The sequence below is a fragment of the Aegilops tauschii genome, chromosome 5 (assembly GCF_002575655.3).
Source record: "Aegilops tauschii subsp. strangulata cultivar AL8/78 chromosome 5, Aet v6.0, whole genome shotgun sequence".
Taxonomy (NCBI): Eukaryota; Viridiplantae; Streptophyta; class Magnoliopsida; order Poales; family Poaceae; genus Aegilops; species Aegilops tauschii.
The window spans coordinates 452,265,202-452,337,290 of NC_053039.3; the positions used below are offsets into that span (position 1 = coordinate 452,265,202).

The following is a 72,089-nucleotide window of genomic DNA, read 5'->3' on the forward strand; positions in this document are numbered from 1 at the left end:
ACATATATGATCTCCTTCAAGGTCTTGTGAAAGTGCAACTATCCCTGGGTGGTTTTGGCAATTCCTAACAACATATAGCTCATTGAGCTAATGCTATTTGAAGATAAATATTTCAGGAAAGCTCAATGATTGGCATGGCATGGATTAGAAAGTGGACCCCTCAAAATGCTAAGGACAAAAGATTGGCTCAAGCTCAAAGCACAAGACTCTACATTTTACTTTTAGTGATCCAAGATCACATTGAGTCCATAGGAAAAGCCAAGACTATTAAAAGGGGGTGAGGTGTTGCTTAATGAGTTACTTGCTCAAAATGCTTAGTGATATGCTCCAAAAACCCTCAACCACTTTCTCATATCCACATATGTCCCAAACCAAAAGTCAAACTCGGCCCCACCGAAACCTTCTATCCGGCGCCACCGAGTTCTCTTGGCATAGCCACTGCCACAAACCCTAGTCACTTCGGTCTCACCGATAGGGATCTCGGTCTCACCGAGATGGAATTGCAACCTCTCTGTTTCCCTTCGTAACGTTTCGGTCCAACCGAGATGTGCGATCGGTCCCACCAAGATTGGAATGCAAACTCTCTGTTTCCCCTTCGTAACGTTTCGGTCTAACCGAGATGAGTGAATTGGTCCCACCGAGTTTGCCTGACCAACTCTCTGTTTGTCTATTACGAAAATCGGTCCCACCGAGTTTGTGTAATCGGTCTCACCGAGATTACGTTATGCCCTAACCCTAACGACATCGGTCCCACCAAGTTGACATGTCGGTCCCACCGAAAATCCTAACGTTCACATTTTGAACTGAATCGGTGTGACCGAGTTTTCTAATTCGGTCCCACCGAGTTTGGTGATTTGTGTGTAACGGTTAGATTTTGTGTGGATGCTATATATACCCCTCCACCCACTCTTCATTCATGGAGAGAGCCATCAGAACATGCCTACACTTCCAACATACAGTTTCTGAGAGAGAACCACCTACACTTGTGTTGAGGTCAAGATACTGTTGGGAATCGTAGCATAATTTTAAAATTTTCCTACGCTCACCAAGATGCATCTATGGAGTATACTAGCAACGAGGGAAAGGAGTGCATCTACATACCCTTGTAGATCGCGAGCGGAAGCGTTCAATGAACGTGGATGACGGAGTCGTACTCGCCGTGATCCAAATCACCGATGACCGAGTGCCGAACGGACGGCACCTCCGCGTTCAACACACGTACGGTGCAGCGACGTCTCCTCCTTCTTTATCCAGAAAGGGGGAAGGAGAGGTTGATGGAGATCCAGCAGCACGACGGCGTGGTGGTGGATGTAGCGGGATGCCGGCAGGGCTTCGCCGAGCTTCTACGAGAGAGAGGGGTGTAGCAGGGGAGGAGGGAGGCGCCCAAGGCTGTGTGTCTGCAGCCCTCCCTCCCCCCCTTTATATAGGCCCCCTGGGAGGGGGGCGCCGGCCAGGGATCCCATCTGGATGGGGGCGGCGGCCAGGGGGGCGCCTTGCCCCCCAAGGCAAGTGGGGCGCCCCCCCCCCCCCCACCCTAGGGTTTCCAACCCTAGGCGCAGGGGGAGGCCCATGGGGACGCCCAGCCCACTAGGGGCTGGTTCCCTTCCCACTTCAGCCCACGGGGCCCTCCGAGATAGGTGGCCCCACCCGGTGGACCCCCGGGACCCTTCCGGTGGTCTCGGTACAATACCGGTAACCCCCGAAACTTTCCCGGTGGCCGAAACTTGACTTCCTATATATAATTCTTTACCTCCGGACCATTCCGGAACTCCTCGTGACGTCCAGGATCTCATCCGGGACTCTGAACAACTTTCGGGTTTCCGCATACACATATCTCTACAACCCTAGCGTCACCGAACCTTAAGTGTGTAGACCCTACGGGTTCGGGAGACATGCAGACATGACCGAGACGCCTCTCCGGTCAATAACCAACAGCGGGATCTGGATACCCATGTTGGCTCCCACATGTTCCACGATGATCTCATCGGATGAACCACGATGTCGAGGATTCAATCAATCCCGTATACAATTCCCTTTGTTAATCGGTATGTTACTTGCCCGAGATTCGATCGTCGGTATCCCAATACCTTGTTCAATCTCGTTACCGGCAAGTCTCTTTACTCGTACCGCAATGCATGATCCCGTGACTAATGCCTTAGTCACATTGAGCTCATTATGATGATGCATTACCGAGTGGGCCCAGAGATACCTCTCCGTCACACGGAGTGACAAATCCCAGTCTCGATCCGTGCCAACCCAACAGACACTTTCGGAGATACCCGTAGTGCGCCTTTATAGTCACCCAATTACGTTGTGACGTTTGGCACACCCAAAGCACTCCTACGGTATCCGGGAGTTGCACGATCTCATGGTCTAAGGAAAAGATACTTGACATTGGAAAAGCTCTAGCAAACGAAACTACACGATCTTTTATGCTATGCTTAGGATTGGGTCTTGTCCATCACATCATTCTCCTAATGATGTGATCCCGTTATCAATGACATCCAATGTCCATAGTCAGGAAACCATGACTATCTGTTGATCAACAAGCTAGTCAACTAGAGGCTTACTAGGGATACGTTGTGGTCTATGCATTCACACATGTATTACGATTTCCGGACAATACAATTATAGCATGAACAATAGACGATTATCATGAACAAAGAAATATAAATTATTATTGCCTCTAGGGCATATTTCCAACAGTCTCCCACTTGCACTAGAGTCAATAATCTAGTTACATTGTGATGAATCGAACACCCATTGCGTCCTGGTGTTGATCATGTTTTGCCCTAGGGAGAGGTTTAGTCAACGGATCTGCTACATTCAGGTCCGTATGTACTTTACAAATATCTATGTCTCCATTTTGAACACTTTCACAAATGGAGTTGAAGCGACGCTTGATATGCCTGGTCTTCCTGTGAAATCTGGGCTCCTTCGCAAGGGCAATAGCTCCAGTGTTGTCACAGAAGAGAGTCATCGGGCCCGACGCATTGGGAATCACCCCTAGGTCGGTAATGAACTCCTTCATCCAGACTGCTTCCTGTGCTGCCTCCGAGGCTGCCATGTACTCCGCTTCACATGTAGATCCCGCCATGACACTTTGCTTGCAACTGCACCAGCTTACTGCTCCTCCATTCAAAATATACACGTATCCGGTTTGTGACTTCGAGTCATCCAGATCTGTGTCAAAGCTAGCGTCGACGTAACCCTTTACGACGAGCTCTTCGTCACCTCCATAAACGAGAAACATATCCTTAGTCCTTTTCAGGTACTTTAGGATATTCTTGACTGTTGTCCAGTGTTCCATGCCGGGATTACTTTGGTACCTTCCTACCAAACTTACGGCAAGGTTTACATCAGGTCTGGTACACAGCATGGCATACATAATAGACCCTATGGCCGAGGCATAGGGGATGACACTCATCGTTTCTCTATCTTCTGCCGTGGTCGGGCATTGAGCCGTGCTCAATTGCACACCTTGCAATACAGGCAAGAACCCCTTCTTGGACTGATCCATATTGAACTTCTTCAATATCTTGTCAAGGTATGTACTCTGTGAAAGACCAATGAGGCGTCTTGATCTATCTCTATAGATTTTGATGCCCAATATATAAGCAGCTTCTCCAAGGTCCTTCATTGAAAAACACTTATTCAAATAGGCCTTTATACTTTCCAAGAATTCTATATCATTTCCCATCAATAATATGTCATCCACATATAATATGAGAAATGCTACAGAGCTCCCACTCACTTTCTTGTAAACACAGGCTTCTCCATAAGTCTGTGTAAACCCATACCTTTGATCATCTCATCAAAGCGAATGTTCCAACTCCGAGATGCTTGCACCAGCCCATAGATTGAGCGCTGGAGCTTGCATTATTTGTTAGCATTCTTAGGATCGACAAAACCTTCCGGCTGCATCATATACAACTCTTCCTTAAGGAAGCCGTTAAGGAATGCCGTTTTGACGTCCATCTGCCATATCTCATAATCATAGTATGCGGCAATTGCTAACATGATTCGGACGGACTTCAACTTCGCTACGGGTGAGAAAGTCTCATCGTAGTCAACCCCTTGAACTTGTCGATAACCCTTAGCGACAAGTCGAGCCTTATAGATGGTCACATTACCATCCGCGTATGTCTTCTTCTTAAAGATCCATTTGTTTTCTATGGCTCGCCGATCATCGGGCAAGTCAGTCAAAGTCCATACTTCGTTTTCATATATGGATCCTATCTCGGATTTCATGGCTTCTAGCCATTTGTCGGAATCCGGGCCCGCCATCGCTTCTTCATAGTTCGAAGGTTCACCGTTGTTTAACAACATGATTTCCAGGACAGGGTTGCCGTACCACTCTGGTGCGGAATGTGTCCTAGTGGACCTACGAAGTTCAGTAGTAACTTGATCCGAAGCTTCATGATCATCATCATTAACTTCCTCCCCAGTCGGTGTAGGCACCACAGGAACATCTTCCCGCGTTGCGCTACTTTCCGGTTCAGAAGGGGTGACTATCACCTCATCAAGTTCCACTTTCCTCCCACTCAATTCTTTCGAGAGAAACTCCTTCTCCAGAAAGGACCCGTTCTTGGCAACGAAGATCTTGCCTTCGGATCTGAGGTAGAAGGTATACCCAATAGTTTCCTTAGGGTATCCTATGAAGACGCATTTTTCCGACTTGGGTTCGAGCTTTTCAGGTTGAAGTTTCTTGACATAAGCATCGCATCCCCAAACTTTTAGAAACGACAGCTTAGGTTTCTTCCCAAACCATTATTCATATGGTGTCGTCTCAACGGATTTCGACGGAGCCCTATTTAAAGTGAATGTGGCAGTCTCTAAAGCATAGCCCCAAAATGAGAGCGGTAAATCGGCAAGAGACATCATAGATCGCACCATATCCAATAGAGTGCGATTACGACGTTCGGACACACCGTTTCGCTGAGGTGTTCCAGGCAGCATGAGTTGTGAAACTATTCCACATTTCCTTAAATGTGCACCAAATTCGTGACTTAAATATTCTCCACCACGATCTGATCGTAAGAATTTTATTTTTCTGTCACGTTGATTCTCAACTTCACTCTGAAATTCCTTGAACTTTTCAAAGGTTTCAGACTTGTGTTTCATTAGGTAGACATACCCATATCTACTTAAGTCATCAGTGAGAGTGAGAACATAACGATATCCTCCGCGAGCCTCAACACTCATTGGACCGCACACATCGGTATGTATGATTTCCAATAAGTTGGTTGCTCGCTCCATTGTTCCGGAGAACGGAGTCTTGGTCAGCTTACCCATGAGGCATGGTTCGCATGTGTCAAATGATTCGTAATCAAGAGACTCCAAAAGTCCATCTGCATGGAGCTTCTTCATGCGCTTGACACCAATGTGACCAAGGCGGCAGTGCCACAGATATGTGGGGCTATCGTTATCAACTTTACATCTTTTGGTATTCACACTATGAACATGTGTAACATCACGTTCGAGATTCATCAAGAATAAACCATTGACCAGCGGGGCATGATCATAAAACATATCTCTCAAATAAATAGAACAACCATTATTCTCGGATTTAAATGAGTAGCCATCTCGAATTAAACGAGATCCAGATACAATGTTCACGCTCAAAGCTGGCACTAAATAACAATTATTGATGTTTAAAACTAATCTCGTGGGTAGATGCAGAGGTAGCGTGCCGACGGCGATCATATCGACCTTGGAACCATTCCCGACGCGCATCGTCACCTCGTCCTTCGCCAGTCTCCGTTTATTCCGTAGTTCCTGTTTTGAGTTACAAATATGAGCAACCGCACCGGTATCAAATACCCAGGAGCTACTACGAGTACTGGTAAGGTACACATCAATTACATGTATATCACATATACCTTTGGTGTTGCCGGCCTTCTTTTCCGCTAAGTATTTGGGGCAGTTCCGCTTCCAGTGACCACTTCCCTTGCAATAAAAGCACTCAGTTTCAGGCTTGGGCCCATTCTTTGACTTCTTCCCAGTAACTGGTTTACCGGGCGCGGCAACTCCCTTGCCGTCCTTCTTGAAGTTCTTCTTACCCTTGGCCTTCTTGAACTTAGTGGTTTTATTCACCATCAACACTTGATGTTCTTTTCTGATCTCCACCTCCGCTGATTTCAGCATTGAATATATCTCAGGAATGGTCTTTTCCATCCCCTGCATATTGAAGTTCATCACAAAGCTCCTGTAGCTTGGTGGAAGCGACTGAAGGATTCTGTCAATGACCGCGTCATCCGGGAGATTAACTCCCAGCTGAGTCAAGCGGTTGTGCAACCCAGACATTCTGAGTATGTGCTCACTTACAGAACTATTTTCCTCCATTTTACAGCTGAAGAACTTGTCGGAGACTTCATATCTCTTGACCCGGGCATGAGCTTGGAAAACCAATTTCAGCTCCTCGAACATCTCATATGCTCCATGTTTCTCAAAACGCTTTTGGAGACCCGGTTCTAAGCTGTAAAGCATGCCGCACTGAATGAGGGAGTAATCATCAGCACGCTGCTGCCAAGCGTTCATAACGTCTTGGTTTTCTCGGATTGGTGCTTCACCTAGCGGTGCTTCTAGGACATAATCTTTCTTGGCTACTATGAGGATGATCCTCAGGTTCCGGACCCAGTCCGTATAGTTGCTGCCATCATCTTTCAGCTTGGTTTTCTCTAGGAACGCGCTGAAATTGAGGACAACGTTGGCCATTTGATCTACAAAACATAGTGTAAAGATTTTAGACTAAGTTCATGATAATTAAGTTCATATAATCAAATTATTTAATGAACTCCCACTCAGATAGACATCCCTCTCGTCATCTAAATGAAACATGATCCGAGTTAACTAGGCCGTGTCCGATCATCATGTGAGACGGACTAGTCAAGATCGGTGAACATCTCCATGTTGATCGTATCTTCTATACGACTCATGCTCGACCTTTCGGTCCTCCGTGTTCCGAGGCCATGTCTGTACATGCTAGGCTCGTCAAGTCAACCTAAGTGTATTGCGTGTGTTCCGAGGCCATGTCTGTACATGCTAGGCTCGTCAACACCCGTTGTATGCGAACGTTACAATCTATCACACCCGATCATCACGTGGTGCTTCGAAACAACGGTCCTTCGAAATGGTGCACAGTTAGGGAGAACACTTTCGTGAAATTATTATAAGGGATCATCTTACTTAGTACCGTCGTTCTAAGCAAATAAGATGCAAAAACATGATAAACATCACATGCAATCAAATAGTGACATGATATGGCCAATATCATTATGCTCCTTTGATCTCCATCTTCGGGGCACCATGATCATCTTCGTCACCGGCATGACACCATGATCTCCATCATTGTGTCGTCATGAAGTCGTCACGCCAACGATTACTTCTACTTCTATGGCTAACGCGTTTAGCAATAAAGTAAAGTAATTTACATGGCGTTATTCAATGACACGCAGGTCATACAAAATAATAAAGACAACTCCTATGGCTCCTGCCGGTTGTCATACTCATCGACATGCAAGTCGTGATTCCTATTACAAGAATATGATCAATCTCATACATCACATATATCATTCATCACATCTTCTGGCCATATCACATCACATAGCACTTGCTGCAAAAACAAGTTAGACGTCCTCTAATTGTTGTTGCAAGTTTTTACGTGGCTTGTAGGTTTCTAGCAAGAACGTTTCTTACCTACGTATGACCACAACGTGATTTGCCAATTTCTATTTACCCTTCATAAGGACCCTTTTCATCGAATCCGTTCCGACTAAAGTAGGAGAGACAGACACCCGCTAGCCACCTTATGCAACTAGTGCATGTCAATCGGTGGAACCTGTCTCACGTAAGCGTACGTGTAAGGTCGGTCCGGGCCGCTTCATCCTACAATACCGCCGAAACAAGAAAAGACTAGTAGCGGCAAGAAGAATTGGCAACATCAACGCCCACAACTGCTTTGTGTTCTACTCGTGCATAGTAACTACGCATAGGCCTGGCTCATGATGCCACTGTTGGGATCGTAGCATAATTTTAAAATTTTCCTACGCTCACCAAGATGCATCTATGGAGTATACTAGCAACGAGGGAAAGGAGTGCATCTACATACCCTTGTAGATCGCGAGCGGAAGCGTTCAATGAACGCGGATGATGGAGTCGTACTCGCCGTGATCCAAATCACCGATGACCGAGTGCCGAACGGACGGCACCTCCGCGTTCAACACACGTACGGTGCAGCGACGTCTCCTCCTTCTTGATCCAGCAAGGGGGAAGGAGAGGTTGATGGAGATCCAGCAGCACGACGGCGTGGTGGTGGATGTAGCGGGATGCCGGCAGGGCTTCGCCGAGCTTCTACGAGAGAGAGGGGTGTAGCAGGGGAGGAGGGAGGCGCCCAAGGCTGTGTGTCTGCTGCCCTCCCTCCCCCCCCCCCCCTTTATATAGGCCCCCTGGGAGGGGGCGCCGGCCAGGGATCCCATCTGGATGGGGGGCGGCGGCCAGGGGGGTGCCTTGCCCCCCAAGGCAAGTGGGGCGCCCCCCCACCCTAGGGTTTCCAACCCTAGGTGCAGGGGGGAGGCCCATGGGGGGCGCCAGCCCACTAGGGGCTGGTTCCCTTCCCACTTCTGCCCATGGGGCCCTCCGGGATAGGTGGCCCCACCCGGTGGACCCCCGGGACCCTTCCGGTGGTCCCGGTACAATACCGGTAACCCCCGAAACTTTTCCGGTGGCCGAAACTTGACTTCCTATATATAATTCTTTACCTCCGGACCATTCCGGAACTCCTCGTGACGTCCAGGATCTCATCCGGGACTCCGAACAACTTTCGGGTTTCCGCATACACATATCTCTACAACCCTAGCGTCACCGAACCTTAAGTGTGTAGACCCTACGGGTTCGGGAGACATGCAGACATGACCGAGACGCCTCTCCGGTCAATAACCAACAGTGGGATCTGGATACCCATGTTGGCTCCCACATGTTCCACGATGATCTCATCGGATGAACCACGATGTCGAGGATTCAATCAATCCCGTATACAATTCCATTTGTTAATCGGTATGTTACTTGCCCGAGATTCGATCGTCGGTATCCCAATACCTTGTTCAATCTCGTTACCGGCAAGTCTCTTTACTCGTACCGCAATGCATGATCCCGTGACTAACGCCTTAGTCACATTGAGCTCATTATGATGATGCATTACTGAGTGGGCCCAGAGATACCTCTCCGTCACACGGAGTGACAAATCCCAGTCTCGATCCGTGCCAACCCAACAGACACTTTCGGAGATACCAGTAGTGCGCCTTTATAGTCACCCAGTTACGTTGTGACGTTTGGCACACCCAAAGCACTCCTACGGTATCCGGGAGTTGCACGATCTCATGGTCTAAGGAAAAGATACTTGACATTGGAAAAGCTCTAGCAAACGAAACTACACGATCTTTTATGCTATTCTTAGGATTGGGTCTTGTCCATCACATCATTCTCCTAATGATGTGATCCCGTTATCAATGACATCCAATGTCCATAGTCAGGAAACCATGACTATCTGTTGATCAACGAGCTAGTCAACTAGAGGCTTACTAGGGACACGTTGTGGTCTATGCATTCACACATGTATTACGATTTCCGGACAATACAATTATAGCATGAACAATAGACGATTATCATGAACAAAGAAATATAATAATAACCATTTATTATTGCCTCTAGGGCATATTTCCAACAGATACTCCATTCCAACCACATAAATCTTGATCTCTAGCCTTCCCCAAGTTGCTTTCCACTCAAATCATCTTTCTACCAAATCCAATCCTATGAGAGAGAGTTGAGTGTTGGGAAGACTATCATTTGAAGCACAAGAGCAAGGAGTTCATCATCAACACACCATCTATTACCTTTTGGAGAGTGGTGTCTCCTAGATTGGCTAGGTGTCACTTGGGAGCCTTCGTCAAGATTGTGGAGTTGAACCAAGGAGTTTGTACGGGCAAGGAGATCGCCTACTTAGTGAAGATCTACCCTAGTGAGGCAAGTCCTTCGTGGGCGATGGCCATGGTGGGATAGACAAGGTTGCTTCTTCGTGGACCCTTCGTGGGTGGAGCCCTCCGTGGACTCGCGCAACCGTTACCCTTCTTGGGTTGAAGTCTCCATCAACGTGGATGTACGATAGCACCACCTATCGGAACCACGGATAAAAAATCTCCATGTCTACATTGCGTTTGCTCCCTCCAAACTCCTCCCTTTACCTTCATGTGCAATTGTTTTACATTCCGCTACTATACTCTTAGAATTGCATATGTAGGTTGATTGCTTGACTTGTGCTAAGTTGCTAAAATCTGCCAAGAACTAAAATTGGGAAAAGGCTAGATTTTTATTTGGTCAAGTAGTCTAATCACCCCCCTCTAGACATACTTTCGATCCTACAAGTGGTATCAGAGCTTTGGTCTCCATTTGCTTTGATTTCCATAGCTTTTGGTGATCATAACCTTGGTTTCACAACCTAGGAGAGTATGGCATCTAGCAAGGGAAATTACCACCATAGAGGTCCTTACTTTGATGGTACTAATTTTGCTAGTTGGAAGCATAAGATGAAAATGCACGTTCTTGGACATAACCCCGCCGTTTGGGCTATTGTGTGTATTGGCTTGCAAGGTGAATTCTTTGATGGGAGAGAACCGAACCGTGAAGCTACTGCGGAAGAGTTGAAGATGCTGCAATACAATGCTCAAGCTTGTGATATTCTCTTCGACGGATGGTGCCCCGAAGAATTCAACAAAATCAGTCGTCTTGAGAATGCAAAGGAAATTTGGGATACTTTGATTGATATGCACGAAGGTACCGACTCCGTCAAGGAATCCAAATTGGATGTGCTTCAAAGTCAACTTGACAAGTTCAAAATGAAGGATGGTGAAGGTGTCGCTGAAATGTACTCCAGGCTTGCTCTCATCACAAATGAGATTGTCGGCTTAGGAAGTGAAGAGATGACCGATATATTGATCATCAAGAAGATCCTAAGAGCCTTGGATGGAAAATATGATACCGTGTGTACATTGATCCAAATGATGCCCAATTACAAAGATCTCAAGCCAACGGAAGTCATTTGAAGAATTGTTGCTCACGAGATGTCACTTAAGGATAGGGAAGAGCTCCACAGCAAGGTAAGTGGTGCTTACAAAGCCTCATGTGAAGCTCCCACATCATCAAGTGAGAAACAAACCTTCAATGAAGAATTGAGCCTATTGGTGAAGAACTTCAACAAATTCTACAAGAGTAGAAGCAAGGAAAGAAGCTCCAAGTCAAGGTCCTACAATGACAAGAGATCTTCAAGCCGTGAATGGAATTGCTACAATTGTGGAAGACCCAGACACTACTCAAATGAGTGTACGGCTCCCTATAAAAGAAGAGAAGATTCTCCCAAGAGAAGAAGTAGAAGAGAAGAATCACCACCAAGAGAGAGAAGGAGTAGAGATGATCGTTATGAACGAAGACCCTCTTGGAGAAGCAAGGATTTGGAGAGAAAGGACAAATCATCAAAGAGCTACACAAAAAGAAGACATCAAGCTCATGTTGGTGAATGGGTATCCGGCTCCGACTCCGACCATCACTCCGAAATAAGTTATCACTCTGACTCCGAATATACTCAAGATGAAGGTGTTGCCGGTCTAGCACTTGTGTCAACCAACTCTTACGACATATTTGACTCACAAAATGAAGGAATTGGGAGATGCTTCATGGCTAAAGGTCCAAAGGTAACACACCCCGAGTATGTTGATTTCAATAGTGATGAAGATGATTTGCTAGGAGATGATAATTTACTTGTTGACAACTCTAGTTATGAAAACTATGATGAACGTGCTATTAATCATGCTAATCAAGATAAAATGAATGATGATGATGATAATGAGATTGAGCGTCTAACTAAAGAACTAAACACTCTTAAGTTAGCTCATGAAACTACCTTGGAAGATCATCGAGATCTTTTAAAGACTCATGAGAAGCTATGCTTTGAAAAGCTCAACCTTGAGCAAGAGCATGAGTTCTTAAAAGAAATCAATGATGATCTTCACAAGAAAAGTTCTTACATTGCCAAGCGTTTACTCTTGTCTACTTACATGCCACAAGTTAAATCTAACAACAAGAACAAGAAGATTCTTCCTCTAGTAGTAACAACAATCATGCTAAATCCAATATTGTTGCTTCTAGTAGTTCTCTTGATTCCACTAATGATTCTCTTAGCCAAGTTACACTTGAGCAAGAAAATAGCTTATTGAAGGGAATTATAGAGAAATGTGTTTACAAGAGTCTTGCCGGAAGTAAGCAATTTGAGGAAATTATACGCAAGCAAGGAAGACACTGGAAGAATCAAGGTGTTGGTTTTGAACGAAAGTTCAATGCCAGTGGAGTTGAGTGGGAAGAAGATCAATACCCCAAGACGAAGTTTATTCCTCAACAAGAGAAGTATGGTCCTACTTCTTTCCAAGGAACACAAGCTCAAGATGATCTTCCACCACAATACCACAAGCTAAAAGGAAAGGACAAGCTTCAAGAGGAGATTGATGCATTTGAAGAAGCACCTAAGGCCTTGGTCAAGTGGGTTCCCAAGACTACATCAAGTTCCACTTCATCAAGTACGACTACAACTCCAAGGATTCCCATCAAGATGGTGTGGATCCCGAAGAAGAAGAGCTAGAGAGTTCTTGAGGGTGACTCCGCCAACATGCTTCACTCTTATCATTTTGGCAAGGACAAGTGCAAACAACTTTCATATCTTGCACTAGTTCAAGGAGTCACAAACCCTCTTGTTGGTAAGACAAGGGACAAGGTAACCTAATCCATTCATGGACATCATCCTATGTGAACATCACTCTATGTCTATGGATATCCTTGTTTGTTCCTTGTGGGACTAACCCGTGTAGGTATTGAAAGTGCAACTCACTCCAAATGATTGCTCCGAATGATCTACATCAACATTGAGCATTCACATCTTCAACACCTACATGAAGTCATCATCGACAAAACCTAAGGTTTGTTCATCCCTCTTAGGGGGATATCACATCTAGGGGGAGCTTTACTCTAAGAATTGAGGTAGAGCAACTCTAATGATGTGAACACAACAATGCTTTATGTAAAGTGGCAACCCCACTTGTGCTTAAACGATGAGTATGACCTATGATCAAATGTTCTCATTTGACTCCTAAGTCAATATACTCATATATAGATGACCTAGTCATCGCCAAATTGCTTGATAGATGCTAGAGTGTTTGTGCATGCCTTGTCACATATTTCATTTGTCATTTTATTTTGTGAGCATGTTGGATGCATATTTTACTCATTTGAGGACATCCATTTGTTGTTTTGATTGTTTGGCTTTTTCTCTTTTGCCAAATGGATGGACAAGAATGCCTAAGTACTCCCTCTAGCTATCTATGCCTTTCTCGTCTCAAACTCTATTCATGCTACATCACAAAGTTTGATCTAGTCAGATTCGAACCACTCTGTGTGAGGAGCACTCGGAGTCCCCGATTCGTCATGGACTTAAACTTCCAAAACTTCTTTGTGCATTTCGGTCAGACCGATTCACCCTTTTCGGTCATACCGAGTTCACTAAGTTGATCTAGGTTTTCAACCTCGGTGCAACCGATTTGAACTTTTCGGTCACACCGAGTTGCAGTAACTGCTAGCAGTTTTGCATCTCGGTGCCACCGAGTTGTTCCACTCGGTCACACTGACAGGGTCAAGTTATATATACTGACGGGTCAAATTTTGGAAAACTTTCCAAACCCCTTCACCCGCGCGTGACCTGCTCTGCCTCCTCGGGTCTCCGGATCATCTCCTCGCCGCCAGCGACCTCCCATCGCTGGTCTCCGCCACCGTCAACGGCAATCTGCCCCGCCGTTGTCGCCGTAACAAGTTCACTGCCGAATTAGGGTATGAAATTGATCCTTTGTGCTATTCCCTAACTCCGATTCGTAGCACATTGCTTTGCCATGATTCTTGCCACATATGAAATCATCCTGTCCAGCGAAAACATCCCTTAGACTAGATTTGATTTGAAAATTTAGGGTTAGGTCTCCGCCGAACTCATCTCGGACCGACCGAGTTGTAGAAATCGGTCTCACTGATTTGGCTTAGGCCATTGGACATGCGATTTTCGGTCTGACCGAAAATGGCAAATCGGTGCGACCGAGTTCGATTCTCTGTGAAACCCTAGCTATCTCGATGCCACCGAACTGTGACTTGGTCTGACCGAGTTCACTAGTTTAGGTTCCAAAAGCTGCTTCGGTATCACCGAGTTTACAAACCGGTAGATCCGAAATGCTTTATGTGAAGAACAAAAACTAAGTTTTTAAGTCATCTATTTTGCAAAAACTCTGCACTTTGTGATGCTCATCCACTCTACCTCATCTATATCTATTCACAGGGTCTGCTGTCAGCAAGGTTGCAGAGATGTCTGATCAGAGTGACAATCAGAACAGGTCAGTGGAACAGGTGCAGATGAGTGAGGGTTCAGATCCCTCAAGCACTTCTGATGATGGAAGCAGGAGCACTCCAAGCAACTTGCCAAAGGCAGCCACCAGATCTAGAAAGAAGAGAACCTCAGAATCTGAGGATGAGGATTATGTTGCCACTGAGGAGGAAATAAGCGCCAGAAAGAAAGTGCTAAAGAAGGAATATGGCACAACAGCTGCAACTAAGCCAGGAATGAAAACAAAGGCTCCAGCAAGAAGAGTTCCCATGTCAAAAGCCAGAGCCTCAACTGTTGAAGCTTCCAAATCAACAATGGAGTTCACTCTTGAACCCAAAGAGACTGGAGATGGTAAGAAGAGAAAGGAAAGGGTCAAGAAGACCATTGCCGGAGTCATTGGCAAGCCCTCAATGATGAAAGATCCATCTGAAGAGGAGGAGGAAGAGGATGCTGCACCAGCACCCAAAGCTCAGAAGCTTATGGGAGATGCTATAAAGTCAGGGGCTGCTCCATCAAAGCCCAAGTCTGCTCCCAAAGCACCAGCTCAAGCTCAGAAGTCTGCTCCAAAGAGAAGCACTAGAAACATTCCAGCTGCAGAAAAGAACAAGGCCCCAGTGCCTCAAGCTGAAGAAAATGAAGATGATTCACTTGTTATGAGGAAGTTGAAGCCCAAGATTCCTGATCACAATGATGCTCATCCAGTAGCTCAAGATATGCACATCAGAAAGGATGCTGGACTGAGATTGTGGAGACAGTCTGAGCCTTATGCTGTAAGGAGAAGGACTGCAGTTGATTACAGGTTCCATACAAAAGAACAGCAAGACTTTTATGAGACAATTTTGCTTGACAAGAAGCCAATTGTATGTGACATGAGATGGATCAACTAGGGATACATCAAGGAAAATGAAGATCACTATCCAGGAGTATATGACAGCTTCAAAGCATGTGGAGTTGATAAATTTGTTGCCCGGAAGCTCACCAAGTGGAATGATGAGCTTATCATGCAGTTTTACTCCACAGCTCACTTCTATCCAGATGGAAGGATAGTTTGGATGTCTGAAGGTACTAGGTACCAATCCACTGTTGAAGAATGGGCTCAGCTGATCAATGTCCCAGAAAAGCATGAGGATGACTTGGATGTTTATGCCAAGAAGAAGAAAGACCACAACTCCATGGCAAACATGTACAAGGAGATCCCAGATGATGCTTTAGAGACACATAAGCTTGGATCTTAACACTATCTGTTGTCTGGTCTGCCTACCATCAACTGGATCCTAAGGCACACATTGCTACCCAAGTCAGGTGATCACAAGATGATCAGAGGACATTCTATTAACCTGCTACATCTTTTTGATGTCCCTCAGAAGTTCAAAGTTATGAGTTTGATTGTAGAAACAATCAAGAGGACAGCAGCTGACCAGAAGAGAATCTGTGGGTATGCTCCACACATTCAGGAGCTCATCAACTCAAAGATGGGCACATGCACATATCTGTTGGATAAGGAGCATCTACCCTTATATCCTGAATTTGATGACAATACTGTAGTGATGAATGAGGAGGAACCATTATCTGTTCAAGCACAGGAGAAGAGAGCCAAAGCAAAAGCTGAGAAAGCTGCCAAGATGCCAAGTGTTGAAGAGGCATCTCAAGTTTTCATGAAGAGCAAGCAAGATCAACTTGCATATCTGATCCAGTCTACACTGAGGATTAAGAAGGGTTTGGCCACCCTGACTCAAAACCAGGAGAGCTTGGAGAGGATCATAGAGACCAAATTTTATGATCTTGATCTGAAGGTAACAGAGATCCAAACAGTAGTTGAGCAGCTTCAGGAGGAAGCAGAAGAGAAGAAAGGCAAGGCAACTACTAATGCTTTTCAGCGAGTGCCTAGAGGACAGAGGTCTGCTGCAGTGCCAGTGAGAGATTCTAGAGCTACAGCATCAGCACGAGCAGCTACAGCTCCAGTGCCACCTCCAGCAGCCACTCCACCAGCTCCAACTACATCCATAGATGCCTTCGTCCTTGGAGTTCTCTCTACACCACCTCCCGAAGACCAAGCTTGAGAGATGCATAGCACTATGCATTTTCGATCTTTTTGGTAACTTGTTGCCAAAGGGGGAGAAAAATGTATAGATCATAGGCTTCGAGAGAGAGTGTTGCTTTTTATCTCTCTTGCTTTTTGTTTGGTTGAACTTTTTGATTGTGTGCTTGTGTGAGATACTTGTATGATCATGTGATTGATCATTTGCTACCTTAATGCTTGCTTGGATGATACTATCTTTTATATCTCATATATGATCATTGACTTGCTTGGTGATGAGTGCATGATTTTAAATTCTATCATTTTGAGCGCTCCACCAAGATGTATGTGACATGGAAGAGTAACCCATGATCCTAATCGATTGTGCATTTGCAATCAAACGCAAATCTTAAATAATGCACAAATTTAGGGGGAGCTCTTGCTTACCACATACTTCTCAAAGCGACAATGTATTTCAATCTTATGATCATTTGTCAAAGCTTTGATCTATATGTTGTCATCAATTACCAAAAAGGGGGAGATTGAAAGTGCAACTATCCCTGGGTGGTTTTGGCAATTCCTAACAACATATAGCTCATTGAGCTAATGCTATTTGAAGATAAATATTTCAGGAAAGCTCAATGATTGGCATGGCATGGATTAGAAAGTGGACCCCTCAAAATGCTAAGGAAAAAAGATTGGCTCAAGCTCAAAGCACAAGACTCTACATTTTACTTTTAGTGATCCAAGATCACATTGAGTCGATAGGAAAAGCCAATACTATTAAAAGGGGGTGAGGTGTTGCTTAATGAGTTACTTGCTCAAAATGCTTAGTGATATGCTCCAAAAACCCTCAACCACTTTCTCATATCCACATATGTCCGAAACCAAAAGTCAAACTCGGCCCCACGGAAACCTTCTATCCGGCGCCACCGAGTTTTCTTGACATAGCCACTGCCACAAACCCTAGTCACTTCGGTCTCACCGATAGGGATCTCGGTCTCATCGAGATGGGATTGCAACCTCTCTGTTTCCCTTCGTAACGTTTCGGTCCAACCGAGATGAGCGATCGGTCCCACCGAGATTGGAATGCAAACTCTCTGTTTCCCCTTCGTAACGTTTCGGTCCAACCGAGATGAGCGAATCGGTCCCACCGAGTTTGCCTGACCAACTCTCTGTTTGTCTATTACCAAAATCGGTCCCACCGAGTTTATGTAATCAGTCTCACCGAGATTACGTTATGTCCTAACCCTAACGACATCGGTCCCACCGAGTTGACATGTCGGTCCCACCGAAAATCCTAACGTTCACATTTTGAACTGAATCGGTCTGACCGAGTTTTCTAATTCGGTCCACCGAGTTTGGTGATTTGTGTGTAACAGTTAGATTTTGTGTGGAGGCTATATATACCCCTCCACCCACTCTTTATTCGTGGAGAGAGCCATCAGAACATGCCTACACTTCCAACATACATTTTCTGAGAGAGAACCACCTACACTTGTGTTGAGGTCAAGATACTCCATTCCAACCACATAAATCTTGATCTCTAGCCTTCCCCAAGTTGCTTTCCACTCAAATCATCTTTCTACCAAATCCAATCCTATGAGAGAGAGTTGAGTGTTGGGAAGACTATCATTTGAAGCACAAGAGCAAGGAGTTCATCATCAACACACCATCTATTACCTTTTGGAGAGTGATGTCTCCTAGATTGGCTAGGTGTCACTTGGGAGCCTTCGTCAAAATTGTGGAGTTGAACCAAGGAGTTTGTACGGGCAAGGAGATCGCCTACTTCGTGAAGATCTACCCTAGTGAGGCAAGTCCTTCGTGGGCGATGGCCATGGTGGGATAGACAAGGTTGCTTCTTCGTGGACCCTTCGTGGGTGGAGCCTTCCGTGGACTCGCGCAACCGTTACCCTTCGTGGATCGAAGTCTCCATCAACGTGGATGTACGATAGCACTCCCTATCGGAACCACGGATAAAAAATCTCCGTGTCTATATTGTGTTTGCTCCCTCCAAACTCCTCCCTTTCCCTTCATGTGCAATTGTTTTACATTCCGCTGCTATACTCTTAGAATTGCATGTATAGGTTGATTGCTTGACTTGTGCTAAGTTGCTAAAATCTGCCAAGAACTAAAATTGGGAAAAGGCTAAATTTTTATTTGGTCAAGTAGTCTAATCAACCCCCCCCCTCTAGACATACTTTCAATCCTACACCTTGGAAGCCAATAGTATGCACCAGCTGAATTCAAGACGCCGCTTCAAAATCTTTCTCGATCTTTCATGTGTTACCCCGTTGGCATGAAAATATTGTAGCTACAACGTAGATACCGTCTGCATGGTTCAGGCAACAAACAAAGATAAAAAAAAGATGATGTATTCAGAAAACCTTAGACCATAGAAAGGATGCAAACGACTGGCTCTACATCTGTGGTATGCGACCGGGCACTACAACACCTCCTAGCATCGCCACATGCCTACCAACTCTTGCGCCGAAGTGAATTTCCTTGCTGGCACAACCTTTTTTGTTTGAAAATTCTTCGGGTTTTGTCAAACACCATATCAGATTGTGATACATGAAGCAAGATATAGGTCATTTAACACCACAGTATCCCAAAGTAGCACGCATATTCTTACGCTTCCGTACAAGCTTGCAATTTTTTTTGCTAACATATCTAGATTGTCTAAGCAACAGTATTGATGTCAGGTTGCCGATTGAATATCTCAAACTGAAATTAAGATTTTAATACTTGCAGCAAACCACCCAGAAAGTCTATCTCAAGAAGAATTGGCTACAATCAATTCCAGTCATTTTTTAGACTTGTGTTAACAGATAGTATAGTTTCACTCGAAACTTACACAGTTTCAAAAATGATACAAACACGTTAAGGAAATGCTAGATATCTTACTAGCCCATCTTTGGAAAAGTGAACGATACATGAACCGCAATTAAAGAAAATACTATAACAGCCTCCACAACCAAATAATATATGTTGGCAATCTATTTTCATATACAAAAACAAAGTCTATGTCTGCATGACTGAATATTACTTCTGTATTACCAGTTGACATGAGCAACTTTTGATTTGTCAACAAATCCTTCATTATCACTTTGTGTTAAATTGCAATTATTCTTGCCAATCCCCCCTCCCCCAATCATTTTGGTCCTAACACGAGAACTAAAAAGGCCCATGATAGTAAGAGCAAGGAGAATATGATAGCACTGATCACCGAGCAAATTTGGGGAAATCAAGTTGACGGTATACTCACCTCATCTAATGCCCTGCTCAGGCACCTTGTCGAGCACCAGGAGCCGTTCGTTCTCCACACGCTGGCAGGGTCGCTCCTGCCAACAGCCTAGAAGAAGAGCATAACTCACATTTTTTGGAAGCCTGTTGCAACGCACAAAAAGTAGGGCGATGAGATGTTTATGGTACCTACAGTTTACAGCACAATTGTTTGTAAGCACTTTCAAATGATAAACAACACCCTATGGCTATGATTCATCAATAAGTGAATACGAACACACAGGCCATCCTCATCGCTGAAAGCATCAATCCCAATTCGGAGGAAAGTGAATGGTTGGTTGTGTACGTGGCTCCGTCACTGAGGGTGTCCGTTGCGGCGACGGCCTCCGGCCGCCGGAGGGCCGGATCCCCGCGCATCCACATCCGCAGCCGGAGTTCCTTGCTGATTCCTCATCGCGCCGTCCCTCGCCGGCGCCATCGACGCAGGGGCCAGCGGGGGTTCAAGCAGTTCCGGCGGACACTCATCTCGCGATCCAGAAGAGGGCGCAGACGGAGTGCTGGAGAATTCACCTCTCTGACGAGCGCTCATCTGGTGGCTGGATTGAGGGTCGTCTTCAAGACAATCCGTCTTCTCGATGGACGGGGATCCTCAATTTGGACAACGATGTCCTTGCCGGCGATTACCTGGCGGCCGACGTCCGAATTACGCTAGGATCTCGTTTACACATTGGTATTTATGACGTGCGTGTCGATTGTCGTATGCATGTTGATCAGAAGGAGGTTGCGGACCTGATCGACTTGACGGATTCGCCCAAAGACGGGAGATCGGATCATCGTTTTGGAGGATCAAGGGGCTGGTCATGGGGGGATGGAGGAAGAAGATGGGGCCGGCATGAGTCAGATGATCACGGAAAAACCGGTGTGTGCGATGACGACGCCGCCGCCGGGATGTTCACCTGTCAACGATCCTCACCGGACAAGCAGGGTTCAAAAGAAGCCGGAGATACACATGAAACCGTGGATTGGACCGATCCCGAAGGTAAACCGCGCACATGTTACTCTTTTCGATTTCATTCCGGATTCATGGACACTTGTTACGAAGAAGAAGAACGACAAGAAGGGCCAGCCGGCGAGGCCGCCGCCGCTTCAGCAGCCGCCGATGCTAGGGCGGCCAACGAAATTCAAGCGGCCAGACGGGCGCGCTTGAATGTTCTGTTGGGCCAGGATCAGGTGTGCGCTAGTGCGTTGGTCGTGGGCTCTATTTGCACTGGGTATGAGGCCCAGGTAAACTCCCAAGCCACGAATGAGTTCACGCCTGGGCCCGAAGTCACGCTTGCGATCACGTCCGACCCAACGTCATTGCATGGGGCTTCGGTTTTCGAGCCGCCGCTCGATCGTTCTATGTTGCAAGGGGCTGGTCAGGAGCGTTTGAATCAGCTCTTGGGCCGCAGTGGGCCGGTTTTGTCTGAAACACATCCGAATTTGGCTGGGCCTGAGACTGCTGGGTATGAGGCCCAGGATAGTCCGGTTTCCTCCAATTTCGATCACACTGACGCAGGCAGATCAATCGATCTCTCGGCGGCTCCTTCGACCTCGCAGAACGCTAGGGTTCTTCGTCGAGGGAAGCCGGGCTTCCGTTCCTGTGGTCTTGGCCGTGCGAGGTGTATACCCCCCTAGTGGACATGGCCGGCCGAGGGGCTGGCGCGCCACCGGGGAAGAAGCACTATGCCCCGACCGGGACTGGCCACGCCGGTGCTGTGCTGCCGCCGGCGACGGGTGCTGGGCATGGGGCAGCGGTGCTGCCTGGCCCTAGACCTACGGTGGTCAGCGGGGTGGCGCCGAGGGTTGCGGGGCGAGGTGGTGGTCACACCGGGCCTCGGCCTCCTGCTCAGGGCCCAGCTGCGGCGCCAGCAGCTGGCCGGGGCGGGACAGCCCATGGTCCTCGGCCGTCGGCGCAGACACCGGTTGTGGCTGCTGCTGCGGGGCGGGGCGGTGCGCCTGGTCCGCGGCCGCTTGCACCCGGGAATCAGGTCGCCACGCTCAGTCATCATCCTGGGCCGGCGCCACCGCCTCATTACGTCGCGAGGCCACCGCAAAAACGGCCTGGACCGGTGCAGTACGTGGGTACTGGAGGTGCTTCTAGACCGCCCCGGGGACAGTGGGGCGACGACGGATACGATGCGTATGGTGATGGCCAACACCGTGGTTCGTCCTCGACGGGTGGTGGCCGCGGTTATGCTTGGCAAAGTGATGGTACAGCTGAGAGACCCTTTCTTGGTCCTCCGGGTGGTTTCGTTGAGGGGGCGTCGGGCCCTGACTATCGGCAGTGGGGTGGATATCGTGGTCACCGTGGCGGACAAGGTGGTCGGTTTCGTCACCGGTAGCCTCCTCCACCTGCAGTGGTCGAGCAGACAACCACCGCCGGGGCTACCGAGACGCCGGAGTTGTCCGGCCAGGCCATGGATGTGGTGACGGCGCTCGCCAATGCGGAGGTACCTGCGACTGAGACCGCTGTGTTGGCCTCGGTCGAGGCGGCAGATGGGGCTGACGTGGATAGAGCGTCCAAGTGGGCGCGCAAGAAGGAAAAAATGCTTTGCTATCGTTGTGGAGAGAAGGGCAACTTTATTGCTGAATGCGTGGCGGAACTTTGTGATACTTGTGGCAAGCCAGCACATGATAACGGGGAGTGCCCGATCTTGCGTGATCAGATGCCGACTCTTACTATTTATGGAGTGTACTATGCTGAGTTGATGTTCTTTGAGTCTCCTAGTGCAAGGGAGATACCGGAGGAGACCCAGAGTTTGACCACCGAGGTGGTGAAAGTTATCAAAGGAGATGTTTCTGAGACTCAGATCGTGCAGAGGCTTAAGGAGTTAGCTCCAGGTGACTTCCAGTGGGAGCTCGTTAGTCTTGAGGCCAACACGTTTAAGGTTGATTTCCCTTCGGTTGAGGATTTGCAGAGGCTTCTGAGTTTTGGGTTGTGCAGAGTTCCTGGCACAGAATGTATCCTGGAGTTCCAAGAGTGGAAGTGGGTCGAGCCTCAGGGCAAGCCTCTAACTCAGGTATGGTTACGTTTTTCCGGGGCTCCCTCGAAGCCGATGCAGGATGCTAGGGTTGTGGCTAGCTTGGGCATTATGGTTGGGAAAACTGAGAGAGTGGACATGGCTTTTACTCAAGCTCACGGGGTGGCCCGACTTTTGGTGAGTGTTCTGGATATAGAGTTCTTGCCTGATGTGGTTAAGTGGACATATAGAGCCCAGATTTACAACCTCGATATTGAGTTTGAGGATGCTGATCTGTTCGCTGAGGCTATCAATGGGACTGATGTGGACATGCATGAGGGTGATGACAGCTCGGGTGCTAAGGAGGCACCAGTTGATGATGCTGGACGAGAGTTGTCTCGCGGATCGGGGTCCGTTTCTCATACGCCCGGGGATGGGACGGCACCACCTTCTTCGGTGCTAATGACTTCTCTGAGATTTGGGTCGTTTGAGCCTGCTTCCGCTCCGCCCAAACTTTGGAGTGACCGGATGGAGTCAGATGATGTGTTTGAGCGCATGCTACCTACCCTGCACTTTGAGGATGCTGACAGTCCCGGTCTTGGGGGATCGGAGGTGATTATCTCTGTGACGACCTCGGTTGATGGAGGGGTGGGGGAGCCTCGGCAGGTGGCCACTCGTTCTCCCGCTCCGCCCATCATCTCACCTCAGGCCACAGTACCCGTGATGGAGGTTGTACCTAGGGGAGGGGGTCCAGGGCAGGTGGCATCGGCTCCTTCCTCTCCTATTGCGGCAACGGCGCCGAAGTTGACGGCTGAGCTTAGAGGAGGGGGCCCGGGGCAGGTGGCCTCGGCTCCCTCTTCCCCTGTGGCGCCTAGGGCGGCCACACCACTTGCAGCGCTGGCGAGTCCCTCTTGCCAGAGGGCTGGGGTGGGTGGGGAGTACGGGCAGGCGGCCCACGCACCTCCCTCCCCTGGCACGCCTGCGCCTCAAGGCAGCGATCTACGGCCGTCGCTGGTGGCGTCGTGGATTTCCCTGCCGCTGCCTTCGGCTGCTCCTATTGATTCTTCGAGGGGTGAGGCCGGTGGGTCTATTCCGAGCAGAGTCACTCGGGAGGAGGTCATTACTTTTGGAGGGATTCCGGATCCGGTCTCTGCGAGGCGACGGATGAGTTGCCATCTCCAGGACTATCCGGAGGTTGACGACATACAGCAACGGTGCGCTATGAGGGCGGCCAAGCTTCGTGACATTGAGGTCACTACTGGTATGTCGGTCAACACCTCTAATTCTATTCTGCATTTTTCTAAGGAGGAGATCATTAATAATGCAAACCAATTAGGAGTTTCATTAGGTAGCAATGATAATGAAATTTCAAACTCAGTTAATGATATCCTGGATTTGTAAGCGGATCGCGCTCTAGAAATGATTCGTAACTTAGCAGCGGTTAAACCCATGAATGATTCCGATCTTGATGCGTTGGGGGTCAGGGTGCTTGATAATTTCTGTGGGGATCTTGCACCACCTCTTCCTAAGTCTGACGAAGAGGTTGAACTTTGGAGGCTGCCGTGGTTAGGTCCACCGAGCCTGGTTGTGAGGACCGGCAGGAGGATCAGAACAAACCTAAACGCAAGTGGAAGCGGAAGATTTACCCGGCTTCGGCAGTGCATAGGAGTGCTAGGATCCGTACTACTAAAAAATTTCATGACGACCTATGAAAGGAATTTTTTGGAATAACAGAGGTCTAAAAGACTTGGCTAAAAGAAGGTTCCTTGCAGGCGCGTCGATCGAGCACAGGCTGGATTTTATTGCTTTATCGGAGACCGGTAGAGATAATTTCTCGCCCCAGTTCCTCAGTACTTTATCGGGAGGTATCGATTTTGATTGGCACTTCCTACCTCCGAGAGGAAGATCGGGTGGGATCTTACTAGGTATTAGGTGTGATTCGCTCGAAGTGCGAAGTGTGGTGATGGGAGATTTCGCTGTTAAGTCTCGGGTGAGGTCGAAGGCCGATGGGTTTAATTGGGCTCTAGTGGCGGTGTATGGTGCCGCGTAGCCCGAACTCAAACCAGAGTTCTTGGCAGATCTTGTTCGGATTTGTGGTTCTGAATAGCTACCAATCCTGGTTGGGGGTGATTTCAACATTATTAGAAGGCGAGAGGAAAAGAACAATGACAATTTCGACGGGAGATGGTCGTTCATGTTTAATACCATTACTGAAAGCTTGGATCTGAGAGAGATAGAGCTTTCGGGTAGAAAATTTACCTGGGCTAATGCTTTGCCAAATCCGACGTTTGAAAAGTTGGATCGAGTCCTAGCGAGTGTCGATTGGGAACAGAAATTTCCTTTCGTAACGGTCCAGGCCCTCTCGCGTGGCATTTCAGACCACACACCTTTATTTGTGGACTCGGATGAGGATACCCACATGGGGAACAAAAACTCCTTCTCGTTCGAACTGGCCTGGTTTGAACGAGATGGCTTCTTGGATCTGGTAGCCAGGGAATGGGCTAAGGATGCAGGAGGTAGGACGGCGATTGACCGATGGCAGAATAAGATAAGGCACTTAAGAAGTTTCTTGCGTGGGTGGGCTAAGCATCTTAGTGGGATTTATAAGGTTAAAAAGGAAAGGCTCCTTACACTTATTCAGTCCTTAGATTTAAAAGCCGAATCCACAATTCTGCCGGCCTCGGAGCTTCATGTTAAGCTTGAGGCGGAGATGAGATTGAAAGAGCTTCTCCGTGAAGAAGAATTGAAGTGGGCGCTGCGGGCTATGGTTCGCAAAGTTGTCTAGGGGGATGCGAACACTCAATTATTTCACATGATCGCTAATGGCAAGCATAGAAAGAAGAGGATCTTTCAGCTTGAACAAGATGAAGGAACGATTTTAGGATACTACAAGCAGTTGTTTGGGCCTCCGGAGGATAATTGTGTTTCCCTGGATGAGTCTAGGATTGAGGATGTTCCTCAACTTGCTGCTGATGAGAATGATATTCTTACGGCCCCTTTTTCCGAGAAAGAGGTGTTTGAGGCCATTTCACAGATGAAAAACAATAAGGCTCCAGGGCCGGATGGGTTTCCTGCGGAGTTTTATAAAAAATGCTGGCATATTATTAAGGGGGATTTGTTACCGATGTTCCATGATTTATTCTTGAGACAGCTTCAGCTATTTCACTTGAATTTTGGAACGATAACCCTGCTTCCTAAGAAGACAGAGGTTGTAAGAATTGAGCAGTTCAGGCCCATCTGTCTCCTTAATGTTAGTTTCAAAATTTTCACCAAGGTTGGGACTAATAGGCTCACGCAGATTGCGCATTCTGTGGTGCAGCATTCCCAAACTGCTTTCATGCCTGACAGAAACATCCTAGAAGGGGTTGTGGTCCTGCATGAAACGCTCCACGGAATTCACACGAAAAAACTAGATGGCGTTGTTTTCAAGGTGGATTTCGATAAAGCGTACGATAAAGTCAAATGGCCATTCCTTCAACAGGCCTTGCGTATGAAAGGTTTTGATGAAGCCTCGTGACGCCAGGTAGAATCATTCACGCAAAAAGGGAGTGTTGGAATTAAAGTAAATGACGACATAGGTCATTATTTTCAGACACATAAGGGCCTGAGACAAGGTGATCCGATGTCTCCTATTTTGTTTAACATTGTAGTTGATATGTTGGCAATTCTGATAGGAAGGGCTAAGGAGGTTGGTCAGGTGGGTGGCTTGGTGCCTCATCTAGTTGATGGAGGTGTGTCTATCCTACAGTACGCTGATGATACGATCATCTTTATGGAGCATGACTTGGCAAAAGCGAGAAACATGAAACTGGTGTTATGCTTATTTGAACAATTGACCGGGTTAAAGATTAACTTTCATAAAAGCGAGTTGTTCTGCTTTGGAAGAGCCAGTGAGGAACAAGAGGCTTATAGGCAATTGTTTGGGTGCAAACTGGGGACTTTACCTTTTACGTATTTAGGTATACCCACTCGTAAGCTGATAAATAGAGAATGGAAGTGTATCGAGGATCGATTTGAGAAGAAACTGAGCTGCTGGAGGGGCAAGTCATGTCATACGGAGGCCGACTAATTCTTATTAATTTGGTGCTCACGAGTATGCCTATGTTCCTCTTGTCTTTCTTCGAAGTCCCAGTTGGAGTTAGGAAAAGGCTGGACTTCTATCGATCCCGATTCTTCTGGCAGGGCGATGAACTAAAAAGAAAATACAGACTCGCCAAATGGGATATTATTTGTCGACCAAAAGACCAAGGGGGTCTTGGCATTGAGAATCTTGAGGTCAAGAACAGATGTCTTCTCAGCAAGTGGCTGTATAAGTTATCTGTTGAGACTGATGCCATGTGGGTGCAGATTCTCCGTAGTAAGTATCTTCAGTCCAAAACTTTGTCCCAGGTGACAGTGAGACCGATGGACTCGCCTTTTTGGAAGGGGCTCATGAGAGTCAAATCAGCCTTTTTCAATAGGACAAAGCTTATAGTTGGTAATGGCACAACCACGCGATTCTGGGAAGATACTTGGCTAGGAGAGACGCCACTCGCGCTTCAGTACCCGTCCCTTTATAGTATTGTTCAACGGCGTGATGCTTATGTTGCAACAATAATGCAGTCCATGCCCCTTAATATTCAGTTTAGGAGGACGCTTGCCGGCAATTGTTGGGAAGCGCGGCTCCATTTAGTGAGTAGACTGATGGAGGTTTAGCTATCTCAACAGCCCGATCAGCTGCGCTGGAAGCTTACTAGGTCTGGAGAGTTCTCAGTTAAATCGATGTATCTTGATGATATTAACTCTAGCGCCATTCCTAGTTCCAAATTTGTTTGGACAGTCAAAGTTTCTTTGAAAATTAAAGTGTTTATGTGGTTTGTATATAAACAGGTCATTTTAACTAAGGACAACTTGGCAAAGCGTAACTGGACAGGACCTACTAGGTGTAGTTTTTTTGTGATCGGGATGAAACTATCAAACACCTTTTTCTTGATTGCCCGTTGGCCAAAGTATGGCGGACGATGCACATAGCCTTTAACATTACTCCTCCGAATTCTGTCAGCACGTTATTTGGAACGTGGCTTAATGGGATATAGTCCGAAACAGCGAGACACATTCGTGTAGGAGTATGTGCTTTATTGTGGGCAGTATGGAACTGCAGAAATGATTTGCTTTTTAACAGGATAACAAATATTCATTTTTTGCAGGTTATCTTCCGAGCCACCGCGTTGATCCGTATGTGGTCGCTACTCACTCCAACGGAGGCCAGGGAGCGTCTGGTTACTGGATCTATCCGGTGGGAGATGGTAGCATGGGATATCTTCAACCGGTTTGGATGGCGGTCATGTAATAGGATAGGCAATTAGTTTTCCTATCTTTATTATGTCAGCCGGTTGTGGCCTTATTTGGCTAGTGTGTTTTTGGCTCTTTGTGAGCTAGACGTTACTTTTGTTTCAGACTTTTAGACCTTGTTGAACCTATTTTATTATTTATAAAATTGGTTGTATGCATCGTTCTGATGTAGAGGTCGAGGAGTCCCCCTTTTCAAAAAAAAAACGTGGCTCCGTCACTGTTGAGGTCATGTGGCCAGATGCTAGTTGACTTGTTCGCAGCCTTAAGCCTCAGCGCAACACATATGTCATCGATCCTTCTATACTCAAATGGATGCTTCACACCTGCACCGACAAACCATCTCATTTCATCAACAACTCAAAAACATCAAAGCTGCCAATTCACCGACAAATCCACATAGCCACAGAGTCAATACTCAAAGTGGATACAATTAAACAGCAAGCGGCGAGATGTAGAATTCACATTAGCTCGTTTTCTTGATTGAGAGAGACCAGCGAACACAACAAGCCGCAACCACATACCTGATGCCTTCTACTTCACTCCTCATGTTCCAGAGATGCACGCCCAATCCTGAGGCGGCTTATCAATTGGGAACTTTAGCAACCTTTTGAATGGTCCTCACGTACATCAAGAGATGATGGTGCATATTACATGTGAGGAATGATGGCGCATTAATTTGATATTTACGTATAATGGAATAAGCACATAATGTAGTGACAATGTTTGTCTGTCTATTATTTGGCCACAACAAAGATAATGATTTTGTGACCGCAGGAAACATAAACAAGAACACCTACAGTGTATATATATGAGAAAATCAAACTAAAACAAACACATGATTAACCGCCCTCTTCCTTAAACTTCTCCCATTTCATTCTGCTACAGATGTAACTATCGCACATGGTTGACGAACACACAACCATGGTCACTTCCCTAGATGATGTTCCTTCACTGAACGCCTCACACGCTGTTCACATTTCTTTTCCCCTTTCAGATCCAAGAACATAAGTGAATAAAATTACATAATTAACTATCACTAAACCTTCCTAGCTGGATTGCTTCGGTAATATAAATGATCAAGTTATTTATCATATGCATACTGCTCATCAGGTGTTTGCTAAACAAACCTATGCACTGCCTTCTCCAATAATTATAAATATATAGATGCCCACATTTCAACTGGCAAGATTGACGTGCCCACGCAGCTTCTGAACCAATCAGTTATTTCACACACAGAACCAGGCATCACCAGCTTATAACTACAAGAAGTATACATCACCACCATGTCCAGAATTACCAACGGGTTGGGGGAGGTGTGGAGATTGGAGAAAGAAGGGAGAGAAGAGAAGACCTACTGATTTGGGCCCCACGGGATCCTCCTTCAACGGCCCCGGCGAGCTCATCACAGATTGAGATAGAGATCGGATGAGGCACACAGGTGGTGGGTGATGAAGTGGTTCAGTGGAAGAATGGCCACGTCGTCACCAGAGCAGGGGCGCGTGGAGGCTCACATCCCTCGGGGCGGTTGTGGAGAAGGATCCGACCTCAAGCATCTTCTCGCGGCCAGTACTGATCCCCAAGGGTCGCCGTCGTCAGATCCCATGGGGCGGCAGCATGGACGGAATCATGTGGAGGGTCGGAGCCGGAGCGGGGGAGTGCCGGTAGGGGGGGGGGGAGAGGTGGGGAAAGCGAGAAGGAAAGGTGTCGGGTGCGGGCGTGCGGCGGTGGCAGGCGACGGCGGCGGCTGCGGCTAGAGAAGGGGACGAGCGATGGCGATAGGGATTGAAACGTCCTTTGTGCGCTGCCGCCCCCACCAGCTAGCCCCACACCATGCCAGCCGCCGTCACCATTGCCATGACTCGTCCCACAGTGATGCAACAGATCACGGGGCGGCGCCGGGAGTGAGGGAGAAGGTGGGGGCGGGGTGACGCCGGGATCGGGGGAGGAGATGGGGGGCGGGCGGCGCCGGGAGCCGTGATCCAGGGAAGTTGGGGGTCTGGCGGCACCGGGAGCGAGGGAGAAGGTGGGGACGGGGCGGCGCCAGGAGTGAGGGAGAAGGTGGGGGCGGGTGACGCCGGGATCGGGGGAGGAGATGGGGGGCGGGAGGGATCTGGAGGCCTCGCTCGAGGGCACTCTCGCTCGTGCGTGCGAGTCGGGGATTTTTTTTTTCGTTATTTTTTTGTAGGTCTTTTTTTGGCCGTTTTTCTCTGGTGCGACGGGAGGTTTGACGGGATCGCTGGGAGTGTTTTTGTTTGACGTGTCTACCTGTGGTGGGAGGAAGGATGAAAATAAACAAGGAGGCGGGACGAAAATTAATCATGAGTAGAGAAAAGGAACACAACCTCGCGCCTTCCATGAACGTGTCGCACCCAAAAGCCCTAGCTCGAACGCACGGCGGCGGTGGCCGCGAGAGGCAGCCATGCCTCCCACGGATGAACCGAAGGGAAAGAAGCAGCGGGCGAAGGACAAGCACTACCACCTGGCAAAGGAGCGAGGATACCGGAGCCGCGCGGCCTGCAAGGTGCTCCAGCTCGACGAGCGCTTCCGGTTCCTCCCGTCGGCGCGCACCGTGCTCGACCTCGGGGCCGCGCCGGGGGGCTGGACCCAGCTCGCCGTCAGCCGCGCCACCGTCGGCGGCCTCGTCGTCGGCGTCGACCTCGCGCCCGTCCGCCCCATCCGCGGGGCGCGTCTCCTCAAGGAGGACATGACCGCTCCCAAGTGCAGCTCCAAGGTGCGCAGGCTCATGGACTCCAGGGGCGTCGCGGCGTTTGACGTCGTCTTCCACGACGGCGATGTACGGAGGAAGAAGAGAAGAAACCGCTCGGTGTGCGCTGGCACCGGCACATCGGTGGCACAGGAGGAGGCCCCAACTACGCAGTCAGCCCTTGTCATTAACACCATACGGCAGGCCACCATGTTCCTTGCCCCTGGCGGCGTCTTCATCACCAAGGTATATATGAATATATATGATCGAAATCAGGCATTGCAAATTGACGTTGGTGTGAAGTGCACATCTCAAATCAGTTATTTTTCTCTTTGGCAGTTCTTCAGGTGTCAAGATTACAAGGCTGTAATGTTATGTCTCAAGCAGGTGTGCTTTGATCACAGTTTGTTTCCATTTAGTAGTCAATAGTCATTGCATACAGTTTCACTAATTCATCGAATCAAATGTACCCACTTGCAGCTATTTGAAAGAGTTGAGTTCACTAGACCTTCAGCAAGTCGGCGCAGACCTGCTGAAATTTACCTCGTCTGTCTGAAATATAAAGCCCCTGCCAAGATTCAGCCAGAACTTCTTGATTTGAAGCACTTGCACTTGTTGAGTGTGGATGCAGAGAAGAGCAAGGTATTACATTGAAAATTTGATTGTCCCAGTAACCTTCTTTTTTATGTGTTAGCATCCCCTTAATGTTGCAGTTTCTTGGTCGATCTGCAGCGGAAGAGACGGCCTGGGGGCCGGTAGGTATTCCTTCTTAATTACATCGTCACTGGAGTTTCCCTATCTTGGTAGCTCATCCAGGTTCTATGTGATTATTGGTGTTGTCAAGGCATCTGTGCATCACCGCAAAATGCTACGGATACACCAATGCTAAGTGTTATACTAGGTTCGAATGTGTGCTGTGATTTCATTTGCTAATGGTTGTGTTCGTGTTGTGTATGCGGTAAGTGGGCCACCATTACTCGCCGTACCACTTTCAAAACCATGATTACTAGAAAGTAATTGAACATTAGTTTGATGACCATTTTTGCTAACTCTTTTTATGAAGTTAAATAAGCAGTTAAGAATTTAGAATTTGAGCCGTAACTTCACACTTGATTCTATATTTTTGTAAGTAGTAAAACGAGATTGGCTATATGCATAGGATGCAGATGCCGGGGGTTATAAAAGCTTTTCTAAAAGAAAATAGCAACTTCACAGAACTTGAGGTTAGGCCGGGATGATCCTCCTTTGTAATCCTGACTTGGTTTTTTGCATTGTCTGTAGGATCTATCCTTCCAAGGTTTTCATTATTGTCCAGTTTGGTGGGAGAAACACTGACCTAATTTTCCATCCTATATTCCTATGTGATTTATGTAGGAAATGGTGGATGATTGGTCTAGCATCAGATTTTATATGGTCTAACGCCCAGACACCACTTGAGTTTCTTGGTTCTTTTATGGCCATTTCATTTGATGATCCAGCATCTCTGCCTATCAAGAGTCATGAGCTTACTACAGAGGACTGAGGAGCTAGGTAGTGAAGTAACGCATTGCTTGCCTAGCTTCTCTACTATCTTATAGCTCTAACCATGGCTGCTTATACTCTTTGTGTGTTCCAGATAATATGGATTTGTGGGGATTTACTTCTGATGGATAAAAATCGCTTAAAATATATCCTAAAGTATCTTTCTCCTACTCTTTTTTTATCTCGTAATTTGTAGATTGTGATTAACCAAACATGTCTATATTAGTTAGGCATGTTTAGAGGTTGGTCCTGCCAACCTCATATGAAACTGATGTCCAATTGTGTTAGATGGCGCATGCGCATAAGGACTGCACTTTCATGTTCACAAGTTATAGCAACCGCTGACGGTACCACGATGGGCACGAAGGGCAAAAATGATGACCAACTTTTACCGGAAATGGAGGAACTTATGAGTGTCATTAGTACAAAGGAAAGGAGAGAGAATAAGCGTCAATCAAGGCATCAGACAAAGGTATTTCCATTACAAAATATAGATGCTATATTTGCTGCATGTGGCGCATTAATCTGAATTGTGTGCTATTATGTCTCTTCATTCCAGGAGAAAGCACACAAGGCAATAAGAATGCAAACTGATGCTACAGAATATTGTTACGGCGACCCTGACTTGTTTTTTGTTAGTGATACCAATGTATGCTGATGTCTCCGTAGTCATATCTACCTGCGTTTGCTTTGCACCTCAGAAAAATGCTTCCTGCTCCCAGATATTTTTTGTGGTCATTAAATTTCATCATCAGTAGTAAAAGACACTTGTAGGAGTAATTTTGCTTCTGTTATGGTTTCCTGTTCATCGTATGATTGGCCTTTTTAGCTTGTTCTTGTGAACTCAATGATATAAATATATGGCTTTTATGTGTGCTTTATTATAGGGTGGAAAAGAACCTCAAGCTGTTGAGTCAGGAGAAGATGGAGACAGTAGGAATGGAGAAACTCAAACTCATGAGGACTCTGATGAGGTGATAGATTCTGATGAAGAACTGCAGAGGTGAAATTTCAGACACCCACACTAACAAATAATATCATAAATGGTCATGAATTCTTACCAGTTTCAAAATTCATTTTAAATCCCATTGATAGGTAATTCCTATCCTTCAAACCAGGTATGAAGCTCAACTTGAGGAGTTGATCGATGAAGCTTATGCGCGCATTATGACTACAAGAGGCGGAGGAGTGAAACAAGAAACTAAACGTGCCAAGTGTATTGATCTCAATACTGATGCACATTTTTACGAGGTAATGTGTCTGAGCCTAATTCACATGAATGTTACCTCTTGTGTCTGAAACTTGTCATTATTCACAGCTTCTAGAGGACTGAATTTGTGTTGTTCTTTTGTCCTGTAGAATTATAAAATTATTGAAAGTTTGGCTATAATAGATGCTCATATTATGCTACCACTTGACAGGGTGTTGAAGAATCAGATGATGGTGTGATAGGGATGAAGGTTTCTGATGAAAATTACGATCAGGAGGCCAATCCCCTTTCACCGTCTCTAGGTACAGAGCAGTTAACAAAAGAGCAGCTTCGAAATATGTGGTTCAGTCAGGATGTGTTCCCATAATCTGTTTTTACGGGGGCAGTGTTTTATAGGCGGTGGGCCTCCCCTAGGTGCGCAACGGCTCGGGTTTAATATCTAAAGATAAGAGTTTGTATGTCTTAAGGATGGTAGATCAGTTTGAGGGTGTCTAGACCTGACTATTGAATGAATAAAGTAACAGAAAGTTATCGGTGATTGCTCTCTTTTTTCTCGTTGCATGCATCTTAGCTGCATCATCTAACCATACCACCCCCGGTACCATCATCTCTCCCTCATATTGGTAGGATTAGCTTGTGGACACGGAAGCCTCATGTTTCCTTTCCTCTGTTTTGTTTTTGACAAACATGGCAGGTGCTCTGCCTTTGCATTAAGAAGGGGAAAATAAGGTGCCATTACAGTCTTCGAAGAAGCAGGGAACAAGGAGCAGAAAAAAGAGGAAGAGATCGAATCCGCCCACCTGCTGTTCACTATAGACTTGTTATAGTTATCTCCTGACAGCTTCATCAAGTAAGTTAACCTCGTGCTTCACTAGCTCCGCGACATCTTGAGACGTAGAGGGTGTGTTTTCAAATTCTTATGCGAATGGCCAGAGCTGACCCATTCATAAAAAAAAGCATGAATCACTTTTGCTTTTGGAAGAGTTAAGTTGGACCCATTCCGTAAAGAAATCATGAGAGTGCCTTTTCGAAATATTTTAGTATGTTTTCTTGCGTGGATGTAGCCGGGGTGCACCGAGCTGGGGCTCAGCCACTACTTTCCTACGAAATCATTCAAAGTCTTATGCGAATGGCCAGAATGGCCAGAGAGGATCATTACGTGCTTCTGGGGGAATGTAATACATATCAATCAACAACATGTTAGCATCAATCGCTATGTGCTAATACAGCTCCCGTCTATAGGCATGTACTACTCAAATTGTCAATAAAATTAAGTTGGAACGGATCAATCCCATCTAATCTAGCCATGATTTGACAACATAATGGCCGGCCGCCACAACCACTCTTGCTGATTTTGTTGAAGCACAAACCGTAGAACAATAGTTCTATGGCTCTTGGTGATTTACTGGTTAGAAAATCGTCATTCCACATCAGCATCCACGGCAAAGTTTTATTAGGCATGGGAAGCAGCTATTGTCGCATCCCTTGGGTCACTTCTCTTGCATTGTGCAAAGAGTTGTCATACAGTATTAGCTGCATATATATTTCAAGTTGGCCATCCACTTGCAAGTTTTCGTTTGATGCGGAAAGCATATTTTTGCCGGTAGGTGGATGGATGCTTTCTATGGAGGCAAGTCACAATCATTTGCGCATTCCTAGCCGCCGGCATTCGTTTTTTTAGATGAGCAGTAAGGAATATTATAACCACAACTAGTCGTCGCAAAAAGAAAAAGTTGAGTATACGTCGTGCTGTGAGAACTTGTAATTTTACTCTGCCTTATCTGGCATGGCATCTACTCCCTTCATCCGAAAAAACTTGTCTCTCGAATGGATGTATTTAGCACCAAGTTAGTGCTAGATACATCCATTTGAGGGACAAGCTTTTTCGGACGGAGGGAGTACGCGGTAAAATTGTCAAGGTCCTGTCAAATAAGCCAATAGAAATCCAAGCTATGATCAACAAATCAAAGAAGAGAGGAGGTAAAAATGACAAGTCAAAGATGTAGGCTCGGTGAAAAAAGGCCCAATATTATTGTGTAGAGATAGGTGGCCTAGTCCACCATAGACTATATGCACCAATCCTCGTGAAGATGGAAGAATACAAGAGCAGCTATAGAGCCGGTGTTCATGTGACCTTGCACATCTCAAGGACACTGAATATTGATTAATACAGGAGTAGGTTTGGAGCACATGGACAGCCATGTGCCCCGGAGGAATCTCCACCATGAAATGAGAAACAATTAAGATTAGACTTGTGAGCGAAAGAGCAACCAATTAAGACGCGACTTGGTTAAACAGAAAAGAGAGAAGACTTTGCAGTTGTTTTAAGAGTGCGCCAAGACACGAGTTGGGAGCACAACCAACCTCATACACTCCAACCAACTTCTAAAACCACACAGCGGCCATGGACGCCAAGCTGATGGCGGCCACCGACGGTGGCGATGTCAACAAGTTGAAGGTTGGGCTGAACAAGGAGGATGCCATGTTGATGGTTGATGCGACGGCGACGAGTAAGAAGCCTTCCGAAGAGGACCAATCCCCAGCTGGTATCATCAACCCCTTGCTTCTGTTATCGGCGCGTGAGGGCTCCTTGATGGCGTTGAATGTCCTTTTAGAGAGGGAAGACGCAAAACGTCCACCACTGATGATTATTTCTCAAGAATTTCTCGAGTTGGTAGAGGGAGGCAGCAGTGCCCAAGGAAGAACTGCAGTGTCAATTGTTGGTGATGTAGAAGGGGGCGTCGATGATCAGCCTGCTGCTTCACTTGCAGTTGGAGCACTCCTCAAGGGCGTCACTCCTGATGGTGATACTGCACTACATGTGGTCGCGCAGAATCAGGAAAATGGCAAACATTTCCTGGAGTACGCCGGCATCATCTACGAAAGGGGCAGGGGCCTCCTGTTTGCCAAGAATCACAGGGGTGACACACCCTTGCATTGTGCTGCCCGAGCTGGGAACTCCAAAATGGTTTCTCATCTCATGAATCTAGCTGCACGTTCGGGTGCTGACATGAAGCTCAGGCTCCTGAGAATGGAAAATAAGCGTCACGAGACAGCCCTCCACGAGGCTGTCCGATTTGAAGATGGTCGATTTCTGGGTCGGAAAGAGAGAAGGGCATTGATTGATGCTACTACTCACACCGCCGCAGAAGAAAGGAATAAGGATGATGCTGCCGGCGCACAGGAAGAAAAGAATATAGTCAAACTGCTGATGGGTGCTGATCCAGAGTTAGCTAATTATCCTGCAGATGGCGTTTCACCCTTGTATCTAGCCATCTTGCTGGGGAAGAGTACAATTGCATTGATTCTGTACGATAAGAGTGGTGGCAATCTCTCCTATTCCGGAGCAAATGGACAAAATGCCTTGCATGTTGGTGTTCTTCCACACAGAGACTCAGGTACTCACTAAATGCATCTATATTTTAATACTTCCTTGTCTACTCCCTCCTTCTATAACATATAGCATCCCCTCGAATCTGAAGCATAACTTTAACATAAATTTTTACTAACAAACTATAAATTATACCCTAAATCTCATACTGATCACTTGTAGGCCAAAGTTGACATAATACCCTAAATTTCTCTGAAAGATTCATTTAGCTCCCTCTTAATTTCTGTTGTCCGGTACTGTCTATTATATGCTCAAAGCATAATACATAAAAAAATTAATGCAAATTCTCATGAAAAAGCAAAACATCTATCTGTTGATTTCGTAAACCCCAACTGGTATCATAATTTCAATGACTTAGATTTGAACTCAGCTCTAGAGTATGATGAGCCATTAAATTCTGGTGGACTCTTTTTTCTTGCTCTAAACACAGTTACTCCCTCCGCTTCTTTTTAGTCTACATCTAAGATTTGGTAAGAGTAATGTTTTACTAAAAAAATGTATCAACACCTACAATACTAAAGTTATATGTTATGAAAACTAATTTCATCATGCATCTAATAATATTGATTTCATAGTGTGAATGTTCATGTCTTTTCCTACAAAGCTAGTCAAACTTTACGAAGTTTGACTTTGACCAAATCTTATATGCAAACTAAAAAGAAACAGAGGGAGTACATGACAAGCAAATCAACCAACGTGCACCATTAAACCTCATAATCACACATGCATATATGTTGGTCATGTCATTAGTCATCATGTTGCCGTTTTAATGTAGGAACGTGATTAAATAAAGACTGAATTCCACATTTTACTCCCTAGATATGCATTTGTGACACTAATTACCCGTTGAGTGGCAATTGGTTTAAAATACCCCATTTAGAAGCTTTGGACCCTCGTTTTCTGATGCATGTCCATTATGGAAGGTGTGAGGTGACGCCTGGGGTTCAAAAATATCTGGACGATGGGGAGGAATGGAACAGATGGACAAAAGAAGTCTGGACATGATTGTCAATGACGCCCTTCGATCTTTACACATTCTTTTACGAATCATTGACGCAACATGCAGACCCTATCTAACATAAATAAGAAAAATCCAAAACCAGGGTAAAACCGTGGCAAAAGTCTTCAAAATGTGATATTTTGATAAAAGTTGCACTAAATGGGGTAATATGTGTCACAAATGTACAACTACAGGGTAAGAAGTGGAATTCACTCTTAAATAAAGTCTCAATTAGTCAGTTCGATTCACTAACACAAAATGCATATTCTTGACAGTGATGATGGAGTTCCTAGTGCATTGGAACAAAAGCCTTACTACCCAAGTGGACAAAGATGGGAGAACGCCACTTCACTTTGCTTCATCGCTGATTTTACGGACTGGCTCGTATCTGACACTTGAGCTCCTTGGCAGACCCCCTTGGTGTCATTTTGTATGGATTCCCCGGAGATCTACATCGGTGCTCGAGATAGTATTCAAAGCAAACCCCGCAGCATTGTATCAAGCAGACAAGAATGGATCATTCCCCATACATTTGGCTGCCTCTGTAGGTGCCAAAGAGGCCATACTGTTTTTCCGTGACAAGTATCCGCATTGTGTTGGATTGCGTGACGCTGAAGGAAGAACATTCCTTCAGGTCGCTGTTGAGAAAGAAATACTGGGCATACTCTTCTACGTATGTGAAACTCCATCTTTAGCTTGGATTCTGAATATGCAAGACAATGATGGAAACACTGCACTGCACTTAGCTATCCAATCTCGGAACTTTAGGATGTTCTGCGCTCTATTTGGGAATCCAGAGGTGAATCTGAATATAACAAATTACAAGGGGGAAACTCCGTTGGATTTATCCATTATTAGTAAGCTTTCATACGGATTGAATTTTATAGAGGTAATACTCTGTTTTACTTTCTAGTTCGCCCCTTGAATAAAAAAAATGATATATGACACATTGCTTCATTGGGTACTCATATAATCCTTCTTGTTTTTATTTCAGAACTCTGAGCATAAAATATGCCACGCCTTGAAGTCAGTTGGGGCAAACTATGGTGTCATTCGCTGGGATAAGGCTGAGGAACCATTCCGTCGGCCATCAAACCCAGAGGAGGAGGACCAAGCATCACGGAGGCTGAAAGATGCAGCACAAACCTGTGTTGTTGCTTCAGTCCTAATAGCAACTGTTGCGTTCAGTGCAACTTTGGCCATCCCTGGAGGTTATAGAGCTGATGATCATACAAATGAAGGCACACCAATATATGCCGGGAGTTATCTTTTTGACGCGTTCATTATGTCCACCACATTAGCTTTCATATGCTCTTCTCTAGCTACCCTTGGCTACACGTTTTCTGCAAGTCCCTTTGTTAACTTGGTCACCCGCGAAGTCTACACAGTCTTATCCGTGCTTTCCTTCTCGAGTTCATTCGTATGCATGTCTATTGCATTTGCACTGGGTGTGTATATGGTGCTAGCCCCGGTTGCTCGTAATACTGCCGTTGCGGTCTGTGTTATTACTCCGACCATATGGCTTGGTACAAATGTGGATAGTATTTTCAAGTTGGTTATTCTTGCACGACCGCTATGTATTAGAAAGGGTCTATTCAAAGGAATGGTACAATTACTAAGGATGTACGCGCTCTTAGTGGTCACTACACTTTGGCCCTTCATAGTTACCTTTGGTTGGGCTGCGTTGGCAAGAATCCACCGTCACCGCTAAATCCATTTTATTTCCTTTGATAAGGAGGGTTTGTAAGCATGTTCTTGTCCGGAACTGGTGTTACGGAAGTATTTCATATAAGACATTATTTCTTATGATATGCGTCTGCCCTAAAGCTTCAGAACCTGGCTTGTCATTTTTCTTTGTTTAAGACTTATTGAGCCTGGCTTGTCATATTATTTTCAAATAAAAGTATAGCTCTATGCACTGTCCAGAAACCTCATGAAGATTTGTTTCATCTGCTTCTGAAGCATATGCATAAGTCGCACAACTGGACAAGTTAATGCTGAACGATGCCACTTTCCACTGAATCCGACCTTTGGAAATGACACTCGTCACCATCAGGCTATTTTTCTTCCAATATGTATAAAACTGTTGTGGGCCATTGGGATGCTATTCCAGCACTGAATTCGATTTGGCAATCTTGCTGCCAAGATAAACACAAAATCTTATTCTGGTTGTTAGTTGTTACCAGTGTTTGTCTCTGAAAAATTATGTTTGACCACTATTATATAATATCTCTCCACCAAGGGCGCTTGAACACCTTCACATATTGAGCGTACGTATCCACCATCGCCTAACAAACGCATGCCATCTAGTGCCGTACTTGCTGGCATTAGGGTTACATGTTTGTTTTCCTTTGGCATTCTCGTGGTGGAGACATTTGATGACAGTGTGCTTGCACTCAAAGATTGGTAGTTGTGAGTTTGTTCATCACCTTGGTTCAGAGGTCTGAGAGAGCAATGCAATCTATATTGGTTTACTATAGATCCGAGTTGCCTCAGACTTTCTTCTGTCTAAGTCGATGTTCTAAGCTGTTGGATATTTCAGCGTTGGGATGGCTCAAGACGTCGACTTAGACAAAAGTTTTTCTCATAGTATTAAATGGGCGATATTTTCTCGTGAAATATGCATAGCAAATTGCACTTTTTTACTTTTAAGAACCAATTTAACATTTTTTAGCATTGGGACTAATTTCGTAATTTTTTGTAAATGATCTGTAACTGTATTCAAATTGACAAATATTACAAGTGCAATGTTTCGGATCATAGATCCAAGAAAACTACTTACAAAGTACTCCCTCTGTCCCATAATATAAGAGCGTTTTTAAAACTACACTAGTTTCAAAAACGCTCTTATATTAAGGGACGGAGTGAGTAACTCTTATAACTATGAATTACAATTGAATATCTCAGAAATGTCTACTACATGGTAGCTGGGCGCCTGGCATATTATAAGAGTTACTTTAAAACCACTTTCATTTCTTTTGGTTTTCATTTGACATTTTTCATATATGTTAAAAACATTTTTCTAATACACATTTAACATTTTTAAGTACAAGATTAACATTTTTTAATACATGGTCAACGTTCTTCTATACACATTTAACGTTCCTTTTAAAATTCTTGATTAACATTTTCAAATACAACTTTAACATTTCTTTAATACATGGTCAATATTTTTTCTATAAACATCTAACCTTTTTCAAATATTTTATCAACATTTTTTAAATACTCATTCAAAAAACTTTAAATGGTTGATTAACATTTTTATATACATGGTCAAAAAATTTCATCATTTTTAATACATGGTCAATTCTTTTAAGACATTAACAATTTTTAAATGTTTGATTAACATTTTTCAAATACTTGTTCAAGATTTTTTTTCAAATGCTTGATCAACATTTATATATATATGGTAAAAAAATATCTTCATTCTTTTAATATAGCTTTAATATTTTTTCGATACACATTTAACATTTCCAGATGCTTTATTAACATTTTTAAAATACTTGTTCAACATCTTTTGAAATGCCTGATTAAATTTTTTTATATAGATGATAAAAAATTCATTATTTTTTAATTCATGGTCAACTTTTTTCTATACAAATTAAATTTTTTTAAATGCTTGATTAATATTTTTCAAATACTTGTTCAAATGTTTTTTCAAATGCTTGATTAACATTTTTCAAATACATGCTCAATTTGTTAATACATTTTTCGTGGACGTTATAACCATTTTTTCTATACACATTTAACATATATATGTAGAATATTTTGAAGTATGAAAAAGTAAAAAATAAAGCATAAAGGAAAACAGGAAACGTAAAAAATGGAAAAAGGAGGCTGTAGCCTCCCGCACAGCTGGGCCGGCCCATTTGGAGCTGTAACGGACGCAGTTGGCGAGCACGCGAGACCGCGACAGCCTCCTGCGAGTGCGCCGCGCCGCCGCCGGCATCCGGCGACTGCCCCCACTCTCCTGCCAGTCCCAAGGACTGCCCCGCCCCGGCGCTCCCTGCCGCTCGCTTACCCCCACCCCAAGTTCCCCAGCCCGACGTCCCCGGCTCCCCGCGCAACCAGGACTGCCGCCGGTGCACTAGCCGGGCGCCGCTGCCGCTCTACTCCGGCCACTGCCCGTCTCCGGTCTCCCCGTCTCCCCGCGCAACCAGGAGTCCGACCACGTCCAGGACTGATTTGTCTGCTCTCCGCTCTCGGCTGGGTATTTTCTTTGTGTTTAATTGAAACTTTTTTTTGCGGGTATGTTTAATTGAAACTTTGAACAACTATTCCCGTGTCTATGTGTTTAATTGAAACTTTGAACAACTATTCCCGTGTCTATGTATGATATGAAGAAAGTTTAATTCAAATGTGCTTTAGCAAAACTGTTCAACTATTCAGTCATCAGCCAGCCCTGCCTAATTCTTTATGTATTGTTGATCTGAAACTAAAGCATTTTGATGTTAATTCATTTCATGTCGCAGAAATAAAATATGAGAAGATATTTTTCATCGTTGTCGGCAATGAAAGGGTCACACCTGTAGACACACCGTTTTTCCTTTGGTATATGGACTCATAGAGTTGGCATTGATTTTGCGGTTGCAACCGCATCAGCGGAAAGAGCTTTCTCAGCTATGAGTATTATCAAAACTGAGTTGAAGAATAAGATGGGTGATGATTGGATGAATTATAACATGATGTCCTATATTGAGCAAGATATATTTGCAAGTATTGCCGATGATGATATTTTATACCGCTTTCAAGCCTATATGGATCGCAGGGGGCTTTTACTTCCTTGCAGAGGTAAGTTTTTTATTTGAATCAATGGTAATTGTTTCATTATGTTTATGCCTGTTCTTATGAACTTACACTTTTGATGTCTCGGTGTTGCTTCTTCTTCTGCCATTGATCACGTTATGGGAGGCACAAACGAAATAAACAACTCATTTGGTACTCTTTTGTATCCCCGTATTATTATTTCTAGTTTTATCTCTTTTGTTGGATTGTGAGGCACTGAAGTTAGATTCTAGAATTATTGAACAATTGAGATTTATTTTGTAATGTTATCGCATATGGTATTTTTTAGATGTCATGGTGTGTTTTCCGTAGTTATAAGTGCCAGAGTTTTTCCATGTTGTTGGAAAATAAATTAGGCCCTGTCTTTGCTTCAATCCTGGCACTGCCACTGCTTAAGTCCCAGCCATAATTCAACAGCTAAATTATTAGGTGCTGACATTAACATTGAAATGTCCCAACCTTTCTGCCCTCAACTGTAGCAATCAAAACTTGATGCAAAAGATCCATCAACAAGATGAAGATTCATATCAATTCTAGCAATATTCAGCAAAGAGAATGTTCATTACTCCAATGACCGCCATATATATTACAGACGTTCAGTTCTCTAATGACAGCGATGTGATTTTCCCAAGAGACTACCCGAGACTGTTGTATTAGTAAAGGCCTGCATGTGCTTTGGCACATGTCCGGCTCATCTTCACGGATGGATCAACACAATAGTAGGTATGCATCTATCCCTTTTCTTTCTTTCTTTAGGCATGTACTCGGAAAGAACCTCCATCAGATCGTGGTTTAGAAATTAACCTACAAAATGACTTGTGAGACGACCAACTGAAATTGTATATATCATACGTACAAGTATTGTGAGACAATTTCGTAATATCAGTTTTCCTTTTTAAGGGTTGTTTTACCAGTAACAAAAAATACTCTATACCATCTAAAATAAAATTAAAGAGGGACCATGGATGAACATGTATATATGCACTTGTTGTAGCGAAGTTTGTGTACCTACATACGGGTGGTAGTGCATCCAGAACCAAAAATACTCTTCGAAAAGGGGAGCAAGCCCTGGCCTCTGCATCGAACGATGCATACAACCATATTATTAATTATTCAACAAAGGTCCAACAAGAATATAAATCATCAATCTAAAGCCACCACCAACAACTACACCATCTAGAGCCGAGGTCACCGCCGATCCGTCCGCATGACGTACCAGGAGCAAACACTGGGTGCAGCACACGCAAAGAGTACACCACCTGCACACGCTTCAGAAGCTCCTACCACCATCGAACCACTGACCCATCTCCAGAAAAGATATCTGCAATATCCTTGCCAGGCTGGTTAGCCGTTGACACCGCCATGGGACCGAGAACCAAATAAACAGATAGGGCTTGGCAGAAATAACCATTCCTCAATCTTCATACATTTAAAAACAAACTTGCATTCATCAAAAACAGAAAAAAAAAACTTGCATTATGACAAAACGGTGCAATGGGTATCCATGGAGCAACTGAGACGAACCTCTTAGCACGACCCAGTGCTCCATGAAAATAGCATCCAACTTCGGAGAACACGGCTGTGCCCAACTATTTGGATCTTGGAGTTCCATGAAAGATGAAGTGAAACAAGGCCTCAGATCATTGTGTGAACCTTTGTGAAAGGGAGAATGATTCAAATCTCTACCGACGGCCATGTTTCTATTTAAAGAAACTGTGTATAACTATGACTAGGACCCCAGGTCGCCACTGACAATTTGGAGGATAATACCGTGCTCATGTGGCCTTGCACGTCTCGTAGGTAGTGTGTGTGTGTGTGTGAGTGAGAGAGAGAGAGATAAATCAGCGTACAATGTCTCGCTAATAGCAATGCTAATAGCGTATTTTAAAAGCGGCTCTATTTTGCTGCAGCACGCTAATTTTTTCATTGATAAGCACACATATGACAAGAGTGTGCTAAGATAGATAGGAACAAGATAGGAGTTGGGAGCACAACCAATCTCATAGAACCACGCTGATGCAAGGAATTTGCAGGTTTGCTCAAGTGATGTTAGGTTTGTGCGTCGAGACAAAAACCTCCATCTGCTCTTGGATGGCTGGATCTGCCAACGTCAATACTGGGCGGTGAAGGCGTTGTCTCGTGTGAATTCTAGGGTGACAACATGTGCTGTACCTTTCAGTGGCTGGTTCCGATAATGTTCCTGTATGTGCGCTGCATTCTTCCTGGAAGTGCTTTTAGTGCAAGCTGTTCTGCTGTTACTTTTGAATAAATTATGGTTGTGTGCCCCTTGCAACATTGCAAGTGGAGAGCTGGGAGGGTGGCCTCCCATTGTCCAAAAAAAAGTAAAGAACAAATAATTGAAGACGTTGTACTCCTGGTGCGTTCGTAGAAGAGGGAACGATAGATCTCCACCGACGGCCATGCTTCTGCTTAAAGAAGTTATATATGATCCCCGATCGCCATTGACATTTTGGACGATAGCAGCGTGTTCATATGTGGCCTTGCACATCTCGAGGACACTGTGAAGATTGTTTAATACTGTACAAGGAGTAGGTTCAGAGCACATAACGCCATTTGCCCCGAAAGAAGCTCCAGAGGCCATCATCAAGCCAGAAACAATTAACATCACGACTTAGGAACGATCGAGAGAGTAACAACTTAAAAAAACTACCTTGTTAAGCGGGGAAGAGAGAAGACTTCACACTTGTTGTAGTAACTTTTAAGAGTGCGCCCATACACGAGTTGGGAGCACTACCAACCTCATACACTCCATCCAACTATCAAACCACACACTGGCCATGGACGCCAAGCCGATGGTGGCCACTGACGGTGGCGATGTCAAGAAGTTGAAGGATCTGCTGAACCAGGAGGATGCCATGGCGATGGTTGTGGTGACGGCGATGAGCAAGAAGCCTCCCGAGGAGGACCAACCCCCTGCCGGTAACATTATCAACCCCCTGCTTCTGACATCTGCGCGCGGGGGCTCCTGGGAAGGGCTGAATCTCCTTCTAGAGAGGGAAGACGCAAAAAAGCCACAAATGATGGTTCCTACTCGCAAGTTTCTTCAGTGGATACCGAGAAGCAGCAGCGCCCAGGGAAGTATCCCGGTGTCAGCTGCTGGTGATGTAGAAGAGGGCGTCGACCACCAGCCTGTATCTTCGGTTGCAGCTGGAGCACTCCTCAAGGGCGTCACCCCTCAAGGGGATACTGCACTGCATGTGGTCGCCAATGGAGGCGGCCCGAATTTCTTGAAGTATGCCGACATCATCTGCAACAGGGACAAGAGAATCCTGTTTTCCAGGAATCACAATGGCGACACACCGTTACATCGTGCTGCCAGAGTTGGGCAACCCAGAATGGTTTCTTATCTCATTCATCTAGCTGCTCGTGAAGGTGCCGACACGAAGCTCAGGCTTTTGAGAATGGAAAATAACCGTCACGAGACGGCCCTGCACCAGGCTGTCCGATTTGAATACGGTAGAGGTTGCGTTATGAGGAGAAGGAAGCATTTATTGGTGCTGCTGACCCCGCTAGAGAAGAAAAGAATAAGGAAGATGCTGCCGGTGTACAGGAAGAAAAGAACATAGTCAAGCTCCTAATGGGTGCTGATTCCGAATTGGCTAATTATCCTGCAGACGGCGTTTCACCCTTGTACCAAGCCATCTTGCTGGGGAAGAGTACCATTGCACTGATTCTATATCATATGAGTCGTGGCAATCTCTCCTATTCCGGAGCAGATGGACAAAATGCCTTGCATGTTGCGGTTCTTCGGGACCCAGGTACGTACCCACTAAATGCATCTATTTTTAGAACTTGCCCGCCCATTAATTTTGACCAACCCCATGTAGGAGTACATTAATTACTATGGTTTAGTACATGCATGCGATTATCGGGATTTTCAATTTACATATACCCCATGTAATTACCTTGCTTCGTCATATTATTAATACCTATCTCATCCGCAAAAATATATATTATTAATACCTATCTATATTATTTACTACTACTAGCAAACATGCCCGTGCGTTGCAACAGGAGAAAAAAGTCACACCCTTATACACACTCCGGACAATATCAACAAATCCCTTGAGATCTCCACACAACAAACAACAACGTAATGGTGAACATCATATCTACTCAAGTTAATGGTTGAGAATCATATCTACTTAATTCTAAAAATGATTAACATGCAAGATAATAGCATATTTAAAATCTACACATTTTTCTGAGGGACTTTCATATATAACATGTTAGATTTGGAGTTAGGGTTTGAAAGATATGAATATTCAGAAGAAAATCACACCCTTATACACACTCCGGACAATATCAACAAATCCCTTGAGATCTGCACACAACAAACAACAACACAATGGTTGAACATCATATCTACTCAAGTTAATGGTTGAGTATCATATCTACTTAATTCTAAAAATGATTAACATGCAAGATAATAGCATATTTAATATCTACACATTTTCCTGAGGGATTTTCATATATAACATGTTAGATTTGGAGTTAGGGTTTGAAAGATATGAATATTGAGAAAAAAAATCACACCCTTATACACACTCCGGACAATATCAAGATATCCCTTGAGATCTCCACACAACAAACAACAACGTAATGGTTGAACATAATATCTACTCAAGTTAATGGTTGAGTATCATATCTACTTAATTCTAAAAATGATTAACATGCAAGATAATAGCATATTTAAAATCTACACATTTTTCTGAGGGATTTTCATATATAACATGTTAGATTTGGAGTTAGGGTTTGAAAGATATGAATATTTTAAAAAGCATTTGAATTTGCCCCAAAATGAGAAGTGGAAAGAAAGGGACGTGGTTGGGGTTGAACCCGAGTCTAGTGGGTAGACAAGGGAGGCTTTTGCCACTATGCTAGCTATGTGGATGTGACATGTTAGGCACCACACTGTATATAACCCAAACAAAACGGTCTATCCAGTGAAACGAATCGTTTTTTCACTTACGGATGGCATAGTGGGTAATTATTGGGAATTTTAAAGGCAATTTTCATGACGTATCGCCAGAAGCAATAGCCCCTTTATTATTAGGTATATAGATTTAGATGGCTATTTTGTTTTCTTTCGCGGGGAGGTTTTCACGCTAAGTATGTCCTTTTCTTTCGCGGGAGGTTTCAAGCTAAGTATGCCATTTTCTTTTGCGGGGAGGTTTGAACCTAAGTATGTCGTTTTATCTCGCATGGAGGTTTTAAGCTATGTGGTTGCCCATCTATAAACAAGTAGCGGATTTGCTAATTCACATCTTGATGGGAATTAACAAAGTCTCATCTAATTCTTACACTATTTCATTAACCAAACAAAAAAAATAAGTGAAAAATTCGCACAAATCTTCGTGTAAAATTTGAAGGTGTACGAGTTAGATGAGACATAGTTATTTCTCATCTAGATAAGCGCTAGTCACACCCAACCAGCAGTGTTTTACGCAATTGCATAGGAGAAGTCTTCACCCATATTTTTTCTAACTGGACGTGTGGTTTGTTTATGTTACTAGAGGATACCCCGCACATTGTTGCGGGTTTTTAATGAAAATTTGGGTTAGATAACATGAGAATTTTTTTAAATACACACGACTTGTTATATTTGATTATGTAGAGTTGTAAAATATTTATTGAATATATATAAGTAGAACAAATGAATGGAAAAAAAAATTCATGCATGGTTGAATATTGTGAAGGATCTTTCTTCATGCATGGTTACACGTTGAGGTGCGTCTAATCCCATTCATAACGGTATGATGAGGTGGCATGCTTGCATGTTGAGATAAATAAGTTAGTGAGGATCACTCTCTTATGTATACTACGTGATTTCCCCGCACGTAGCGGCGGGAATTTGAAGATTAATTCCAGATGTATTATGTATGAAGAAAATGATCCAAATCAAGAGCTACTATTTTTTAATGCAGAAATGTCCCATACTTGTATTATGTGTAAACAAAGAGTACGCATGTGGTTTATATGGGGTTGCAAAATAGTGTTAGTGAATGCTGACATGGCACAATTTATGAGGTGAAAAGCCGCATGCTAAGAGAATTGACTTAGTGGGGATCAACTACTTAAGAATAGTAGATTGGATTAGTTTAGTATACACACATAATTAAAGATCACATAAAAGTGAGTCGGCAAATTTCTATTGTAGATGCTTTTTCTAGATTTATGTCCTAATCTTACCTTGATATAGAATAATATTTATTTATTAAGTGATTTTGATAAAGTTTTGTCTTCCAACATTTTCAGTATAATCTACCCATTTTTAAACAAAAGATAATTTGTAGCAAGACTGATTCCCTTAGTTTAAAAGAAATCATAACCACCAATTTAATATAGAAGATTTTGTTTGGCTATGGTCATTCTCATCCACACATCTTTCTTCCCATTTTTTCCTTGTTTTCTTGGTATTACTTCAAGTTACTCTAATGACGAAGAGGAGGAGGCCGTGAAGCCATCTACCAGCAATAACCATGAGGTAGGCCCCTCCGGCGGACCACCAGGGGTGATCAACCTCGATGACGACGACAAGTTCGACAAGTACTATAGGCATCATGGTCTGTGATGATCTATTGTATAGTGCCGGTCTATCTTAGTAGTGTATAATTATGATGTTTGAAATGTTTAATGTTCAACTAGAGTTTGAAATTTCAAAATGTGCAATTATGTATTCATGTTCAAGCAATCTTTTTTAGGGCACTAGTTTTACATCATCTACAAAAGGAACAACATGCATGGTGCTCAAAAAACTTCTCCCTCCTATTCTATAATCATTTTTTGGGCATGAAGTTTTTCATCTGCTGGAGATGCTCTTATATATAAATGTTTAGTGCAATATGCACATTGTAGGCTTTTTTGATTCATTAACATGAAAAGCATATTTTTCACAGTGATGGTAGAGTTCCTAGTGCATTGGAACAGAAGCCTTACTACACAAGTGGACAAAGATGGGAGCACGCCGCTTCACTTTGCTTCATCGATGTGCTTCCGGACTGGCTCGGATCTGCATTTTATGTTCCTCCGCACTCTCCCTTGGTGTCGTTTTGTATGGATTCCCTGGGGATACAAGATATACGATGTTGTATTCAATGCGAACCCCGCCGCATTGTACCAAGCTGACAAGGACGGATATTTTCCCATACATGTGGCTGCCTCTGTAGGTCTCAAAGATGTCGTACAATTCTTCCATAATGATTACCCAGATAGTGCCGGATTGTGTGACGCTAAAGGAAGGACGTTCCTTCATGTTGCCGTCGACAAGGAAGAATTTGACATTGTCTCGTATGTATGTCGAACTCCATCTTTAGCTTGGATTCTGAATATGCAAGACAATGATGGGAACACTGCATTGCACTTAGCTATCGAGGCTCGGAATTTCAAGATTTTTTGTGCTCTATTTGGGTCTCGACGGGTATGTCTGAATCGGATAAATAACCAAGGGGAAACTCTCCGTGATCTAGCCAGAAGTAAGATTCCACACGGAATAAGTTATATAGAGGTAATACATTCTCTGTTTTACTTTCAAGTTCACCCCTTGAGAAAAACAAATTATTCATGTCAAATTTCTCCATTTGCTACTCATGCATTCCTATCCGCTTTTATTTCAGAACCCTGAGTGCAAAATACATGAGGTATTATGGCATGTTGGAGTGAGCAGGGGTGCCCTCCGAAAGGATAAGCTTAATGAAAGATACATGCGGCCTGTAAACCCAGGGGACGAGGACAAAGAATCACACATGCTGGGAAATTCAGCACAAATTGCAGCAGTCCTGATAGCAACTGTGGCGTTCACTGCAACTTTTGCCCTGCCTGGAGGTTACAGAGCCGATGACCATAAAAATGGAGGTACGCCAACACGTGCTGGGAGTTATGCTTTTGATGCGTTCATGATGGCCACCACATTAGCTTTCATCTGCTCCATAGTCGCTACCATTGGCTTTGTGTCTGCTGGAATTCCCATGGTTAACCTGAAAACCCGCCGAGTCAACTCTTCAGTGGCCGTGCTTTTAATGTCGAGCTCACTCACATCCATGTCTACTGCTTTTGCGCTGGGTGTGTATATGGTGCTAGCGCCAGTCGCTCATAGCACCGCTGTTGCGGTATGCGCTATTACTCCTGCCGTGTTGATAAGTGTAAATAGGGATTCTATTTTCCAATGTGTTATCCTAGCACGACCATTATGTACTAGGATAGGGCTATTCCATGGAACCAAAGTGTTACTAAAGATGCACATGCAGATAGTGGTCTTTGCACTTTGGCCCATCATAGTTACCTTTGGTTGGGCCGCATTGGCAAGGATCCACCGCCACAGCTAAATCATGAGCATGTGCTTGTCCAGAACTGGTGTTAGGCAAGTGTTTGACGTGTATTCTGCATGCTTGTAAACTTTCTTTCTGTAAGACTGGTTGAATAAATGTAAGGCATATTCATTGTCAAAATATTTTCCTAAATACATGGCTTCATATGGTTCTGCACCTGTGCTGGTCTTGTAAGACTGACTGAATATATGTAAGACATAATTATTGTCAAAAAATGCAGAGATAGTGTACATTATTTCTGTTGTTTCCCCTCAAACAGAGACATGAGCTTTGCTGTCTCTCAGTTTCAGGTGTGGATCATTGCCATACGATCAAGAAGAGAAAATTCAACGGCCTAAGTTTGAATTTAATTTTTGCATTTTCATCTGACCAATAACTATGCAATGACTAATATCTATTGGTACTTTATATATCCTATATATAGACACACCGGGTCTCTGACAACTCAATCCAACCTAAAATTATGCATCTGGCGGGTGCCTAAAAGATTTTAGTGAGATTAGCTATTTTGCAAATGGACACGTGCAATGATTTGGTTTACCATCTGACATTTCAAGTCAATGTTCGATTCAGATTTAGTGTTTTGCCTTTCATTTATTCCTATACAATTTTTTATTCGTTTCAAAGCTAATAAGGCAAAGTATTTTTTTATCACAGTTGCTCTTTTTATGTATGTATAAAAAACAAGAAGATTCTACAAGAACATACACCAAATGTACCAACTAATCTTGATGCGAAAGAAGAAGTATGTACTTGCTAACTAATAGACCAGAACATGTCGGGTATCAGAGCATCTACAGCCGGGTGCCTCAAACTCGCCTCATACGCTCGGGCAGGCCGTCTGGTCCTGATTTTTCAACCCGGACGGCTCCTTAAATGGGCGTCAAACGCCCGGAATGACCGGCACCCCTCATATCCAACCCAAATATGGGGCGGATATGGGGGCGCCCGGGCGCGTCCGGGCACGCCCGCCACGTCGGGCTGACAGCAAGGTCCCATGTGGAAACACCTGGAAATTCGGCGGTCCGACGGACGCTGGGTCCGTCGCCGCGGTGTGAACGCCATGTGGCGCCGGTCTGGCTCGCCGTCCGAGACCAAATCCGGCTATTTAAGCAGGCTGGGGTCCCGCAACCCTAGCCCATCCACCTCCCCCTCTCTGCGCACCAGTCTGATCCCATCCACCTCCTCCCTCTCCCGCTCTAGCGCTCTGCCATGGTCCAGAGAAAGATCACCTACTACGCAATGCTCACGCCGGAGCGCCGGTACAAGACCTGCAGGAGATCTGGGCGAGACAAGCCACGCACGCTACCCGCGTCACTGTCGGGCTGCCTCCGGACTCGCTGGAGCCGAAGGAGGAGGAGGAGGAGCCGGGGGAAGAGGAGCTGGTTCTGATGGGGTGGGGAGGCGGAGGAGCCGAAATGCCAGGCTTCAACATGGAGTAGACAGAGATAGAGTTTGTCGTCGCCCAACGTAGAAGATGGCAGAGCTGCAGGCCATCCTGGAGTCCATCCATGATGAGGCCTATGTGGAGGCCAACCGGGCGTTACTCCGGCAAGAACAGGCGGCGTCCGACGCGCTCTCCGCCGAACTCCACGCGGAGAGAGAGGAAAAGGAGGCCGGACCGGAGCAGCCGAAGGCGCCAGAGGAACCGGAGATGCAGCCGCCGCCTATGCTACCGGAGCCGGGCACGGAGATCGTCGACATCTTCGACAAGGAGTAGCTAGGTGATCGACGTAGTATGTAAATTTATTTTGTTTCCGTGTCTTTGTATGGATTTAAAAATCTAGTATAAGATAAGATGTTCGTATGCAATCCGTAAAATTTGAGGCGTGTCGAGTCACGCGCGTTTGGGGGGCCATATTTGACCTATCAGGCTGTAGTTGTTCTTATTCATCAGAATTGTCTCCCTCGCCTCCAGCGCAATTTTAACACGTCAATCGCCCACTACATGCTGAAATATGAGGTGGGCTAATTTAGGCCCATATAGAAATTTCTAAAAAATCTCTAAGGGCCCATGTGGGTTTGTTGGCACTAGGGGTTGTGGGAAGTTTAGTCCCACCCCGGAAGTGAAAGAGGAGTTAGACCTCCTCATTAGGGATTCTCTTCTACATGTTATTGGAGCTTGAGAAGAGAAGAGGCCCTCGCGCACTCCTCCTCCGCCGCCCACCACGCCACGCCACGCCACGCCACGCCACGCCACGGGTTGCGGGATTGAGCCGAGCCAAGCTTACACCTATGCGCTTATTATTGCCAGTCACTAACAGAGAGTTGGATCGTGGGCTGTGACGGACTTGGACGTGGGTCGAGCCCACGTCTCTCCACGTGGCTGCGCCTATATAAGTGTGAGGTGTCTCCTAACCCTAGCCGCCACGGACAGATCACATCTGCTCCACGCGCAGGCCCACCGTCGTTCCTTGGCTGCTGCTGCCGCCGGTGACTCCATCCCGTCCGCCGCGTACACGGTCGACGGGAGAGCAGGTCTACGAAACCCCGCCACTCCGGATCCTGTATGGGAGAGGGGCGATTAGGTTTTTGGGGAGCGACCACGTGACTGCTCGCCTCTGTTCGTCTACTTCCTCTACGTCCACGTCGCGCTCGCCATCACCATGTCCACCGACGCTGAACGTGCCGCCGCTGAGAAGACCGAAGCCGACAAGAAGGCCGCCGAGGACGCCGCTGCCGCCGTCGCCGGCGCTGCTGCCTTTGCATGGCCTACTCGAGGGTATATCGCGTTTATCCCTCTCCTGTTTATGTTTGTATTAGCAGTACTAGCATTATGTGTAGATGTGTCTACTGTTTACGTAGTACGTGCTTGTCTAGTTCATAATCAGTATGTTGTTAATTCTGTCAATGCCATGCTCATGATTATTTTGTAGATTAAATTAATCGAAAAATTGCCTATTTACTCAACAATCCAAAAACCTAATATGTGTAGGAATTTTTCGGCGAGTGGCTTTTCCGCAGCACTGAAACCGGACAAGTTTACTGGTACATATTTTAAGCGTTGGCAGACAAGGATCACCTTATGGCTCACGGCTATGAACGTGTTCTGGGTCACCGGTGTCCCTTCGGGAACGATTACTCCTGAACAGGAGAAGGCGTTCAAGGAAGCCACCGTCGTGTTCCTCGGAGCAGTTCTTGGCGTGATAGGAGATAAGTTGGTCGACGCATATTTACATGTGCGTGTTGCCAAGGACTTGTGGGAGATGCTTGAATCTAAGTTCGGGGCCACCGATGCTGGGAGCGAAATGTATATTATAGAGCAGTTCCACGATTACAAGATGGTTGAAAACTGTCCTGTACTGGAGCAGGCTCATGAGATAATATGCATCGTCAAGGAGCTTGAGCTTCTTAAGTGCGAGTTACCGGGCAAGTTTGTCGCGGGCTGCATAATCGCTAAGCTCCCTAATTCCTGGAGGAACTTTGCCACCACTCTGAAACATCAGAGGCGTGAATTCTCTGTGGAGGATGTCATTGGCCATCTGAGTGTTGAGCAGAATTCGAGGGCAAAGGACTCGCACGGAAAAGGGGCCGAAGGGACATCTGTCGCCAACATGGTGAACCAGAGGAACTTCAACTCCCACAAGCCCAAGGGAAAGAATGGTGTCCAACAGAATACCGACTTTAAGAAGAAAGGCAAGAAGACCTTCAATAAGAACAAGAAGGATGAGGGCTGCTTTACTTGTGGTTTGGTTGAACATTGGGCCAACAAGTGCCCAAACAAGTACAAGAAGACAGGACAGGACTCTAAGTCTGTCAACATGATTGTGGGTAACAATGAGAATGGTACCTCTGGGTACGGTAATTTATTTACTGTTTTTTCAGTGTTTCAGCCCACCAATTGGTGGGTGGACACAGGTGCAGGTGTTCTTGTGTGTGCTGACATTTCATTGTTTTCTTCTTACCAGGTCATAGGCCGCGGGTCCGTATTGATGGGGAATGGCGTAAGTGCTTCTGTTCACGGTGTTGACACGGTCGATCTGAAGTTTACCGGGAAGGATCGTGTAGCTGAAGAACGTGCAGCATGTCCCCGCCATCAAGAAGAACCTCGTTAGTGGCTCCCTTCTATGTAGAGAAGGGTTTAAGTTAGTTTTTGAGTCTAATAAATTAGTTGTTACGAAATATGGACTCTTTGTTGGAAAAGGTTATGAGAGCGGAGGGATATTCCGCCTTTCCCTCACAGATTTTTGTAATAAAGTCGTGAACCATATTCATCCGAATGTTAATGAATCTGAAGTTTGGCATTCACGTCTTTGTCACATTAGTTTCGGTGTTATGACGCGGCTAGCTAAGTTGGATTTAATCCCGAGTTTCACTTTAGCCGAAGTTTCTAAGTGCCTTTCATGTGTGCAAGCTAAGCAACCTCGCAAGCCTCACAAGGCCGCGGAGGAGAGACACTTGGCGCCATTAGAACTCATACATTCTGATCTTTGTGAGATGAATGGTGTGTTGACTAAAGGTGGAAAGAAATACTTCATGACATTGATAGATGATTCCACTAGATATTGCTATGTGTATCTGTTAAATACTAAAGATGACGCTCTACACTACTTTAAAATCTATAAGGCAGAAGTTGAGAATCAACTTGAAAAGAAATTAAACAAGTCCGATCAGATCGTGGTGGAGATTACTTCTCAAGTGAGTTTGATTCCTTTTGTGCATAACACGACATTATTCATGAGAGGACGCCTCCCTATTCACCCCAGTCAAACGGGGTTGCCGAGCGGAAAAACCGTGCTCTAACTGATTTGGTTAACGCCATGTAAGATACATCGGGTTTATCGAAGGCATGGTGGGGGGAGGCTATATTGACTGCATGTCATGTCCTGAATAAAGTTCTGACAAAGGATAATGAGATCACTCCCTATGAGAAATGGGCGAAGAGAAGAACAACACTCTCGTACTTGCGTACTTGGGGCTGTTTGGCGAAAGTCAATGTGCCGATCCCCAAAAAGTGCAAGCTTGGACCAAAGACTGTGGACTGTGTTAATTTGGGATACGCTAAGAATAGCATTGGTTATAGATTTCTAGTAGTGAAATCCGAGGTACCTGACCAGAAAGTCGGTGCAATTATGGAGTCTAAGGATGCTACATTCTTCGAGGATATTTTTCCTATGAGAGCTATGCAAAGCACATCTAGACAGGAATCTGAGGAGACTCCTGGGCCTGCCATTCCTATGCAACATTATGAACAAACACATGATGAAAATCCTGAGGAGGATGACGAGGAAACCCTTGGTAGGGGCAAGAGACAAAGGACTGCAAAGATCTTTGGTGATGATTTCTTCGTGTGCCTTGATATGTCTCCAACGTATCTATAATTTTTGATTGTTCCATGCTATTATATTATCTGTTTTGGATGTTTATGGACTTTATTAAACACTTCTATATTATTTTTGGGACTAACCTATTGACCTAGAGCCCAGTGCCAGTTCCTGTCTTTTCCCTTGTTTCAGTGTTTCGAAGAAAAGGAATATCAAACGGAGTCGAAACGGAATGAAACCTTCTGGAGAAGTTATTTTTGGAAGGAAAGGAACCCGGGAGACTTGGAGTGCACGTCAGGAAAGCAACGAGGGAGGCACGAGGCAGGGGGGCGCGCCCTCCACCCTCGTGGCTCCCCTGACATATTTCTTCCTCCTATATATATCCATATACCCTAAAACCTTCGGGGAACAAAATAGATCGGTAGTTCCGCCGCCGCAAGCCTCTGTAGCCACCAAAAACCAATCGGGACCCTGTTCCGGCACCCTGCCGGAGGGGGGGTCCCTCACCAGTGGCCATCTTCATCATCCCGGCGCTCTCCATGACGAGGTGGGAGTAGTTCACCCTCGGGGCTGAGGGTATGTACCAGTTGCTATGTGTTTGATCTCTCTCTCTCTCTCTCTCTCTCTCTCTCTCGTGTTCTTGAGGTGGTACGATCTTGATGTATCGCGAGCTTTGCTATTATAGTTGGATCTTATGATGTTTCTCCCCCTCTACTCTCTTGTAATGGATTGAGTTTTCCCTTTGAAGTTATCTTATCGGATTGAGTCTTTAAGGATTTGAGAACACTTGATGTATGTCTTGCGTGGGATGCCCGTGGTGACAATGGGGTATTCTATTGATCCACTAGATGGATGTTTTGGTGATCAACTTGCGGGTTCCACCCATGAACCTATGCATAGGGGTTGGCACACGTTTTCGTCTTGACTCTCCAGTAGAAACTTTGGGGCACTCTTTGAAGTACTTTGTGTTGGTTGAATAGATGAATCTGAGATTGTGTGATGCATATCGTATAATCATGCCCACGGATACTTGAGGTGACATTGGAGTATCTAGGTGACATTAGGGTTTTGGTTGATATGTGTCTTAAGGTGTTATTCTAGTACGAACTCTTGAATAGATTGATCCGAAAGAATAACTTTGAGGTGGTTTCGTACCCTACAATAATCTCTTCGTTTGTTCTCCGCTATTAGTGGCTTTGGAGTGACTCTTTGTTGCATGTTGAGGGATATTTCTATGATCCAATTATGTTATTATTGTTGAGAGAACTTGCACTAGTGAAAGTATGAACCCTAGGCCTTGTTCCCTAGCATTGCAATACTGTTTACGCTCACTTTTATCGCTTGATACCTTGCTGTTTTTTGTATTTTCATATTACAAAAACCTATATCTATCATCCATATTGCACTTGTATCACCATCTCTTCGCCGAACTAGTGCACCTATACAATTTACCATTGTATTGGGTGTGTTGGGGACACAAGAGACTCTTTGTTATTTGGTTGCAGGGTTGTTTGAGAGAGACCATCTTCAACCTACGCCTCCCACAGATTGATAAACCTTAGGTCATCCACTTGAGGGAAATTTGCTACTGTCCTACAAACCTCTGCACTTGGAGGCCCGACAACGTCTATAAGAAGAAGGTTGTGTAGTAGACATCATACCTCGTGGATGATACTCCCACGTCTATTTTAGAAGCGTATGCCTCTCCAGAAGCTGACTACTGGAAGGATGTGGTCCGTCATGGCTAACGGGACATGGGAGATCGTTGAACGTCCCTATGGTTGCAAATCGTTGGGATGTAAGTGGGTGTTCAAAAAGAGGCTTAGGCCCGATGGTACTATTAAGAAGTACAAGGCTAGGCTTGTGGCCAAGGGCTATGACCAGAAAGAAGAGGAAGATTTCTTTGATACTTATTCACTTGTAGCGAGACTGACCACCATTCGAGTATTACTCTCGTTGGCGGCCTCACACGGTCTTCTAGTCCACCAGATGGATGTTAAGACGGCTTTCCTGAATGGAGAGCTAAACGAGGAAATCTACATGCAACAGCCTGATGGCTTTGTGATTGATGGTCAGGAAGGAAAAGTGTGTAGGTTGATAAAATCTTTATATGCCCTGAAACAAGCACCTAAGCAGTGGCATGATAAGTTTAATACAACTCGGACATCTGTTGGCTTTGTTGTCAGTGAAGCTCACAAATGTGTATACTGTTGGGGAACGTAGTAATTTCAAAATTTTCCTACGCACACGCAAGATAATGGTGATGCATAGCGACGAGCGGGAGAGTGATGTCCACGTACCCTCGTAGACCGTAAGCGGAAGTGCTATGACAACGCGGTTGATGTAGTCGTACGTCTTCACGATCGACCGATCCTAGTACCGAAAGTACGACACCTCCGCGATCTGCACACGTTCGGCTCGGTGACGTCCCACAAACTCACGATCCAGCAGAGAGTGTCGAGGGAGAGCTTCGTCAGCATGATGGCGTGATGACGGTGATGATGAATCTACCGGTGCAGGGCTTCGCCTAAGCACTGCAACGATATGACCGAGGTGGATTATGGTGGAGGGAGGCACCGCACACGGCTAAGAACAATGTCTGCTGTGCTTCTAGGGTGCCCCCTGCCCCCGTATATAAAGGAGAAAGGGGGAGGCCGGCCGGCCCTTGGGCGCGCCAAGGAGGGGAGGAGTCCTCCTCCTAGTAGGAGTAGGACTCCCCCTTTCCTAGTCCAACTAGGAGGAGGAAGGGGGAAGGAAGGAGAGGGAGAGGGAGAGGGAAAGAGGGGCTGCGCCCCCTCCCCTAGTCCAATTTGGACTCCCCTTGGGGGGGGGGGTGCCACCTCCTGGGCTGCTGCCCTCTCTCTCCCCTAAGGCCCACTAAGGCCCAATACTTCCCCGGGGGGTTCCGGTAACCCCTCCGGCACTCCGGTTTTCTCCGAAATCACCCGGAACACTTCCGGTGTCCGCATATAGCCGTCCAATATATCGATCTTTATGTCTCGACCATTTCGAGACTCCTTGTCATGTCCGTGATCATATCCGGGACTCCGAACTACCTTCGGTACATCAAAACACATAAACTCATAATACCGATCGTCACCGAACGTTAAGCGTGCGGACCCTACGGGTTCGAGAACTATGTAGACATGACCGAGACACGTCTCCGGTCAATAACCAATAGCGGAACCTGGATGCTCATATTGGCTCCCACATATTCTACGAAGATCTTTATCGGTCAAACCGTGTAACAACATACGTTGTTCCCTTTGTCATCGGTATGTTACTTGCCCGAGATTCGATTGTCGGTATCTCAATACCTAGTTCAATCTCGTTACCGGCAAGTCTCTTTACTCATTCCATAATGCATCATCCCATAACCAACTCATTAGTCACATTGCTTGCAAGGCTTATAGTGATGTGCATTACCGAGAGGGTCCAGAGATACCTCTTTGACAATCGGAGTGACAAATCCTAATCTCGATCTACGCCAACTCAATAAACACCATCGGAGACACCTGTAGAGCATCTTTATAATCACCCAGTTATCTTGTGACGTTTGATAGCACACAAAGTGTTCCTCCGGTATTCGGGAGTTGCATAATCTCATAGTCACAGGAACATGTACAAGTCATAAAGAAAGCAATAGCAACATACTAAACGATCAAGTGCTAAGCTAACGGAATGGGTCAAGTCAATCACATCATTCTTTAATGATGTGATCCCGTTCATCAAATGACAACTCATGTCTATGGCTAGGAAACTTAACCATCTTTGATTAACGAGCTAGTCAAGTAGAGGCATACTAGTGACACTCTGTTTGTCTATGTATTCACACATGTACTAAGTTTCCAGTTAATACAATTCTAGTATGAATAATAAACATTTATCATGATATAAGGAAATATAAATAACAACTTTATTATTGCCTCTAGGGCATATTTCCTTTAGTCTCCCACTTGCACTAGAGTCAATAATCTAGATCACATCGCCATGTGATTCAACACCAATAGTTCACATCATCATGTGATTAACACCCATAGTTCACATCGCTATGTGACCAACACCCAAAGGGTTTACTAGAGTCAGTAATCTAGTTGACATCGCCATGTGATTAACACCCAAAGAGTACTAAGGTGTGATCATGTTTTGCTTGTGAGAGAGGTTTAGTCGATGGGTCTGCAACATTCAAATCCGTATGTATTTTGCAAATTTCTATGTCTACTAGCTAATTGCTCCCACTTTCAATATGTATGTAGATCGAGACTCAGAGTCATCCAGATTGGTGTCAAAGCTTGCATCGACGTAACTCTTTATGATGAACTCTTTATCACCTCCATAACCAAGAAATATTTCCTTAGTCCTCTAAGGATAATTTTTGACCAATGTCTAGTGATCTACTCCTAGATCACTATTGTACTCCCTTGCCAAACTCAAGGCAGGGTATACAATAGGTCTGGTACACAACATGGCATACTTTATAGAACCTATGGCCGAGGCATAGGGAATGACTTTCATTCTCTCTCTATCTTCTGCCGTGGTCGGGCTTTGAGTCTTACTCAACTTCATACCTAGCAACACAGGCAAGAACTCCTTCTTTGACTGTTCATTTTGAACTACTTCAAAATCTCGTCAAGGTATGTACACATTGAAAAAAAACTTATCAAGCATCTTGATCTATCTCTATAGATCCTGATGCTCAATTTGTAAGCAGCTTCACCAAGGTCTTTCTTTGAAAAACTCCTTTCAAACACTCCTTTATGCTTTCCAGAAAATTCTACATCATTTCCGATCAACAATATGTCACACCCATATACTTATCAGAAAGGCTGTAGTGCTCCCACTCACTTTCTTCTAAATAGAGGCTTCACCGCAAGTCTATATAAAACTATATGCTTTAATCAACTTATCAAAGCATATATTCCAACTCCGAGATGCTTGCACCAGTCCATAGATGGATCGCTGGAGCTTGCACATTTTGTGAGCACCTTTAGGATTGACAAAACCTTCTGGCTGCATCATATACAACTCTACTTTAATAAATCCATTAAGGAATGCAGTTTTTTGTTATCCATTTGCCAGATTTCATAAAATGCGGCAATTGCTAACATGATTCGGACAGACTTAAGCATCGCTACGAGTGAAAAAATCTCATCATAGTCAACACCTTGAACTTGTCGAAAACCTTTTTGTGACAAGTCGAGCTTTGTAGATAGTAGCACTACCATCAGTGTCCGTCTTCCTCTTGAAGATCCATTTATTCTCAATGGCTTGCCGATCAACGGGCAATTCCACCAAAGTCCATACTTTGTTTTGATACATGGATCCTATCTCAGATTTCATGGCTTTAAACCATTTTGCGGAATCTGGGCTCATCATCGCTTCCTCATAGTTCGTAGGTTCGTCATGGTCTAGTAACATGACTTCCAGGACCGGATTACCGTACCACTCTGGTGCGGAACGTACTCTGGTTGACCTACGAGGTTTGGTAGTAACTTGATCTGAAGTTTCATGATCATCATCATTAACTTCCTCACTAATTGGTGTAGGCATCACTGGAACTGATTTCTGTGATGAACTACTTTCCAATTCGGGAGAAGGTACAATTACCTCATCAAGTTCTACTTTTCTCCCACTCACTTCTTTTGAGAGAAACTCCTTCTCTAGAAAGGATCCATTCTTAGCAATGAATATTTTTCCTTTGGATCTGTGATAGAAGGTGTACCCAATAGTCTCCTTTCGGTATCCTATGAAGACACATTTCTTCGATTTGGGTTCGAGCTTATCAGGTTGAAACATTTTCACGTAAGCATCGCAGCCCCAAACTTTAAGAAACGACAGTTTAGGTTTCTTGCCAAACCATAGTTCATACGGTGTCGTCTCAACGGATTTAGATGGTGCCCTATTTAACCTGAATGCAGCTGTCTCTAATGCACAACCCCAAAATGATAATGGTAAATCGGTAAGAGACATCATAGATTGCACCATATCCAATAAAGTACGGTTACGACGTTCGGACACACCATTATGTTGTGGTGTTCCAGGTGGCGTAAGTTGTGAAACTATTCCACATTGTTTCAAATGAAGACCAAACTCGTAACTCAAATATTCACCTCGACGATCAGATCGTAGAAACTTTATTTTCTTGTTACGATGATTTTTACTTCACTCTGAAATTCTTTGAACTTTTCAAATGTTTCAGACTTATGCTTCATTAAGTAGATATACCCATATCTGCTCAAATCATCTGTGAAGGTAAGAAAATAATGATACCCGCCGCGAGCCTCAACACTCTTCGGACCACATACATCAGTATGTATTATTTCCAATAAGTCAGTTGCTCACTCCATTGTTCCGGAGAGCGGAGTTTTATTCATCTTGCCCATGAGGCATGGTTCGTAAGCATCAAGTGATTCATAATCAAGTGATTCCAAAAACCCATCAGCATGGAGTTTCTTCATGCGTTTTACACCAATATGACTTAAACGGCAGTGCCACAAATAAGTTGCACTATCATTATTAACTTTGCATCTTTTGGCTTCAATATTATGAATATGTGTATCACTACGATCGATATCCAACAAACCATTTTCTTTGAGCGTATGACCATAGAAGGTTTTATTCATGTAAACAGAACAACAATTATTCTCTAACTTAAATGAATAACCGTATTGCAATAAACATGATCAAATCATATTCATGCTCAACGCAAACACCAAATAACATTTATTTAGGTTCAACACTAATCCCGAAAGTATAGGGAGTTGCGATGATGATCATATCAATCTTGGAACTACTTCCAACACACATCGTCACTTCACCCTTAACTAGTTTTTGTTTATTCTGCAACTCCCGTTTCGAGTTACTAATCATAGCAACTGAACTGGTATCAAATACCCAGGTGTTGCTATGAACACTAGTAAAGTACACATCAATAATCTGTATATCAAATATACCTTTGTTCACTTTGCCATCCTTCTTATTCGCCAAATATTTGGGGTAGTTCCGCTTCTAGTGACTATTCCCTTTGCAGTAGAAGCACTCAGTTTCAGGCTTAGGTCCAGCTTTGAGCTTATGGGATTGCTTGCCATTCTTCTTGAAGTTCCCTTTCTATCCCTTTGCCCTTTTATTTGAAACTAGTGGTCTTGTCAACCATCAACACTTGATGCTTTTTTTTCTACCTTCCCCGATTTCAGCATCGCGAAGAGCTCGGGAATCGTTTTCGTCATCGCTTGAATATTATAGTTCATCACGAAGTTCTATTAGCTTGGTGATAGTGACTAGAGAACACTATCAATCACTATATTATCTGGAAGATTAACTCCCACTTGATTCAAGTGATTGTAGTACCTAGACAATCTGAGCACATGCTCACTGGTTGAGCTATTCTCCTCCATCTTGTAGGCAAAGTACTGTCAGAGGTCTCATACCTCTCGACACGGGCATGAGTCTGAAATACTAATTTCAACTCTTGGAACATCTTATATGCTCCATGACGTTCAAAACATTTTGAAATACCGGTTTTAAGCCGTAAAGCATGGTGCACTAAACTATCAAGTAGTCATCATATCGAGCTTGCCAAACGTTCATAACGTTTGCATATACTCCTGCAGTAGGTCTGTCACCTAGCAGTGCATCAAGGACATAATTCTTCTGTGCAGCAATGAGGATAATCCTCAAATCACGGATCTAGTCCGCATCATTGCTACTATCATCTTTCAACTTATATTTCTCTAGGAACATATAAAAAATAAACGGGAAGCTACATCGTGAGCTATTGATCTACAACATAGATATGCTAATACTACCAGGACTAAGTTCATGATAAATTAAAGTTCAATTAATCATATTACTTAAGAACTCCCACTTAGATAGACATCCCTCTAATCATCTAAGTGATCACGTGATCCAAATCAACTAAACCTTGTCCGATCATCACGTGAGATGGAGTAGTTTTCAATGGTGAACATCACTATGTTGATCATATCTACTATATGATTCACGCTCGACCTGTCGGTCTCAGTGTTCCGAGGCCATATCTGCATATGCTAGGCTCGTCAAGTTTAACCCGAGTATTCTGCGTGTGCAAAACTGGCTTGCACCCGTTGTATGTGAACGTAGAGCTTATCACACCCGATCATCACGTGGTGTCTCGGCACGACGAACTTTCGCAACGGTGCATACTCAGGAGAACACTTGTACCTTGAAATTTAGTGTGAGATCATCTTATAATGCTACCGTCAAACAAAGCAAAATAAGATGCATAAAGGATAAACATCACATGCAATCAATATAAGTGATATGATATGGCCATCATCATCTTGTGCCTTTGATCTCCATCATCAAAGCACCGTCATGATCACCATCGTCACCGGCGCGACACCTTGATCTCCATTGTAGCATCGTTGTAGTCTCGCCAACTATTGTTTCTACGACTATCGCTACCACTTAGTGATAAAGTAAAAACAATTACAGGGCGATTGCATTACATACAATAAAGCGACAACCATATGGCTCCTGCCAGTTGCCGATAACTCTGTTACAAAACATGATCATCTCATACAATAAAATTTAGCATCATGTCTTTACCATATCACATCACAACATGCCCTGCAAAACACAAGTTAGATGTCCTCTACTTTGTTGTTGCAAGTTTTTACGTGGCTGCTACGGGCTGAGCAAGAACCGTTCTTACCTATGCATCAAAACCACAACGATTTTTCGTCAAGTATGTGATGTTTTAACCTTCAACAAGGACCGGGCGTAGCCACACTCGATTCAACTAAAGTTGGAGAAACTGACACCCGCTAGCCACCTGTGTGCGAAGCACGTCGGTAGAACTAGTATCGCGTAAGCGTACGCGTAATGTTGGTCCGGGCCGCTTCATCCAACAATACCGCCGAATCAAAGTATGACATGCTGGTAAGCAGTATGACTATTATCGCCCACAAATCACTTGTGTTCTACTCGTGCATATGACATCTATGCATAAACCTGGCTTGGATGCCACTGTTGGGGAACGTAGTAATTTCAAAATTTTCCTACGCACACGCAAGATCATGGTGATGCATAGCAACGAGCGGGAGAGTGATGTCCACGTACCCTCATAGACCGTAAGCAGAAGCGTTATGACAACGCGGTTGATGTAGTCGTACGTCTTCACGATCGACCGATCCTAGTACCGAAAGTACGGCACCTCCGCGATCTGCACACGTTCGGCTCGGTGACGTCCCACGAACTCACGATCTAGCAGAGTGTCGAGGGAGAGCTTCGTCAGCACGATGGCGTGATGACGATGATGATGAAGCTACCGGTGCACGGCTTCGCCTAAGCACTGCAACGATATGACCGAGGTGGATTATGGTGGAGGGGGGCACCGCACATGGCTAAGAACAATGTCTGTTGTGCTTCTAGGGTGCCCCTTGGCCCCGTATATAAAGGAGCAACGGGGGAGACCGGCCGGCCCTTGGGCGCGCCAAGGAGGGGAGGAGTCCTCCTCTTAGTAGGTGTAGGACTCCCCCTTTCCTAGTCCAACTAGGAGGAGGAAGAGGAAGGAAGGAGAGGGAGAGGGAGAGGGAGAGGGAAAGAGGGCTGCACCCCCTCCCCTAGTCCAAATCGGACTCCCCTTGGGGGGGCGCCACCTCCTGGGCTGCTGCCCTCTCTCTCCCCTAAGGCCCACTAAGGCCCAATACTTCCCCGGGGGGTTCCGGTAACCCTCAGGCACTCCGGTTTTCTCCAAAATCACCCGGAACACTTGCGTGTCCGAATATAGCCGTCCAATATATCGATCTTTATGACTCGAACATTTCGAGACTCCTCGTCATGTCCATGATCATATCCGGGACTCCGAACTGCCTTCGGTACATCAAAACACATAAACTCATAATACCGATCGTCACCGAACGTTAAGCGTGCGGACCCTACGGGTTCGAGAACTAAGACATGACCGAGACACGTCTCCGGTCAATAACCAATAGTGGAACTATTGGAAATATGCCCTAGAGGCAATAATAAATGGTTATTATTATATTTCTTTGTTCATGATAATTGTCTATTATTCATGCTATAATTGTGTTATCCGGAAATCGTAATACATGTGTGAATACATAGACCACAACGTGTCCCTAGTAAGCCTCTAGTTGACTAGCTCATTGATCAACAAATAGTCATGGTTTCCTGACTATGGACATTGGATGTCATTGATAACGGGATCACATCATTAGGAGAATGATGTGATGGACAAGACCCAATCCTAAGCATAGCGCAAAGATCGTGTAGTTCGTTTGCTAGAGCTTTTCCAATGTTAAGTATCTTTTCCTTAGACCATGAGATCGTGCAACTCCCGGATACCGTAGGAGTGCTTTGGGTGTGCCAAACGTCACAACGTAACTGGGTGACTATAAAGGTACACTACGGGTATCTCCGAAAGTGTCTGTTGAGTTGGCACGGATCGAGACTGGGATTTGTCACTCCGTATGACGGAGAGGTATCTCTGGGCCCACTCGGTAATGCATCATCATAATGAGCTCAAGGTGACTAAGGAGTTAGTCACGGGATCATGCATTACGGTACGAGTAAAGAGACTTGCCGGTAACGAGATTGAACAAGGTATTGGGATACCGACGATCGAATCTCGGGCAAGTAACATACCGAATGACAAAGGGAATTGTATACGGGATTGATTGAATCCTCGACATCGTGGTTCATCCGATGAGATCATCGTGGAACATGTGGGAGCCAACATGGGTATCCAGATCCCGCTGTTGGTTATTGACCGGAGAGGCGTCTCGGTCATGTCTGCATGTCTCCCGAACCCGTAGGGTCTACACACTTAAGGTTCGGTGACGCTAGGGTTGTAGAGATATGAGTATGCGGAAACCCGAAAGTTGTTCAGAGTCCCGGATGAGATCCCGGACGTCATGAGGAGTTCCGGAATGGTCTGGAGGTGAAGAATTATATATGGGAAGTCCAATTTTGGCCACCGGGAAAGTTTTGGGGGTTATCGGTATTGTACCGGGACCACCGGAAGGGTCCCGGGGGTCCACCGGGTGGGGCCACCTATCCCGGAGGGCCCCATGGGCTGAAGTGGGAAGGGAACCAGCCCTTAGTTGGCTGGGGCGCCCCCCATGGGCCTCCCCCCTGCGCCTAGGGTTGGAAACCCTAGGGTGGGGGGCGCCCCACTTGACTTGGGGGGGAAGTTTCCCCCCTTGGCCGCCGCCCCCCCATAGATGGGTTCCAGGCCGGCGCCCCCCCTCCCAGGGGGCCTATATAAAGGGGGGAGGGAGGGCAGCAACACTAGCAGCCTTGGGCGCCTCCCTCCTCCCCTGCAACACCTCTCCCTCTCGCAGAAGCTCGGCGAAGCCCTGCCGAGATCCCGCTACATCCACCACCACGCCGTCGTGCTGCTGGATCTCCATCAACCTCTCCTTCCCCCTTGCTGGATCAAGAAGGAGGAGACGTCGCTGCACCGTACGTGTGTTGAATGCGGAGGTGCCGTCCGTTCGGCACTCGGTCATCGGTGATTTGGATCACGGCGAGTACGACTCCATCACCCACGTTCATTGGAACGCTTCCGCTCGCGTTCTACAAGGGTATGTAGATGCTCTCCTTTCCCCTCATTGCTAGTATACTCCATAGATGGATCTTGGTGATGCGTAGAAAATTTTAAAATTCTGCTACGATCCCCAACAGGGGTATCAGAGCCAGGCCTATGCGTAGTTACTATGCACGAGTAGAACACAAAGTAGTTGTGGGCGTTGATGTTGCCAATTCTTCTTGCCGCTACTAGTCTTATCTTGTTTCGGCGGTATTGTGGGATGAAGCGGCCCGGACCGACCGTACACGTACGCTTACGTGAGACAGGTTCCACCGACTGACATGCACTAGTTGCATAAGGTGGCTAGCGGGTGTCTGTCTCTCCTACTTTAGTCGGAATGGATTCGATGAAATGGGTCCTTATGAAGGGTAAATAGAAATTGGCATATCACGTTGTGGTTTTACGTAGGTAAGAAACGTTCTTGCTAGAAACCTAAACAAGCCACGTAAAAACTTGCAACAACAATTAGAGGACGTCTAACTTGTTTTTGCAGCATGTGCTATGTGATGTGATATGGCCAGAAGATGTGATGAATGATATATGTGATGTATGAGATTGATCATATTCTTGTAATAGGAAGCACGACTTGCATGTCGATGAGTATGACAACCGACAGGAGCCATAGGAGTTGTCTTTATTATTTTGTATGACCTGCGTGTCATTGAATAACGCCATGTAAATTACTTTACTTTATTGCTAAACGCGTTAGCCATAGAAGTAGAAGTAATCGTTGGCGTGACAACTTCATGATGACACAATGATGGAGATCATGGTGTCATGCCGGTGACGAAGATGATCATGGTGCCCCGAAGATGGAGATCAAAGGAGCAAAATGATATTGGCCATATCATGTCACTATTTGATTGCATGTGATGTTTATCATGTTTTGCATCTTATTTGCTTAGAATGACGGTAGTAAGTAAGATGATCCCTTATAATAATTTCAAGAAAGTGTTCCCCCTAACTGTGCACCGTTGCGAAGGTTCGTTGTTTCGAAGCACCACGTGATGATCGGGTGTGATAGATTCTAACGTTCGCATACAACGGGTGTTGACGAGCCTAGCATGTACAGACATGGCCTCGGAACACACGCAATACACTTAGGTTGACTTGACGAGCCTAGCATGTACAGACATGGCCTCGGAACACGGAGGACCGAAAGGTCGAGCATGAGTCGTATAGAAGATACGATCAACATGGAGATGTTCACCGATCTTGACTAGTCCGTCTCATGTGATGATCGGACATGGCCTAGTTAACTCGGATCAAGTTTCACTTAGATGACTAGAGGGATGTCTATCTGAGTGGGAGTTCATTGAATAATTTGATTATAAGAACTTAATTATCATGAACTTAGTCTAAAAATCTTTACAATATGTCTTGTAGATCAAATGGCCCATGTTGTCCTCAACTTCAACGCGTTCCTAGAAAAAACCAAGCTGAAAGATGATGGCAGCAACTATACGGACTGGGTCCGGAACCTGGGATCATCCTCATAGCTTCCAAGAAAGATTATGTCTTAGAAGCACCACTAGGTGAAGCACCCATCCCAGAGAACCAAGACGTTATGAACGCTTGGCAATCACGTGCTGATGATTACTCCCTCGTTCAGTGCGGCATGCTTTACATCTTAGAACCGGGGCTCCAAAAGCGTTTTGAGAAGCATGGAGCATATGAGATGTTCGAAGAGCTGAAAATGGTTTTCCAAGCTCATGCCCGGGTCGAGAGATATGAAGTCTCCGACAAGTTCTTCAGCTGTAAAATGGAGGAAAATAGTTCTGTTAGTGAGCACATACTCAGAATGTCTGGGTTACACAACCGTTTGTCTCAGCTGGGAGTTAATCTCCCGGATGACGCGGTCATTGACAGAATCCTTCAGTCGCTTCCACCAAGCTACAAGAGCTTTGTGATGAACTTCAATATGCAGGGGATGGAAAAGACCATTCCTGAGGTATATTCAATGCTGAAATCAGCGGAGGTGGAAATCAGAAAAGAACATCAAGTGTTGATGGTGAATAAAACCACTAAGTTCAAGAAGGGCAAGGGTAAGAAGAACTTCAAGAAGGACGGCATGGGAGTTGCCGTGCCCGGTAAGCCAGTTGCCGGGAAGAAGCCAAGGAATTGACCCAAGCCTGAGACTGAGTGCTTTTATTGCAAGGGAAGTGGTCACTGGAAGCGGAATTGCCCCAAATACTTAGCGGACAAGAAGGCCGGCAACACCAAAGGTATATGTGATATACATGTAATTGATGTGTACCTTACCAGTTCTCGTAGTAGCTCCTGGGTATTTGATACCGGTGCGGTTGCTCATATTTGTAACTCAAAACAGGAACTGCGGAATAAACGGAGACTGGCAAAGGATGAGGTGACGATGCACGTCGGGAATGGTTCCAAGGTCGATGTGATCGCCGTTGGCACGCTACCTCTGCATCTACCCACGGGATTAGTTTTAAACCTCAATAATTGTTATTTAGTGCCAGCTTTGAGCATGAACATTGTATCTGGATCTCATTTAATTTGAGATGGCTACTCATTTAAATCCGAGAATAATGGTTGTTCTATTTATATGAGAGATATGTTTTATGGTCATGCCCCGCTGGTCAACGGTTTATTCTCGATGAATCTCGAACGTGATGTTACACATATTCATAGTGTGAATACCAAAAGATGTAAAGTTGATAACGCTAGTCCCACATACTTGTGGCACTACCGCCTTGGTCACATTGGTGTCAAGCGCATGAAGAAGCTCCATGCAGATGGACTTTTGGAGTCTCTTGATTACGAATCATTTGACACGTGCGAACCATGCCTCATGGGCAAGATGACCAAGACTCCGTTCTCCGGAACAATGGAGCGAGCAACCAACTTATTGGAAATCATACATACCGATGTGTGCGGTCCAATGAGTGTTGAGGCTCGCGGAGGATATCGTTATGTTCTCACTCTCACTGATGACTTAAGTAGATATGGGTATGTCTGCCTGATGAAACACAAGTCTGAAACCCTTGAAAAGTTCAAGGAATTTCAGAGTGAGGTTGAGAATCAACGTGACAGGAAAATAAAATTCTTACGATCAGATCATGGTGGAGAATATTTAAGTCACGAATTTGGTACGCACTTAAAGAAATGTGGAATCGTTTCACAACTCACGCCGCCTGGAACACCTCAGCGAAATGGTGTGTCAGAACGTCGTAATCGCACTCTATTGGATATGGTGCGATCTATGATGTCTCTTACCGATCTACCACTCTCATTTTGGGGCTATGCTTTAGAGACTGCTGCATTCACTTTAAATAGGGCTCCGTCGAAATCCGTTGAGACGACACCGTATGAATTATGGTTTGGGAAGAAACCTAAGCTGTCGTTTCTAAAAGTTTGGGGATGCGATGCTTATGTCAAGAAACTTCAACCTGAAAAGCTCGAACCCAAGTCGGAAAAATGCATCTTCATAGGATACCCCAAGGAAACTATTGGGTATACCTTCTACCTCAGATCCGAAGGCAAGATCTTTGTTGCCAAGAACGGGTCCTTTCTGGAGAAAGAGTTTCTCTCGAAAGAATTGAGTGGGAGGAAAGTGGAACTTGATGAGGTGATAGTCACCCCTTCCGAACCGGAAAGTAGCGCAGCGTGGGAAGATGTTCCTGTGGTGCCTACACCGACTTGGGAGGAAGTTAATGATGATGATCATGAAGCTTCGGATCAAGTTACTACTGAACTTCGTAGGTCCACAAGGACATGTTCCGCACCAGAGTGGTACGGCAACCCTGTCCTGGAAATCATGTTGTTAGACAACGGTGAACCTTCGAACTATGAAGAAGCGATGGCGGGCCCGGATTCCGACAAGTGGCTAGAAGCCATGAAATCCGAGATAGGATCCATGTATGAAAACGAAGTATGGACTTTGACTGACTTGCCCGATGATCGGCAAGCCATAGAAAACAAATGGATCTTTAAGAAGAAGACGGATGCGGATGGTAACGTGACCATCTATAAGGCTCGACTTGTCGCTAAGGGTTATTGACAAGTTCAAGGGGTTGACTACGATGAGACTTTCTCACCCGTAGCGAAGCTGAAGTCCGTCCGAATCATGTTAGCAATTGCCGCATACTATGATTATGAGATATGGCAGATGGACGTCAAAACGGCATTCCTTAACGGCTTCCTTAAGGAAGAGTTGTATATGATGCAGCCGGAAGGTTTTGTCGATCCTAAGAAT

The 72,089-nt window shown here is 45.2% G+C and overlaps 2 protein-coding genes and 1 pseudogene across 2 annotated transcripts; all 3 read left to right on the top strand.

Moving 5' to 3' along the window:
* Positions 1-30,761: 30,761 nt before the first annotated feature.
* LOC109775809 (adoMet-dependent rRNA methyltransferase spb1-like) lies at positions 30,762-33,859 on the top strand. The gene is made up of 10 exons (XM_073498108.1): positions 30,762-31,007; positions 31,101-31,148; positions 31,242-31,403; positions 31,475-31,516; positions 32,377-32,438; positions 32,571-32,754; positions 32,842-32,931; positions 33,170-33,285; positions 33,401-33,533; positions 33,704-33,859. The coding sequence occupies exons 1-10, from the start codon at positions 30,762-30,764 to the stop codon at positions 33,857-33,859; spliced, it is 1,239 nt and encodes a 412-aa protein (XP_073354209.1).
* A 2,021-nt stretch (positions 33,860-35,880) lies between these two features.
* Positions 35,881-39,613, top strand: LOC109775808 (protein ACCELERATED CELL DEATH 6-like). The gene is made up of 3 exons (XM_040388524.2): positions 35,881-36,890; positions 38,159-38,772; positions 38,878-39,613. Exons 1-3 carry the CDS (start codon positions 35,897-35,899, stop codon positions 39,592-39,594), a joined length of 2,325 nt encoding a protein of 774 aa, XP_040244458.1. The 5' UTR covers positions 35,881-35,896; the 3' UTR covers positions 39,595-39,613.
* A 5,633-nt stretch (positions 39,614-45,246) lies between these two features.
* Positions 45,247-51,470, top strand: LOC109775806 (protein ACCELERATED CELL DEATH 6-like; annotated as a pseudogene).
* The last annotated feature ends 20,619 nt before the right edge of the window (positions 51,471-72,089 follow it).

What these genes read in the sequence shown, in the direction of transcription:
- LOC109775809 (XM_073498108.1), top strand. Translation starts at nt 30,762, where the DNA reads ATGACCGCTCCCAAGTGCAGCTCCAAGGTGCGCAGGCTCATGGACTCC. An exon ending in TGGATGCAGAGAAGAGCAAG is followed by an intron (nt 31,404 to 31,474) that starts GTATTACATTGA and finishes TTAATGTTGCAG; the next exon opens with TTTCTTGGTCGATCTGCAGC. An exon ending in TCTGATGAAGAACTGCAGAG is followed by an intron (nt 33,286 to 33,400) that starts GTGAAATTTCAG and finishes CCTTCAAACCAG; the next exon opens with GTATGAAGCTCAACTTGAGG.
- LOC109775808 (XM_040388524.2), top strand. Translation starts at nt 35,897, where the DNA reads ATGGACGCCAAGCTGATGGCGGCCACCGACGGTGGCGATGTCAACAAG. An exon ending in TCTTCCACACAGAGACTCAG is followed by an intron (nt 36,891 to 38,158) that starts GTACTCACTAAA and finishes TATTCTTGACAG; the next exon opens with TGATGATGGAGTTCCTAGTG. An exon ending in ACGGATTGAATTTTATAGAG is followed by an intron (nt 38,773 to 38,877) that starts GTAATACTCTGT and finishes TTTTTATTTCAG; the next exon opens with AACTCTGAGCATAAAATATG.